The sequence below is a fragment of the Nuphar pumila genome, chromosome 1 (assembly GCF_984573655.1).
Source record: "Nuphar pumila chromosome 1, dmNupPumi1.hap1.1, whole genome shotgun sequence".
Lineage (NCBI taxonomy): Eukaryota > Viridiplantae > Streptophyta > Magnoliopsida > Nymphaeales > Nymphaeaceae > Nuphar > Nuphar pumila.
Window position 1 is genome coordinate 14,603,469 of NC_143249.1, and position 72,089 is coordinate 14,675,557.

At 38.0% G+C, this 72,089-nt stretch overlaps 3 protein-coding genes, 2 long non-coding RNA genes and 1 pseudogene across 6 annotated transcripts; 3 read left to right on the plus strand and 3 right to left on the minus strand.

The window, feature by feature from the left end:
- The first annotated feature begins 644 nt into the window (after nucleotides 1-644).
- Nucleotides 645-13,720, plus strand: LOC149848066 (uncharacterized). 2 transcript variants are annotated; one of them, XR_016434300.1, is made up of 5 exons: nucleotides 645-777; nucleotides 872-978; nucleotides 9,688-9,831; nucleotides 11,961-12,066; nucleotides 13,304-13,720. It is a non-coding gene; the product is annotated as an uncharacterized LOC149848066 (long non-coding RNA). The 2 variants fall into 2 exon arrangements; XR_016434292.1 differs by lacking the exon at nucleotides 9,688-9,831.
- On the minus strand, nucleotides 1,473-2,607 carry LOC149848067 (uncharacterized). Its single transcript, XR_016434321.1, has 2 exons — nucleotides 2,025-2,607; nucleotides 1,473-1,912 (listed from the first exon to the last, which is right to left on the minus strand). It is a non-coding gene; the product is annotated as an uncharacterized LOC149848067 (long non-coding RNA).
- A 6,142-nt stretch (nucleotides 13,721-19,862) lies between the features above and the next one.
- LOC149848068 (uncharacterized) lies at nucleotides 19,863-25,131 on the minus strand. Its single transcript, XM_090010361.1, has 2 exons — nucleotides 24,030-25,131; nucleotides 19,863-22,092 (listed from the first exon to the last, which is right to left on the minus strand). Exons 1-2 carry the CDS (start codon nucleotides 24,724-24,726, stop codon nucleotides 22,082-22,084), a joined length of 708 nt encoding a protein of 235 aa, XP_089866487.1. The 5' UTR covers nucleotides 24,727-25,131; the 3' UTR covers nucleotides 19,863-22,081.
- A 5,194-nt stretch (nucleotides 25,132-30,325) lies between these two features.
- LOC149848069 (uncharacterized) lies at nucleotides 30,326-35,343 on the minus strand. Its single transcript, XM_090017421.1, has 6 exons — nucleotides 35,042-35,343; nucleotides 33,963-33,999; nucleotides 33,231-33,467; nucleotides 33,072-33,119; nucleotides 30,564-31,012; nucleotides 30,326-30,398 (listed from the first exon to the last, which is right to left on the minus strand). The coding sequence occupies exons 1-6, from the start codon at nucleotides 35,341-35,343 to the stop codon at nucleotides 30,326-30,328; spliced, it is 1,146 nt and encodes a 381-aa protein (XP_089873547.1).
- An 8,931-nt stretch (nucleotides 35,344-44,274) lies between these two features.
- LOC149848070 (F-box/kelch-repeat protein At5g15710-like) lies at nucleotides 44,275-45,469 on the plus strand. The gene has a single exon (XM_090010367.1). It carries the CDS (start codon nucleotides 44,420-44,422, stop codon nucleotides 45,467-45,469), a length of 1,050 nt encoding a protein of 349 aa, XP_089866493.1. The 5' UTR covers nucleotides 44,275-44,419.
- A 22,708-nt stretch (nucleotides 45,470-68,177) lies between these two features.
- Nucleotides 68,178-70,196, plus strand: LOC149848071 (L-type lectin-domain containing receptor kinase SIT2 pseudogene; annotated as a pseudogene).
- Nucleotides 70,197-72,089: the final 1,893 nt, after the last annotated feature.

A 72,089-nucleotide genomic window follows, 5' to 3' on the forward strand; every position in this document is an offset into this window, starting at 1 on the left:
GAAACCTTTTTGTGTCAGTTTCATTTTGCTTGTAATTTTTAAACCTGATTAAAAATGGGTTTGACAAAAACCCAAACCATTTATACCTGACCTGATTTATGCCTAAACTTTATAACCTATACGGTCAGAATATACTTTTTTTTTTGAAAGGCAAGCCAGGGTTAGTCTGATACCTACCACATATCTCTTAAGCTCCATGTGACAGGGGGATTCGAACCTGGGACTTGAGCTTGGCACAGGACCCCGCTTACCACATGCGATTACCACCTCGGTGGCACGGTTAGAATATACATATGTTAAGGTGTGTTTTATCGACAGGACACGGCACGGGATGTGGTCATGCTATGATATATGTAACCACTAGTATGTGTTATTTTTTCCTAAATAATATTTTTATTAACAAATTATATTTTTGTCTGTCAAAACATTTAAATTTAGAGCAATCTACAGTGCAAGTGCCAACCCAGTAAGTCCAAATGGCAATAATACATTTTGTACATATATTTATTTATTCCACGTGGAAGGATAACGGGTATCAGCTAGCCCTTTCTGACCACAAACCGGTGCTCAGGCCCGTTGCAATCATACCTCCATCTTAAATCTGAACGGCACTAGTCCCTTTCTGCTTGTTAGCCAATAAAGTCCCTTTCTAGACCTCTCATCATGAAGTGTAAATGAGAAGACTGATTCAGCTTTGCCTGCCCTCCGCAACAAAAGACTCAATTTGCCTAAGTGCAGAGTAAACGAGAACACTGATTCAGATATATATGCACATTGGTGATGAATCGATCTCTCTCTCTCTCTCTCTTTTATATAAGGAGTTTCAGTAGTAACAAGCATAGTTTGGTTCGTTTGTTGTGAATTCTGACAGGATACCTGGAGGAGGCATGATCACCATCTACAGATGAACTTTATATCTAAACAGTTTGCTTTCCAAACTCCACCGTATCTAGGCCAACCATGGACTCACGGCAGCCGGTGAGTTTTAGTTTTCCTCTCTGTTATATAGGATCATCATGTCTTTTCCTATCGTTTCTAAGAATTTTGAATCTCTCTCTCTAAAAAAGGGCTGCATGGGGTCGACGCACTCCTCTTCCCTCAATATTGGAGAATCATATGTTTTCACGTTCGCAATCACATGCGATTATGGTTTCCTGAAAATCGTTCCCTCCTAAGTGGACACAGATCAGATCATTCGTTGAACGACCCCTAAGGTCATTCTGTGTCCTCTAATGCTCGCCATGTGGTGAGCATCTATTAGGGTTAACAGTGTAAATTATGATGTTAACTATATTTGGTGTAATAAAAATGTGATTGCCGATCCCTTCCGGCCATCGGCAATGATCCTTCCGACGTAACTCCTCGCTCCCGCCGCGGCACCTTGCCATGGCCGCCTCGCAATTCCAAACCCTGGAGCTCTTTGAGAGAGAGAGAGAGAGAGAGAGAGAGAGAGAGAGAGAGAGAGAGAGAGAGAGCCGAAAGTAATTCAACATTACCACTCATGAAGATCAACAAACTGTTGAACCCATGAACTGAACAAGAGCAAAAGCTAAAAACAAATAAAGAAAGCACAAGAGAAAAGAACATCAGACAGATAAAACGGGCTCACGCCGAAGCCGCTTGCCCAGATTGCAGCAAAGGAAATGTAGCGTCAGCAGGAGGGAGCGGAAGATCACTAAGATGCAAACTCAAGATCTTATAAACATCTACCAAGATTTTATGCACCAGGTTATGAGTGTTAACTGGAATATGACGAAAATGAGCGTCGTTTCGTGCCATCCAAACAAACCACCAAGAAGTAAGCAACCACGTCCGCCAGATGAGCCTCCACCTCTTGCTGCGCCTAATACAAACTGGCCCCAAGATCAGATCTAGCGCAAAAGACTCCTCCTTAACCAATACTTCGGGATGCCTACAGGGAGGGAGGGAGAGAGAGAGAGAGAGAGAGAGAGAGAGAGAGAGATATGCCTTAAAGATGAAAAACTACATCTAGACAGAAGAAGACCACGTTTCTTTGCTCTTACCTCACAGACACCTTCTTGACCAACGGCATCCAAGAGTGCCCCTGGGGATAACCTGTCAAGGATGCCTCTCACGTTCAGATAAGAGGCAAGATCAGAAGGACGCGACCTAGGCTAGGAGAAAATTTCCCAGGCTCCATTATTTCTATCATCATTACCACGAACAGTATCCATACAGGAGCTATAAGTAAGAAATCAACCAAGACATTGCTTTTCTGTAGGTGAGACTCTCACTGCCCTTTGGGGTAAAAGATTTACTTTCCGAGCTACTTACTTCATGCAGTAAGTTTTAGGTTTTACTTTAAAAACTGATAGTTGTTTTCCTTGATTTTAGACTTCTGTATAAAAAAATTACCATTTTCTCTCTTCCAAATATTGCCGACTCGGGAAATTATTGCAGAGTGGTCACACATTATGTACTTCATTACCGCAGTACTTGTCTGAAAAGAAAAAACTTCCAGCTTCATTTGGTGTAAGTCTACTGGAATGTTCACATATTCACCACAGATTATAGTTCACCAAATGTTGATAAGGACAAATGTCTTGACGTCCTCTTGCTCACTTCCAACCATGGCCAATCAATTATGACATGGGCCCAAATGGGCCGTGGAACGCACATGCATACAGATGAAAATTCTATGATTCCTCATTGAATATGGGCCAAGAATCCAATTTAGCAAGCTATTGTACGAAGTAGTGAGGCCCTTAAGACACTAGTTAATAAAACCATGTGCTGAAGGAACGACCAATAAATTATGCACTAGTGCATATTATTTACTTCCATTACCACCACAGATAAATATAGATTAAACCTTTGGACAATGAATATATGCATTCATGGGTAGTTGCTTTAGGTGTTTTTTCTATTCCTTAAATCATGTTTCACATCTTAGTGTTGATTTTATATTTGTTTATGTATATGTGTGTGATGGGGTTTCTTTTCAAAATGGCAGCATAATTTTGATGTTCTTTTTTTTTCAACATAATGGTCCAAAAATGTGATCATTTTTCCCCATATCACATCAACTGAAGTAAAATAGAAAAAACAAGGAAAAAGGATTAAGCTCAATCTTCCGATTTTTTCCATATGATGGAAAACATTTCTTCCCCTACAATCATTTTCTCTATTTTTTCCCATACGAGGGAAATGAAGTGGCTCACTGATAGAGACACATCTTTGTTTCCAAAAATGCAATCGTTTAGGCTCGATCTTATCTGATAAGAATCAAAGATCTTCTCATTCTTCATCTTCTGAGAAGAAGAAGATGCAATGAGAAGATAAAATAAAAAATTTTTGATGTTGCCAGAAGGGGAAAATCCCTAGGGAGACAGAGCGAAAAACCCACGGTTAAATCAGAGAAAGCCTCTGGTGTCCCATGTCTGGCATTCAACACCTTGCGATCTTGAACAACAAGGGTTGTGGAGGCCTCCAGCATCTTGCATCTGGCAATGGTGAAGAACTCAAAAAAGCAAAAAGGGAGGGAGAAAACAATGGCCCCTCTCATAAAAATATTTCAGCTCATTCATGAATGCAAGAGTCTGGAACATAAAAAAGTAACGATTTTCATTGGCATCTTTTTACTCTGGGCCAGTAAAATCCAACAATCTTTGAAGCATCAATGGTTTGCAATAGTAAATATGAAAAATCCAATGTTGGATCATAGTGTGCCAAGAAATTTGCACTATGTTTGTCATCAAACTGCTAATTCGCCAGTAAAACCTCATTTTCTTATAATGAGACCAATATTTGCATCTCATAAATTTGAGCAAATATAGACTTATCATCAATAATAGAAAAATTAACTTACTGGATCATTTTATTTTTAGTATCTTTTGTGTTGTACTTGATCTCTAGAGCATTCTACAACTCTTTAGTCGACTTCAAAGTTGAGTACATGTCAAAGAGTGAATTGGCTAAGGTGTTTAGGATATGCCATTTCCATCATTAGTTGTCTGTGTGCCACTTTTCTCTCTTTATTTTGCTCTTCTGTCTCGACTTCTTTAGGATACAACTAGGCTTGGACCTCAAGAGTGTCACTGTTTCGCAAGACCAATTGACCGATCTTACATGCAAACTTGAAAGTTAAACGAGAGCAAAATAATCGAAGAGATAAAAGAAGTTTGAGAATTAAAAAATTTGATAATGGCCAAAAGGACCAAAATGAAGGGTTTATATAGATTTAGGAGAGCCAATACATTTTTGGGTGATAAATAGGATTAAATGACTATAACTTCAACATTTAAAAAAATGGGTAAAAATGACAGATCACTATTCTTTGACCAATGGTCAAGGACCTCCAAAACACAAAGTCCCTTAAACATCTTTTAAATGCTTTTAAAAAGCTAGTAAGAACGAAAAGTTAAAGTTGACTCAGTCAAGAGTCTAGGTGAGCTCGGAGCAGTCAAACAGACCTTGGTGCCTTAGGAGTGCCCTACACTGCTATGAACGTGCAAAGTGAAAAGTACGCCATCAAAGTGCACCTTAGGAATCTTTGCGCCCAAATGCTCTTAAGTGTGCACGATCGAAGATGTTTGCAAACCACCCCAAGAGACAAGGATTTCCAAAGTATAAGATAGAGATGAAAGACTCTATTTAAGCCACTAGAATTTTTTTGTCACTTAGATATGAGACTAAACATTTTTCAAGGCATTTTTGGTCGGAAGCAATAAATGCATTAATACTTTATAAAGAAAATATACTTTTTCATCGTGTAAAACACAATATTTTGAAACTTTTTCCAATAAAACTTCCTTCATTGGTGAGCCATCAGTGTTCAAATCAAAGCAATTCCACCGTCGGTTGCTAGCTTGGTGCAGAGTTGAAGGGCCAAGAGGTTGTTACCATGACTGCATAGAGGTGGTTGTTTGTCGCCCCACAAATGTCAAACCCTCCTTGCAGAACCTGTGACCCACTGCTCGAGGAACAAGCACTACAAGAAAAATGCTAATTAGCGACGGAAATTTGCGACGAATTTTTCCGTCGCAAATTTGCGACGGATCAGCGAGTGAAAACTATTTGTCGCTGACATTTGAAATATTTGCAAAATTAGCGAGGAAAATATTTCTGTCGCTAAATCCGTCACTACTTAGCGATAGATTAGCAACAACATTTTTTTGTCGCCAAAACACTACAAAAAAATGCTAATTAGCGACGGAATTAGCGAGGAAATTTTTTTGTCCCTATTCCGTCGCTAATTAGCAACGAAAAAATTCCCTCGCTAATTCCGTCACGAATTTTCGATTTAAACCGTCCCACCTGAGGCGCAAAATTTTCCCTCCCCTCGTTCAAAATTTTTTCTCCTTCTGTTTTTCCCTCCCCCCGTTCGATTTAAACCATCCCCACCTTCCTCTGACGATGCGCAATGACCTCTCGCACCACGGAGGTCGACCTTCTCAGGCACCTCTCGCACCACGCGCAGCTTCTGCAGCCGCTCTGCAACGATCCCTCCATCCCCATCTCGTCGTCCAGCCCGACGGCACCTCCATCCTCCATTCTTAGGCACCTCTCGGTGGAGACTGCTCAGGCACCAATGATACCTCCATCCTCCGCGTCGTCGTCCAGCCCGACGCCTCCTGCAAGTTCTCCCCCGTCAACCCTGGATACGCCGCCTGCCTTGACCGCTCCTCCCGACGGTGCCCCTCGGCAGTCTCCACCGCCCGTCCCGCCTCTCCCTCGCTAGATCTCGTCTCTACTACGACCCATTCTCCTGCCGTGACTGGCTCGCTGCGGAAGAGCATCCCTACGCCAGAACGCGCCGGTTCTGTGCAAAAAAATTGCTCCCTGTCGGAGAACGCGCCGGCAGCGAGCAAAATTTTTTTTTTTTTTTAAAAATTTAACGACGGATATTATCCATCGCTAATTTAAAATAGCGAAGGACTCGCGATGGATCATATTCGTCGCTAATCTGTCGCAAATTAGCGACGGATAAGTTCTGGCATTACTTAGCGTCGAAAAATTTGTGATGAAAGTTATGGACGGGGTGGGGCGAAGGGCACCCCTACGCCGTTTCAAAATCGATCCTACACTCCCTCCCTGCACCGGTTTTGATTTTAACCTCCATCCCTGCCTCCATACTCTTTTTATGTCCATCTCCAGTCCAAACGGGGTGAGGTTGTTTTCCCTCAGGGATCAAGGAAGGGACAGTCCATCACTGTCTCCATTCCGACATGGGTTTTGATTTTAATCTTCATCCCCACGTCCATCCCCGTTTCATGTCCTCCATCCCTGATCCAAACAAGGTGAGACGGGGTGCGACTCCATTTCCCCCGGTCCACTGCCATCCCACTTCCGTCAGTCTTCATCGACTGGACTATTGTTAGCCCTTAACTCTTCTTGGATAAATATTAAAACTGACATGTTTGCACTTTGTCTTTATAGGTGTTATTAAATACCCCATGACTCTTTTGACTGACCTTTCCCCCCTTCTAATAACGTTCATAATCCATGCCCCAATGTGCATCACCAAGTGACGGACATCGGTGCTGTAAAGGTCGGATCCATCAATGGGTTTAAATCGGATCTTACCAACATTACAAGATCCAGATTATATATCTGAATCATGCTGACTTCAGATCAAACGTAGTTACATTTGATGAATCTAAACAGGAACCAGTCAAATAAAAGCTTGCCCCATCCTTTTTTTGTCTTCTTAGCATTTCTAGCAAGAACAGATGATTATGACCGGATTTGGACCTAATAGAATCCTTTCTTACCTAGTTTAAGCTTGATGAGACCTACACCACCCCAGTTTACTTATTTCCATAAAAATCAATATATGTGACTAGTTTTTAGTGGTTTTGGTACCATATCCGCATCATACACTCTACTATGCAATTTGAGTTAGATCTGGCCTAAAAAACGTACCCCATTTTTTAAATGTAACATTCAGCTTAGATCACTTGACACAAATGGGTTCAGCCTCGACCCAATTTAACACAGAGCGACCTGATTTGGTAGCATAACCATTAAGATGGAATCACACAACTTTACACAAAAACAACCAATAGCACAATTGGGTCCAAAATAATAATATGAATTTTGTTAGATGACGTCAAAAGGTCACAAACATCAAAAGCTAACTCAAAATGTACTTGTAAGAGTTTTTAGATCCATGTCATGGTAAATACTAAAAAGACAGAAGACCAATCAAGTACTGAAACAATAAACACCATGATTGTGCATTGGATCAACGACCCTTGGCCCAAAACAACGGCCTCTTGAAAATCACCAAAGAAACAGTCCATCACCAGAGCACTAGATTAATCATTAAGGCACCAATTTTGCTAAGTTTGAGCAAACTCTGGCAATTCTTTTTGGACAGAGAAAGCTGGGGTTAGGCAGACCCTTAATTGTTTATTAATAAAAAATATAAGGACAAAGCCATGAACACAAAAACTACCATACCATACCATAGAAAACAGTTCATCATTCTTTCCAATTTTGAAATAATAGCACTGGGTAAAAGAAAGCAGAAACTTCAAAAAATAGGAATAGAAGCCAACACTGATTTAATGAGCACCAACCTACCCGCCGTGGACAAAACTTTATTTTTCGAGCCTACTACGAAACTTTTTCAATAGAGGTTCACACAGAGCTAGGCTAAGTTGACCTTTGAACAGAGGTAACCCCAAATAATTGATAGGAATACTCGCTTTTTGCCATCCACATAGGGACTCAATGGATACTTGCCGATTATAGGTTATACTGAAAAGAATGTAGACAGATTTCCCTGGGCTAACCGCAAGGCCAGACTTGGCTTCGAACTAACTCATGTATGATGTCCAAAAAATTGCGAATGTAGTTTTTTTTTATCTCTTATAAAAAATAGAGCATCATTGTGCAAAAAAAGAGACCCTTCTGTATACATGGTGATGTGATCGACAAGAATAATTGTAAAAGTGTGAATGACGATATTATGTTTAACAAGTACATTGGTCATAGCTATTGTTAGAAATTGACCATTCAAAATGAAAAAAATACAAGAGGTACATAATGGTATAATGGTAAGGTAAAAAGACAAACTGACTCCTATGAGAAAAGCGGCATTCATAATGCAAAAACTATAAATAAATCATAAATAAACTAAAAATGCAAATGCAAAAACTATAAATAAATCATACAACTCTAAAAATGCAAGAAAATAAATCATAAATAAACTAAAAAACCTTAATCTACAAGAAAAATAAAGTATATAAATAAATATAAAAGTCCTAATTCAATCCCTAATAAAAGAGAATCAAAGAAAAAAACAATAATCTAATACAAGAAAAGTCCTAATCAAATTAATTATAAGGAGCCATCATTAAAGGTTATTTTTTCAATTTCTAATTAAAAAAAATCAAAGAAAAACAATCCTAATCAATTACAAAAAAAAAACCTAATTAAATTAATTATAGGAAGCACTAATTAAGAAATTTGATTCAAAGCCCTAAACAAAGAAAAGCAAAGAAAAACAACCCTAATCAAATACAAGTTAATTAATTCTATTTGATACAAAGCTCTAATCAAATAAAAGAAAAGTCCTATTCGATTCAAAGCCCTAATTAAAGAAAAAAATAATCCTAATGAAAGAAAAAAATGCTAATCAAGTCAACGAAAAACCCTAATCAAACTAAATATAAGACTCTAATTAAAGAAATTTGATTCAAAGCTTTAGTAAAAAAAAATAATTTATGAGCACTCATCAAAACCCTAACAGGAGGAGGAGGAGGAGAAGAAAAAAAAAAGAGAAAGAGGGAGAGAGAACGAACAAAGAAAAGAAAGAAGAAAAGAGAGAGAAAGGAAGAAAAAGAAAAGACAAAAGGGGAGAGAGAGCCCACACCAGTTTTTTTTAGCATTTCTTCTGTCCAATTCTTGGCATAACAGGGTGGCGGAATAGGCGGTGGTCCAAAGTTTGATTACTACATCATCCGGCACGCGCGATCAAACACCCCCTAAAACATTGAAGCCCAGGATGAGCTTATACCATATTCATCATCTATGCTATCATGGACTTCAAGTCAAACCCACCTTAGCACAAATCAACCACTGTCCCATCCTATTTTCATGGAATGAGATTTCTGTGCTCTAAAATCATTCTTATTGTAAGAAAATTGTCTCTTAGTACTGTATAATAATGGTAGATCGGTTTCCATTTTTCACCATTTCATGCAAAAGATTTGCTGTCTATTCTGACCTCCTCATTAAAGTAGATGTATGAATGATAAATAAAAATGAAAATCTGATTACGAGGTCTTATTACTTTGTACTTGATTGTACAGATAGTACTTAGAACTCTTTTTCTTTGTATTTATTGGCAAGGAAAAATCTTGCAATAAATTGATTTTTGTTTTTTGTCCAACATAGAGAGAATCATCACGCATTTACAGTTAAAAGACTATTAGAAAAAATAAACAGTTTCAAATTTGAAAATTTAAAATATAAATAACAAGAAAACATCTCAATACATTGGAAATGTGGGCGTGATATTATAAGGATATTGTCACGGCTTGCGACTCTCGGGATAATATTACTAGATTTTCAAAGCACATATTGAGGATATTTGTAACTATGGTATATATAATTAAGACCAATATCTTATGATTTTGTTGAAGTTTTCCTGGAATTTATGATTGGTTTTGTTGGAGATTTAAATAACTTGATTGCAACAACATTTGCTGGTTACAGATGCAAGATGTTTCGTGATCTTACTTTCTCGAGAGAAAAGACTGTTGAGATCATGATTGCTGGGATACCAGTGGAATATCTCTAGGGATACCAGTGGAAGAGGAGAAAACGGGGGGCCTGCCCCCGTTTGGACTGTGGATGAAGGTTAAACTCTAAACCCATGCCGGGATGAAGATGGAGATGAACTTATGCTTTCTTCCCCCTCGTCCCGATCCCCGCCTCACCCCACCCCCAATCCTTCTAAGGGATGGCAATGGACCAAGGAAAAATGGAGCTCCACACCATCTCACCCCCGTTTGGACCGAAGATGGAGAACATGAAACATGAATGGAGGCGGGGATAGAGGTTAAAATCCAAACCTGTGCGGAGATGGAGGTCCAGATTTTGAGACGGGGAAGGGGTGCCTGGAGACCTTGTCCCCCGCCCCTGTCCATTGCCATCCCTAAACATCTCTCTCTCCCTCTCTTTCAAAACAACATATAAAGAATAACTCTTCTCGGAGCCTTAAACAAAATGATCAACTTCCCAAAAAATTTTAACCTTCTTCGGTTACGCTGTATATGTTCATCACTTATTTCTGCAAACGGGCATAAGAAAACAACTATGAAACGCACCGGAAGTAAAGCTTGTGCAGGGTATTGTTAACGTCCCATCTTATATATATATATATATATATATATATATATATATATATATATATATATATATATATATATATATATATATATATATATATATATGCGAGGAGATGAATTTCTTAGTGCATACAGGTCTCACCTTTGCTATAATATTGGTTGTTCTTGGAGCCTTATCACCTTGGTTCTACTCCGGAAGAGACTAGAATCTTACCCGTGAGGTTGATCCTTCCCATGTTGAGGCTAAAATTGTAATTCTATGAAAAACATATCATAAAAGTTGTATAATTATGTTGCTTATGCTCATGGAAAAACAAACAAGTAATAAGAAAAACTCTAGTCGATACGATTTGGAAAGTTTGTGAATTAAATTCGTTTCATACAGAAATAAACCCAATCCGAACCTACTCTTGTATAAAATGAAACCAATTTATACTCGAACATTTATGGCTCTGATCCATCTCATACCAAATCCTGTAAAGACTGGACCCAGCTCATCTGGAACCAAACTTTTTTTTTATTTTGAAAAAGAACTATATTGAGCAACATATAGAGATTTCAGATACATACAAACTTCAGATAAAATACGTACATAGGAGAGAGGGTTTACGAGATCAATCTCGTAAAAAAGGTCCCAGAAGGTGAGCCCCAATCCACTTTATGTGCTGATTTGACCATGTTGTGATGGGTGAAACAGATCCGAGAGAATGCAAGAAGCCCAAACTTGAAACCTTTTTATATCAGTTTCATTTTGCTTGTAACTTTTAAACTTGATTAAAAAATGGGTTTGATAAAAACCCAAACCATTTATACCTGACCCGATTTATGCCTAAACTTTATAATCCATAGGGTTAGAATATACATTTTTTTTTTTGAAAGGCAAGCTGGGCTTAGTCTGACACCTATCAGATATATCTTAAGCCCCATGTCACCGGGGGATTCGAACTTGGGCCTTGAGCTTGGCACATGAACCCCGCTTACCACATGGGATACCACCTCGGTGGTACGGTTAGAATATACATATGTTAATGTGTCTTTTATCTACAGGACACGGGACGAGATGTGGTCATGCTATGATATATGTTATTTTTTCTTAAATAATATTTTTAATAACAAATTTTATTTTTATATGTTAAAACATTTAAATTAACTAGAACAATCTACAGTGCAAGTGCCAACCCAGTAAGTAAAATGGCAGTTAACTTATTTCGGTGGCCCCACTGACGGCAGGATGCCATCCCACAGTCCCACTAGACCTAATAAAATATTTTTTACATGTATTTATTAATTCCACTAGCGGGCCCTGGGGCTGGGGGTGGTAAGTTAGTCTCTTTATTGAGTTATCGCAAGTGGAAGGTGGTGATCACAACGGGTATCAGCTCGCCCTCTCTGACCACAAATCGATGCTCAGGCCGGTAAGGACATCGGTTTGTTAGCGAATAAAGTCCCTTTCTAGACCTCTCATCGTGAAGTGTAAATGAGAACACTGATTCAGCTTTGCGTAAGTGCAGAGTATGAGTTGGTGATGAATTATTATGCCTTTGGTCTCTCTCTCTCTCTCTCGGCTCTCTCTCTCTCTGATAAGGAGTTTCAGTAGTAACAAGCATAGATTGGTTTGTTTGTTGTGAATTCTGACAGGATAATTGGAGGCGGCAAGACCACCATCTACAGAGGAACTTTATATCTTAACATCTTGCTTTCCAAACTCCACCGGATGTAGACCAACCATGGACAAAGGCAGCCGGTGAGTTTTAGTTTTCCTCTCTGTTATATATGATCATCATGTCTTTTCCTATCGTTTCCAAGAGTTTTGAATCTCTGTCGACGTAGTCTCCTGTTCCCTCAAAATTGGAGAATCATATTTTCACGTTCGCAATCACAAGCGATTTTGGTTTCCTGAAAATCGTTCCATCCAAACGGTATAGACCGTCGATCTGTGTCCTCTAATGATGGTCGATACCGTCGAATGACCTGATCTGTGCTCTTCCTAAGCTGGGGAGTGATTCTCATAGGGGACTATAATTAACCCACCGTGGTCTTCTTTTTCATGGACTTGTTTGCTACTTAATTAACTGTGTCCTAGAACTGGCTAAGTCATGTTCAACATCCTTGCCAAGACATCAAGGACTACAGAATGAAAGTGTTTAATCTACTTATTGAATTCACTGTAAAAAGAACAGATCTTGTAAACGGGCTCTTTGAGAGAGAGAGAGAGAGAGAGAGAGAGAGAGAGAGATGGATGTCTTGAGCCACTAGTTGCCGTTGCCAAGGACCTCAAAGATGAAAAACTCCTCTAGACCTCCGAAGAACACGTTTCTTTGCCATTACCTCAGAGACACCTTCTTGACCAACGGCATCCAAGAGTGCCCCTGGCGATAATCTGTCAAGGATGCCTCTCACGTTCAGATAAGAAACAAGCTCAGAAGGATGCGACCTAGGCTAGGAGAAAACAATATTACCAGGTTCCATTATTTCTATTCATCATCACCACGAACAGTATCCATACAGGAGCCAGAATTAAGAAATCAACAAAGACATTGCTTTTCTGTAGGTGAGACTCTCACTGCCCTTTGGGGTAAAATATTTACTTTCCGAGCTACTTACTTCATGCAGTAAGTTTTAGGTTTTACTTTAAAAATTGATAGTTGTTTTCCTTGATGTAGACTTCTGTATATAAAATTACCATTTGCTCGTTAGCATTCATAAAAATTACCATTTTCTCATCTCCGAATATTGCCGACTCGGGAAATTATCGCAGAGTAGTCAGACAATATGTACTTCATTACCCCACTACTTGTCTGAAAAGTAAAAACTTCCAGCTTCCTTTGGTGTAAGTCTACTGGAATTTTCACATATTCATCACAGATTATAACCAAATGTTGATAAGGACAAATGTCTTGACGTCCTCTTGCTCACTTCCAACGATGGCACAGATTAGAGTTCACCGAAAGATCTAAGATTATTTCTAGCCTTCCATACAGCACACCATGCCCAAGCATCCAATAGTGCATTGGTTGACGTAAAGACGGAGGACCTCGGAGGATATCACGAGCAAAGGATCGGAGGCGAATTATGAGGTTAATTTGGCATGATCTATGACCAGCCAAACATTGTTCAAAAGAATTGGGACTCCCAGAATAGATGGTTTGAGGATTCCACAACTTATCCATCAACAACAACCAACCAAAAACCTTATTCCTCGGTGAGGATAAATTTGAAGCAGGTCACTAAATTCATCTGTGAGCAATCAAGGGAAGTAGATTTGTTACAATCTTCAATGTTAATATCACGGAAGAAGAGGATGGGCAGAGTTTTGTTCTTTTTGTTTTTTTAACAATTGATTGACTGAAAATATGACAAAAGCTTACAATCAAAGTGTAGGAAACGCTATTTCTAAACGTGGCTTAAAGGAAGATTAATTTTATTTGCTTTGACATCGAAAGTTATGACACATCTCAAAAGAGAGAGTCTAAAGACTTGTGAAAAAAATAATTCTTCAATCCCTCGATTTCATAAATATAAAATAATGTGTTGACTGCATAAAGCCTAAGCAGTATAACACGTATAAGAAAGATGTCAAACACTATAATGAAAAGTTGAAAATCGTGCACATGAATATTTGCAGTCTTTTTTCACCGTGTTACACAGGTAAAAAGTATTTTGTCACCTTTATAGATGATTACTCACAGTATATATATATATACTTATTATTTAAAAAATTAAAAGGCTTTTAGGTTTTGAAAGACTTCAAGAAAAAAGTAGAGAAACAAACTGGTGAAGTTATCAAGGTTGTTAGGTCTGATAGAGGTGACGAATATTTTTTTTGCTTAATTGAGATGAGACAAAAAAAATGTCATTAACGTGGTTTTTAAAAAATTAATGCATTGTACCTTAGTATATTATGCCTAATAGTGTTCACCAGAATGATGTAAATGAAAGAAGAAACCGCACGCTTAAACAAATGGTTCGAGTGATGTTGAATCACTCAAACTTTTCCTTGACCATGTGGGGTGAAGCTCTTAGGACAACAATGCATATTTTAAATAAAGTTTTTACAACGACTGTTCAAAAGACTCCTTATGAGTTATGGACAAGTAGAAAATATTCTTTGTCATATATGCATATATGAGGATGTCCAATAGAAGCTAAATTGTATAACCCATATATAAAAGCTTTTGATTCTAGAAGGACTAATAGATTTTTTATTGGTTATCCTGAAAGATCAAAGGGCTTTAGGTTTTATTGTCCATCTCATACACCATAAATAGTGGAAATAAATAAAATGAGATTTCTTAAAAATGGTTCTATTGGGATAGATGCATATCAAAATATTTATTTTAAGAAAATGCAGGATTTAGGTTGCATACCCACGAAGGATAAAGACTTAGTTTTTTCTATCATTATCTCTTTCGATAATGTCAGGGAAAGCCCATTCAATGAACATCAATTCCAAGTAGAGCAAGTTGTTGATGAGAATATACAACAATAGGATATAAAAATTCATTTTGAACCACCCGTAGTAGCATCTATATGGAGGTCTATGAGAACAAAAAATCAGGTATTCATCTAGACTATATAGTGTATTTGCATGAGTCTAATGATTTTATAGAAATTGATGATGATCCCTTTATATTTATAGAAACCATTGAAAGTAAAATATCAACACTTTGGATCAATGTCAAGAAAGCAGAGCTTGACTCTATGGCAACAAACCAAGTGTGAAATCTTATACCTCAACCTGATAGAGTTATATATGTTGGTTGTAAGTGAGTCTATAAAACCAAAACAAACTCTAAAGGTCATATGGAGAGGTAAAAGGTTAGGCTTGTTACAAAAGGTTTTACATAGATAGAGGGTATTGATTATAATGAGACTTTTTTTCTTGTCTTAACTACAAAATCATTGAGGACAATCATGACCTTCATAGCTCATTTTAATTTAGAGCTACATCAGATGAATGTGAAAATTGCTTTCCTGAGTGGAGATCGGGATAAGAAGGTATACATATAACAAGCTTCTGGTTTTAGTATAGATGACTCAAATAATTTAGTTTGCAAATTAAAAAAGTCAATTTATAGACTTAAACAAGCCACCCGCCAATGGTATACAAAGTTCAATCATGTAATTATGAACTTTGGATTCATTGAAAATATTGTTGATCAATGTATTTACATTAAGACTAGTAGGAGTAAGTTCCTAATTTTGGTTTTATATGTTGATGATATTTTTCTTGCAACTAATTATTTGAGTGTACTATATAATAAAAAAAATTATTTCCTCTCATTTAGATATGAAGGACATGGGTGAGGCCACATATGTCCTTGGAATCGAGTTTTGTGGTGATAGAATCAATGGTGTCCTTAACCTCTCTCAAAAATCCTATATCCTTAAGGTTCTTAAGAGATATATGATGGAGAATTGTTCTCCTGGTTCGGCACACATAGTAAAAGGAGATAAATTGAGTTTAAAGGATTGTCCTTAGGATGTTATTGAAAAGGCTCAAATGATAGTTGTCCCATATGCTTCGACGGTGGACTCTAAAGGGATATTTAGGAACCATATAGTATCCCATGCTTTGCAGTTTCTGTTTTCCTATCCATCTTGTCCATCCCGCATGTTTTTTGGTTGAGCGACGCCTCGTTGACTGCCCATCAACTACCCATCAACTTTCTCCCCAACGATAGTCATTTTTTAGAACCCACATGTACCGAACACAATGACAAATATCATGAGATTTATGAAAATCTAGCGATAATATTGTGATAAATTGCCTGAAAGTTTAAAACAAAAATTTCTCACGAGATTTTCAAAATATCATGAGATTTATGAAAAAACATAAATACCATGATTTAAACATAATATTTACGTTTTAAACAACTATTTATCATGATTTGAACATGAAATTAATAAAGTTTATTCATATTTTTTATAAAAAATCATTTTTTATAATTTTTAATTTACTTTTTATTGCCAAGATTTTGCTAAAAAATGCAAGATTTATGGATTTTTTTTCAATTTCTTGTGAGTTTTTAAAAAGTGAGAAATTGTCAATAAAAACATTTGTTACTATGGTCCATTTATGTTTCATTCATTTCTCTATCTTTTTTCTCTCAGATCACCAAGTAATTGCTGGCATTGTCATTTCACGACATTCAACAATTTTTTTGACATGCATGCATGCACATAATGATCATTCTAGTTAAATGATGTTTCAACTAAGAGATACCACCCGAAATTTTTTTTTGACAATAATTGCACTTGTTTTTTAAATCTTTTACTCATTACTTGAGTACCCCATTGTCATGTCGGATCTTCTGATGCCATCTTTCTAAAAAAAAACTCAATAAAAAGCAAAGAATAAAGATTTTTACCTTAACCCACTTTCTTGAGTGAAAAATTAGTGAAAATGCATCACTTTTTCTTGTGGAGATGTACAAGGCTAGGCATGTTGCAAAAAGTTTCACACAAATAGAGAACATTGATTATAATAAGACATTTTCTTATGTCTCAACAAAAGAATCGTTGAGAATAATCATGTCTCTTGTACCTCATTTTGATTTAGAGGTACATCAGATGGATGTAAAAATTGCCTTCCTGAATGAGGATCTGGACAAGGAGGTATGTATGCAACAATCTCTTAGTTTCAATATAGATGACTCAAATAATTTAGTTTGCAAATTGAAGAAGTCAATTTATAAACTTAAATAGGCCTCCCGCCAGTGGTTTAAAAGTTTAATAAGGTAATAATAAACTTTAGATTCACTGAAAACATAGTTGATCAGTATATTTACATAAAGACTAGTGAAAGTAAGTTCATAATTTTAATTTTATATATTGACGATATTCTTCTCGCAACTAATAATTTGAGTCTATTACATGAAACAAAAGATTTTCTTTCCTCTCATTTCAATATGAAGGATATTGGTGATGCCACATATGTCTTTGGAATCGAGATCCGTCATGATAGAACAAAGAGTTCCCTTAGTCTCTCTCAGAAATCCTATACTCTTAAGGTTCTTAAAAGATATGAGATGGAGAATTGTTCTCCTAGTTTGACACCTATAGTGAAAGAGGATAAATTGAGCTTAAAGGTCTGTCCTCAAGATGATATTGTGAAGGCTTAGATGGTAGTTGTCTCATATGCTTCGACAGTTGAGAGTTTACAGTACGTGCAAACATGCACTCGACCTGATATAGTATTTCCTGTGAGAATGGTTGGTAGATATTAGTGAAATCCATGCATTCCGCATTGGAAGGCAATGAAGAAGGTCATGCACTATTTACAAGAAACGAAATATTATATGCTGACCTAGAGGAAAGTTGACTACTTAAAGGTCGTTGGATACTTTGTTGGGACTTAAGAGGGTGTATTGACAGTAGAAAATTCATTACTGGATGCATTTTTCTATTATCGGGTGGTGTTGTCTCATAGAGAAGTGCAAAGCAGTGTACCACTGTTGCTCATACTATGGAACCAAATTTATTACTCTATACGAGACTTTGTCACAGACCATTTAGATAAGAAACTTCATTATGAGTCTTAGTATAGTGGACTCTATTGAGAGACCACTAAAAATCTTTTGTAACAATGAAGTAGTCATGTCTTTTTCAAATAATAGTAAGAGCTCAACCTCGTGTCGACACATGAAATTAAAATAATTTGTTGTTAAAGAAATGACTGAGAATCATTTGGTATGTATTGATATAATTGGAACAAAGAAAAGGACTGCGGATCCCCTTACTAAAAGGTTAACACCGAGATCGTATTCGCAACATGTAAAGGGGATGGGTCTTTTTTTTTTTGCCTAATGTATGATAATATATTATTTGATCACATTTGTGTATATGAATTTGATTCTCTATGACTTTGTGTATTGTTGATTTTGCATACGGGATCTCTCATATGATTAGAGAGAATAACAGAATAATAGTATTAAAAGATCAATAGAATAGGTTAGAGACCAACCTATTCATAAATGTAATTTCAATATGCTAAAATATTAAAGGCGAATTATAGTATTGTACATAAAAATATGACATTTCATAAAAGAGTATTCATCTCTATGACTCATATGATTCATTCTTGTGATAAAGGGTAGCATGTGAAGCCACATAAAAAATTAAATTGAGATAACAATATAAACCTCGATTTAGTATACTTTTGGTGTCAATGGGTCAAGTGGGAGAATGCTGGACATAATGGATCTAGGTCCAACCCATTAGTGAGCCTCTAAGTAGGGCACATAATGGGGGTGTTAGTGGGTGGGAGTTACGTGACTGTGGAGAGACCACATTCACGTAACTACTTCTTCCCCCCACTATATAAGGGACTTCCATGAAGATGATGAGAGATTCATAGTTATTAGCCTACCCAAACTCCACATAAGGTTTACAACCTAAGGCATGGGCTCATCATTAGCGTCGATAGGTTGAGGAGAACGTCGAGTACCTGCACTCGCACACCATGGCATTTTTAGGTATACTTTTTGTGTTTGATTCCGCAAATACACCAACATTTCCTCCAGTCATGATCTAATGAAGCAATGTTTGTCCAACCCCACACATTGATTTCTTCACCAAGATAGATATTCAGAGCTCAAATTCCCCTTCTGCCAGGTTGTCAGTTGTTTGAGATAAAGGTTAACAGAAGTGATAAACGAAAATAAAACTTTGCAAATAGCTTATGGCTGCAGTTACTTCAAGGTGCCCTATTTGGCGAATTCCCATTCCTTAGGGCATGTTTGCATGTGACAGAAAATATGACTTTGCTACGAAAATGGAACAAGGTTGGATCGAGCGATATGTCAAAACACAATTCTAGTGTTTTGAAATCATCGCCATTCATTATTCAGATAGTGCCCCGATGGATGTTATCGATGCAAAAAGAATGAAGCCCCACAGATGGTGATGATTTCAAAACACAAATTTTGCATCACCTGACCTGACCTGATTATGTCTCTTTTTGTTTTATGAAATAATTTTCAAAAATGTTTTAAATGAAAATCTATGAAAGCTAGACACCAAATATAAAATCGGGTCGCACGCGTGGTGGAGACCAGGTCAAACTCAGAGAACGGGTAATACTTTGTATTTGACACTCAACTAACTACGCTTTATTGCCAAAATTGTAAAAATACGAAAAAGAGAAGTACTTATCTATTACATCAAATGTTTACCCTACGCAGAGGGTTTACCCTACGCAGAGGGTTTACCCTACGCAGAGGGTTTAAAATTATTTTATTACAACCCAAAAATTAAATGAAATTCAAACGCCTAATCTAAGAAATATAAAAGCAATCTTCTATGCTCGTGACTCGTGTAGCATGTCGGATGCATGCAACAAAGTATCACTCGCTTGCTCCCGCTCCACACCTTCCTGCACAACACGAACACATGAGAAACATAAGAGAAAAACTAACACTTGTGCAAAAACAACGTAAATGCAGAAATGTAACTAGCACTAACTATAAATGCGAGAATGACATTATAAATTAATAAAAGCAAATGACTACAAGAAAAATGCACAATATAAAAGGAAAAACGAAAACACAACATAAAATGCATACAAAGAGAAGAATCGTACCTAATGCAATGGATGAGATGCCGTAAAACTAGGAATGATATGCTGTGGAAATGAGCTGCCATGAGCTTCGAAACGAAACTTTTAGAATTGAACTGTTAAGCGAGATGAAATGCAGCAGTGATACTCGGTTGTTGTGAATCAAAATACTATGTTGTGCATAATATGTTCAGGCGTGACGATAAAAAACAGTGTGCTGTGAAGAGGTAAGAAGATGCCGGTGAGGAGGTCACTTCAGGCCCGATGGAAGTGCAGTCAAGGACTGTCGGACTGAGGTCTGCCACTCAGACCAGCAAACGCTGGTCTAAGCTACATCAAAGAATTTGTGACACTTTCGGCAGGTTGGAAAATGTTCGGCAATGGCACAAAAGCCCGACTGAACCGATCTACCATGGTGAATCGTAGATTCATGACAGATTTCTCCAAATTTCAATTTAACAAAGGATCTCAGATTGTTGTTCAAATCTCACAAAGGGTTCAAATCAAATTATCTGCCGAATTCACTGTTAATCAGACCGATTCACAATGAATTAGCAGAGGAATGCTCGGAGAGGCTCTTCCGATTATGGTGAATACCACAGCAGATTAAAACTCAAAGAACACAACTCACGACCGATTTCACCATGAATCAGAATCGATTCGCGGTGAAATCGATGCAGCAGAAGATGATATGCTACGATGCTTACCAAAGCAAATGCATATGCTATGCAATGCAAAAACAAGTAAACAGATGACGGATCGATGCTTACCAAATAAATTGTATGGCAATTCTCTAAAATGCTAATTTTGTTCTATAGCCAAAGTCATGAACATAATTTCCCCCAACCACCTTTACCCAAAATTGAGAACACCAATAATCATTTACCAAACTAGCAGTGGCACCTGTGTGGCTATGTCACAGAGATACTCAAATTTACTATCGTGTCGTGCATGCTTATATACGCTTCTCTTAATGGAAAACTACTCAAGAATGGCATGCCTCACCTTCTTTTAGCCGCGTCTTTGTGACCGATGTGTGTGTTTTGAAGGGCGACTTTCAATGTACAATGGTTCCAATCTGAGAATGGTGAATTTTGTATCATCCGTGGTTGACAAAACACTCCACTTTGAGGCTTGGAACAAGTTAGCATAATAAATATCGGTTCATAATTAGGAATGATTGGAATCCATGGAAATACAATAAATCTTAAAACACATTCAGTTCCTATTGATAATTCATGGTGCAGTAAATACATAAGTCAAAATAGCACAAATAATATCCATGCTATTTTTTTTTCTCCCATATATTTGCATCCTTGTCCCCCAAATTAGCAAAAAATGGGAAAGCAGCAAGACATTATTATATTCATGTACCATACAACAAAGGGCACTTGTTTTACAGTGGCCAAACACAAATATGGCAATTCCAAAATCTTTAAATTCCAAAACACCTGTACAGTCTTTTTTTTTATCGGAGGAATAGCAAAAGTTTTATTAGCAGATAAGAAGAATTAAGTACTGGTAAGAATACAGTGATGAGAGATCACCTTGAAAAGGGAGGAGCAGTAGCAGCAAAGCAAAAAGAAAAATGAGTAAATAGTCGTGATCTAATTTCCAATATATGTCACGCACAAAATTTAAACAGACCACGAAAATTTGAAGATGAAACATGATAACTCCGTTGGTATAATTGCACCATCATTGTTTAAGAGGCTCATCATGACAAAAGAAATAATCATTAGATTGAACTAGGGAAAGAACAATAAAAAGCCAAAAAATAGTGGGATACATGTTAACTGCAAATTAAATTAAAGTTGGTGACCTAATGTCCTAAGCTACGGTGATAACAGATAATCATTTCTTGGGTAATTTTCACAAGCTTAGGTTATACCGTCTGAAAATTTTAACCCTAAATTACGAGGATTGCTTTTTTGAAACCTCTTTTTTATTGTAAGAAACAAAAAATACAACGAAAATCCTATTTGGTTAACAATCCTAAGTGGGCTACAGGTACACAACCAAAACCAATCCATAACATGTTTTTATAAAAATCAACATCCACAAGATTATAAATTAGAGTTTATACAATCTGAATAGCCAAATAAAAAAGAAATGTGCAAACGAGTCTAAACAAATCCAGGATCCAAACTGTTGGCCCCATTAGCTCTTTTCGCAGCATCTTGCTATCACTCCAACAAGTTTACTCTTGACCTGCGTAATATTAATATAGGAGTCAAACTCCAACTGAGTATCTAGTAAAATAACACTATCAATGAGTTGCATACATAACTAAGCATACTAGAAACATGCTTTCAAAGCAATAATCAATATTATTAACACATCCATGAATACGACATAAATCTAAAACATATCTATGCTTGACATTCAATTATTCAAGGTATGTTTGAAATCCACATGCATATACGTACAAAATCAAATATACACAAGCAATTGATAAATGCATGAACATTTAATCATTGCATACACCTACCCAATAAACCCAACCACTTCTGTATACACAAGTAGCTTCTTATTCTATTTTATCTTTTCTTATTTAAACGATGAATGCAATGTTTTACGCTACATGTACAATACAATTTTGTTCTTTTTACCATAATTTTTTGGATACTACATAGATAACCATACTCTGTGGCAATTTATGGCTTATAACCTGGCCTTGTTGCACATCATCGGTCGTAAATCAAGGGCGATCTAATGTCGAGAGAGAGAGACTCAAAATTTGCAATCTAATATATCATAATTCATTTAGCTAAGGTACATATATACCACCCCGTGGTTCAGAATTTCAGATTGCAAAAGCAAAAAAAATCAAACTGTAAAATCTATCAAACCTCAAAGACAATGAATTTGACTTTTAAAAAAAATAAGTGTATGCACAGGTGTCTTAGATAAATATAGGCATAAACCTGAATTCAAAATCATTAAAAATACATTTTAAAAAATTTGGATATTAAAATATGTTTTTTCTGTCCAGAATATGCCTGTCCAAATTAGTTTGTCCCTTAGACAATCAATCTGGACATCTTAGACAATGCAATAATTTTAGGCAATTTTTCAAAACATAGATGGATATGTTCACAAATAGTACACCAAAAATTAGAGTCAAATATATTACCAATATTTAATAAAATATTATATAGCACAAGCAATTTTTATCTCTTGATAGAATAAAATTCAAGACAACTGTTTCTAGGCCAACATGCTTGATTTTTAATTTACTAAATACGATGAATTAAAAAAAAATTATTTCAAAATTTTTTTTATGTTAACTCTCATCCATAAAAAAAAAAAGATCTCAACATCACAACATCATGAGGCCATGAATTTTCTAAAATTCGTCTGTCAAAACAGTTTCACTATTCCAAACAGAATTTTTGTTTCACTTTGCAAAAGCCATAACTTTCTCATCCAAAGTTGGATGAATACAAGGTTCGAACCAAAATCTTCATCTACATTAGCAGAAGATTTCTCTAAAATTTTAGTTATTTTCAATAATTGATTTGACGAAATCGAATTTATACCTACAAAATCAGAATAAGATTTGCCATAGAAATGCTATTGAGCCATCAAAATTTCATTTAAACATGACTAAATCCAGGTATTGTAAACATTCCCTCATCTCCACCATCCCGGAGCATCTTAAGTTTCCCGTTTTTCAAAAAAATCCCATTATTGGCTCACTCTTTACCGAACCGTACGAATACATATCGATCTAGCAATGATGGAATATATATTTCGTTTACTGAATCACATGAAATTTCATTTAAACATGCCATACATGTAGGTCGATAAATCTATTCATGCTATCATGTACAAAACACATTAAGAAATCATAAATAACAAAAGTTTTCCAAAATTGATCTTTCAAAAGCCTGTTTTGGATTTTAAAAACACGAAAACATAATCTTATATCCTACTTAGATATCGAGGGAACCCCTTAAAAAAAAAAGCTAATGTTCCATCGAATTATTCTAACTAAAAATTAAATAACCGGATCCGACACAAAAATCGGCTTAGAAAAGTTGGTTTGGATCGTGGTTATAAAGATTAACGTTCCACGACTTATTATCACAAATCTGCTAATATTGATTGCTATGCATGAGATACAAAAGATGCCTCTACTTTACCAGAATGAATTCTTTGCAGTGAGGTTAGGTACCACATCGCCATCACGATCACAAACCCTATTATCAGAACAGAAATGGCAACGAGCAAAAGAGCCTTTCGAACGGGTCTTCGGCACCCGCAGCCGCAGAAGGTGAAAAGGGCGATGAGAGTAGAGGAGATCACCGAAATCATATATAAACTGAACAAGAAGTTGGGTAATGATGCAAACAGAATGGGAATTAATGTTTGAGGGTCGAGGGAGGAACTGAAGAGCGCTAGGCCAGCAGCCAAGCATAATCCGATGATTGCTAGCGCTGGCATGGCGTATCGATCATCCTCATTAGTAACGTGAGCAGTATGCATTGGGAGTTGTCCTGTCGGATCAGATCTCCAGGAGAAGTAAGGTAGCAGGACTTCATAGAAAATCATTATCTTCAACAAACTGCAAGAGACAACAGTGGGCTGCTTGGAGGGGTACTCGGGGTAGTGGGAGAGGAAGGTAAGGCGAGGCAGCTGGCAGAAGCGCGATGGAGGAGCCTCACTACCAAATGAGATCGAGAGGACAATCTTTTGGTCGCTGATCGGAGAATCGAAGCCAGAACAATTCTGATCGTTTTCTCGTGATCTGCCAACTGAGCTCGGCTGGTGGATTTCCGATTCTGAGCTGGAACCCTGGAATCCGCAAGATTCCGGGGAGAAATCTTCCGATTTCTGCATTTTCGCGACTGTAACTTGCGATTCCGAGCACGAGCTCTCGGAACCACAGTATTCTTCCAAAAGATCTTATAGATCAAAGCCAAAATCGTTCGATAAGCCAACTCTCTTCTCACTAACCGTCTCGAATCCCCAGAAACCGCACAGATATCCGACTTCTACGCTCGGATGATGGGGAAAGACTGTGAGCTAAAAGGCAGTCGACGAGAAGGAAACGAAAGGCGAGGAATCACCGAGAAGTTAGCTTATCTTCTCGAGAATGATTCGGTCGGAGTTCAAAGCTTCCCTTGAAGAGAAAAGAAAAAGAGGACAGGTTTTTTCGATTACGAGAATCTGAAAAATAAATAGAAAAAGGAAGACAAGAGGGGCCAGGGAGGGGGCCCGTATAAACACGGGGGAAGGCGAACAGCGGAAGCTTCGTGGCGGAGATTCATAACGACAATATTAATTGGATAAAGAGGAGGTTTGGATGAAGCTTCCTCGACAGGGGAACAAAGACACTTCTGGCGATGACGACGAAAACGGCTCTGAGTCGGCTCTGAGTTTTTCCCTTTCAGCCAAAGGGAGTCATTTCGGACAAAACTTAATCTCTTTTTTTTCAACGTAAGGGACTGCCCCCTTATCAGTCAAACAGCATTTGCTATCATTTGGGAAAAAATAGTAAGAGAAATAAAAAATCGAAGCATTTTTTGCATGTTTGCTCATTCAAAAATAATCATATCATCAGCATAAATAAAAATATAATTCAAAACATCTAAAGGATCTATCAGGCGCTTCTTTACAGCACGTTTGAGCAACACTACGAGATCCTCAACAATGACATTGAACAACAAAAATAAGAAAGACAGTCTTGCCTTAATCCACGTTTCAACTTGATCTAGCCACCTCCAGTACAAGAAAAACCCTGATTAGCGACGAAAATTTATGATGAATTTTTTTTGTCGTACATTTGCGATGAATTAGCGAGTGAAAACTATCCGTCGCTAGCCTTTGAAATATTTGCGAAATTAGCAACGAAAAAAATTTGTCACAAAATTCGACACTAATTAGCGACGAATTGGCGACAAAAAAATCTGTCTCAAGATTCATCACAGCTTAACGATGAATAAGCAGCAGAAATATTTTGTCTTGAATCCGTCGCTAATTAATGACGGATTTTGTGACAGAAAGTTTTCCTCGCTAATTCTATCGCTAATGTTTGATTAAAACTATTAAATTAGGGCACTAAATTCTCTCTCTCTCTTGTTACAGAGTGACTTAGGGCACTTTGCCTCCCTCCTCCCCTAGGTCAACTCCGTCGTCATCTACGGCAATGGAGATGACCCCTCCGCCGACGGCAGCACCAAGTCGGGCGACGTCCTCTCCCACCTCGCCAAGCTGCTCCTCGGCAGCATCCTCGAGTCGGTGGTGAGCTCGAAGAGCGATGAGGAGGATGCTGGCGGCGACATTTCAGGGAGCAGCTTCTACACCGTCGATGATGGTGGGGTTTACGCACTGGGACAGTGTGAGGGCGATCTCTTCGTTGCCGACTGCGCGGCTTGCCTGAAAATCTGGAAGTTACGACCTGTGGCGAGGGCAATTCATGTTGTATGAATAAATATTTTGAGATCAGCATGCATGACCCCTTAAATCCGAAAGTGGCGACCTGTGGCAAGGGCTACTTGGTTCACAGCCAGAATGCAGTCACCACAGAGAGTGGGTCGCTGGTGATTTAACGATGTAAAGACACTACATCATTGCATGCTAAGTGAGAGAGGTGTGAGTCCTAATGTCATCATGAGATTAAGAATGATATTGTTGTAGCCAGTCATGACATCACTCGTGTGAGAATGGGTGAATTATGAGTTTAAGAATGTCGTTCAATGTGTGAACTTAATTATGACTTAATATTTCACTCACACTGGTTTGGGACTCTGAATGACCATGGATGGTTGATAACCATTATAGTTAGGATGTAGCATGAACCATACTGAAATTGAGAGCTTGATCTCTCGGCTAGCTACCGGTGGGATCCGCGTTGTGATTCACTGTAGTGCCTGGTGGTTCGGGAACCACTGAGAGTGTATAGTTTATTGTCTGGCCAACATATAGAATTGGGGTGTTCTATGGGGTTGCTACACCCATAGAGGTCTATTACTGATACAACCAACCTAGTGATAGTTGTGTGAGAGAGTATCTGAGAATGATAATTGGGGTAATTAAAATATACAAACATATGTGGTGTGTCGAGAACTAAACTAAGAGTAGGGGCTTAGAGCCCACTACAGTTGTAAGTTAATTGTTTATTTTATTTATAATTATTTTGTACTATGTTGTAGACTCACCTTCATTTTTGTTTGATTACAACTGTAGGTTTTAAGCATTAGAACAGTCAGTTTGTGAGCAGTTTTTTTCTTCTTCAGTAGAGTATTTGGTATATTTTTACTTTCCTTATCATTGAATAAGATGTAATTGTTTTCTTTTGTTACGAATGATGAACAATTGTATAAAAGTTGATTTATGAGAATAAAAAAAAAAAAATTTGTCATGTTTTCTCTGTGTAAATTTTAAACTTTTTTTCTCTGAGAAGTAATACCAATAGAACTCAGATTCCTGATATCCCAGATCGGGGTGTTACATGTTTCTTTCCCATTTTTTGCTAATTTGGGGGACAAGGATGCAAATATATGGGAGAAAAAAATTAGCATGTAAACTATTTGTGCTATTTTGACTCATGTATTTATTGCACAGGAACTGAATGCGTTTTAAGATTTATTGTATTTCCATGGTTTCCAACCATTAGTAATTATGAACCGATATTGATTATGCTAACATGTTCCAAGCATCAAAGTGGAGTGTTTTGTCAACCACGGATGATACAAAATTCACCATTTTCATATTGGAACCAATGCACGTTGAAAGTAACCCTTCAAAACACACACCTGTCACAAAGACACGGCAAAAAGAAGGTGAGGCATGCCATTCTTGAGTAGTTTTCCATTAAGAGAAGCGTATATAAGCATACACGACACGATAGTAAATTTGAGTATCCACACAGGTGCCACTGCTAGTTTGGTAAATGATTAACGGTGTTCTCAATTTTGGGTAAAGGTGGTTGGGGGAAATGTTTTTGACTTTGGCTATAGAACAAAATTAGCATTTTAGAGAATTGCCATACAATTTATTTGGGCATTTTGTTATAGATGCACTATTCTGGAAATATGTTCATAGTGAACTAATTTTTTATTTTGCTGCTTCATTTCTAGGTCATCACATTTAGGGGAGGTCAGAAAATCAATGAGCAGTGGTTGAGAGTTGCATCGCACAGAAAAAGTTGTGTGTGTGAGGGAAGGATCATCACCTTGTGTATAAATAGTCCGGTTGTTTGTGGACTAAATTTCATTCTGGAAAGCAATCTTTGTACTAATGGAAACGATGTGAAACTGTCCTTTTAATTTAAATCATGAATTTTGTTGTTTTTCATTGTTCAAAAATGAATACAAGCTAGGGTTGGGTACTGGCAGGGCATGGGCTTGCTGCCATTTTCGTCCTCAGCTTGGCCTGGACTAGTTCTAGGCCCAACCCATCAACGGGTCATGTGCTAGTCAACCATACTATGGCCCGTAAATAAGCCAGTCACCGAGTCCAACATTGACCCGGATGAGGGAATCGTTTTTTCTATGAGAGTTATACTTAGCGACTCCTGATAGTACCGTTATTACACCTATAAAAGCTGAGCAGTTCCATATCCAGGGACCGTGTGCCACCAATAGCAAATCCACCTGCGGCCGGATCATGTTCCAATCCCTGCAGTGGACTCAATTGACTGAGTCTAGGCACCATCCTGCATGCCCGCCCAAGAGACTTGTTGTTCCGGGAATTTCGGGGCGGGGGGCTGAGAGAGACCAGAACATTTGGCAAGAGACAGAGGCTTCTAAGGAATTGTATGTCATGCGAGCATGAGGATTAAGACGTCCAATAGGCACAGATAGATGCATATTCTGGATTAGCTTTTAAGATGTTTGGGAACAACACTCACGTGTTTCAAGCTTGTGAGGTGAGTGCTCACTTTCTGATCTATATTCTTTCTTCATCTTTTTAGTAAAAAAAAAATCGTTTTAAAAGAAAAAAAGAAATCTACTTAACCTACTTATAGTCGACCTGATACACCTGAACCCCATAACCCATTGGCTCTAAAGTGGACTATATACCATGAATCGAACCCTGAAAAGATTCAAATTGATGGGTATATATGGTTCTGATTTTCAGGACCGACTCAGAATCGTGTCTGATATCAAATGGATTGGAGTTTTGCACGGTTCTACCCAATCTCAGGAGCCTGAACCCGATGGTAATAGACAACCAGGTGGGAATTGGGTCCTTGCTTCGAAGGTTCCCAATATTGGTTTCTACTTGGATGATGGTTGTGGCAGGGAAGAGATCAACCCATAGGTGTATCTCATCAGCAAAGAAGCGAACAGTTGCAATGACTTTATGAGATATTTTTGCCGCCTCTTAGGGCTGGTAAACGAACCGAGAAGCTCGTGACTCAGCTCTGTTTTGATCATCACGAACTTGTTCATGTTAGGATCGTATAGCTTGCAAGCCATGAGCTTTAAGTGCGCGACATTATCGTTGATTTTGGCATCCGCTTTCCATGAGGAATTCGGATGCATGGGCTGTGTGGGACACAACAGAAACACTCAGTTTTTCATGTGTTTTTTCGTAGAGGTCAGGTCAGGTGATACAAAATTTGTGTTTTGAAATCACCACCATCCGTGGGGCTTCATTCTTTTTGTATCGATAACATCCACTGGGGCACCGTCTGCACAACGAATGGCAATGATTTCAAAACACACACGATTTGTGTTTTGACATATCGCCCGACCCAACCTTGTTCAATTTCCGTAGCAAAGCCACATTTTCTGTGGCATGCAAACATGCCCTAAGGAATGAGAATTCGGAAAATAGGGCACCTTGAAGTAGCTGCAGCCAGCAGCTGTTTTTGTAAAGTTTTATTTCCGTTTATCACTTCTTCTGTTAACCCGTCTTTATCTCAAACAACCGACAGCCAGCAGAACGGGAATTGGAGCCCTGAATATCCGTCTTGGTGAAGAAATCAATGTGTGTGGTTGGACAAACATTGCTTCGTTGGATCATGACTGGAGGAAATTGATGACCATCTTAAGCCAAGTGCAAGCTTCACTGTATTCGCAGAGACCCATGGAGCATTGGTCACTCACTTGGGCACTAATGAAGCGAATCAGTTTCCTGGTAGTAGACTTGAGCACAAGCAACAACTTGCAGCTTCTGCTCAACTCCACTACAACCGCGAGGCACAGAGTCACACTAAATTACCTCCAAACAGATGACAGAAACACCGAGAGTCGGGTCATACGAGTTGAGCCACTCCATGAGGCAGGTTTAGGAGGGAACAAGCAAGAACACAAATTGGTCAAATAGATCCATTATTACTTCTCTAGAAGTACATAAAAAAAGGCTACATTTCCTCCCCATGAAATCGAAACAGCCTCAAAATGATGAACCAATCAAATAATGGTAAAACACCCAAACCAGAAAATACACACCGTAAAAGAAAATACCACTAACCTTCCTTTACCTCCTAGACCCGAGAAGCTGAATGCCCCAAACAGTCAGCGTTGCACAAGCCCACCGACCTCATCATATCTCCGAAGCTGTCATCATTTCATTTTAACAGCCAACAATAACCAGATCTTCCTAATGTGTTATAATTCACAATCCAACAACAACAGCCCTAACAAGGGAAAAATGAAAAAAGAAAAATAGATATTATATAACACCGGAGAAGAGACTCTTAGCATGTCCGAACTCTATCGGACCAATCAATGCTGTTCCTTGCTCTCTCTGGTGGTTGACCCGTGCTCTTCCTCGACTTCTCCACTTGATCAACGCTGCTCCTTGCATTCTCATGTCGCTCGATGCTCCGCCTCAACTTATCCCGGCGATCAGTGCTCATTCTTGACTTTTCTGGGTTGTCTGTGCTGGGCCTGGACTTCTCCCTCCGATCATTGCTTTGCCGTGGAGGCTCCAGAGGGTCGGTACTCTTGCGTGAGGGCTCTGAATTGTCAGTGTTATGCTTTGATCCATTCTTCAGGCCTGGAGATTTTTCAACTGCCGAAATGAATTTCTTTAGATGTCTGATGTACTCAGGGTAGTGTTCCAAGTTGCAGTGGTTCCCTCCCTTAAGCCATAGAGGCTCATATTTCTCCTTGCAGAGTTCCCACAGCTGCTTGCCATGAGAACAATCAACAACTTCATCAGCTGTCCCCTGAAATGCAGAAGAAAGTACAAAACAATCATAAAGTTGTTCACTCCAACCAACATAACAGGAGCTTCCGACCATTCTCTCTGTCGTGCACAAAATACATCACCACCATGCTTTCCAAAACTATAGAAAAGGATAAAAAGAAAGAGAGGCGCGGGTCAAAAAGACTCCTTCAGGTAATGAAATTTTCATGTCCATTCAAAGCAGTTTTTGCTATAACCATTCTGTCGGTATTAGAACCACCACCAGCAATTCTGAATAAATAGAGCTTTCAGTGCTCATATCCGAACAAATAATACAGATAAAAAGGGAAGTTCCTCTAAGAGTATTTGCTTGCCATCAAATAACAATCTACTTTCACACAATCATGAAGACAAGGACTGTAGCTGATATATGAAATCTTAGAGAATGTCGAGATCCCACTTAGGTACCACATAATATCCAAGGAGTAAAACTCGATCCCTTATGCACACAAGGATGCGTGCAACTAAAAGTGAAAATAAAATTTTAAATTTATTATTGAGTTTCTTGATAAATTTGAACCTGAATGTATCATAAGTTTGTCTACAAAGAACATGAATGTGATCAACAGAAATCAAAATCTCACTCGCTGAATGGCTACAAAATGGCAACTTGAAAAATATATTATTGCTTAGTGAAAGCCATCTATTCACATGCAACAAATACTTCATATCAAAATCAAATTACACATTATCACATTTTTTCTTATAAACTCAACTTGATATTTTCATTTAATCCATTACCCCAGGTCCCCAACATACCAGAATATCACCCTACATTCGCAGTGATACCATAGAGAATCTGTCTTGCAAGGGGCAGATGGAAAGAAGATGTGCAAACAAAACTACCCTAAATAAGTCATGAAATCACAACAGAGTACTGCTTGAACTCCTAGATTTCTTCTCCCTTTCTACTATGAAAAATAATCGAATCATAAGCTGCCTGAGCCAGCATGTCTTGGAGCTTTTAGGATTAACTTTATGGACAGACGAGTCAAGGTTCCAATGTGTTGAGTATGCGAAGGATATACAAAAATAGAGTTGGTGATGATACACAAATCAAAAATCTCCAATCTCCTTGACAACTTCGAGCAACTCTTATGTTGAAGGTTGCAGCCACAAGCCAATCACATTTCTCCATTGTAGTAGATTGAGTTAATCCACATGATGGAAAGTACCAGAATCATGCTGACAATCATGGTGTCAAACAAGAGGCCCAATCAAACTAAGTTATCCAAATATACATCTAATTACACAAAAATCTAGACCCTTCATATGGGATTTCGTCTTCACTAACTTACAAACAGTAGAGCTGTTGTTTGACAGTATGTTAAAGTCCTGCTCAATTCATGTTGTTTAGTCACCCTTTACTTTGATTAGTCACCCTTTGCTGAATATGGTGCATTACACGGACAAAACAAAAACTGCCTATTTTTAAGCATTAAAAGGCAATTGTATATGGATGCCTTGTGGTTTGATCCATATGGAACCCCTTAACCTGCATTACACATAGCTTCCTGTTTGTGGTTCTTGTCTGGAAATAGAAACTTTATCTTCTCAGGGTTTTTGTGCATGTCATAACGCTGTGTGCAATTGTTTGTGATTCTAGTACACAAACAAGACCAGCATGAGAGGGTATGAAACATGAACACCACCAGTAACGCATCATGCCTGCACTGACAATTATTAGAAGGTTTCCCAAAAATAACTAAAATATGAGATTGTAAGGCAGAGCCCAAACTAATTGGCAATGATATCCATTTAACAGTTAACAGGATCAGCCACATTACATCTAGAAGAAAAACTAAATAATTACTTGTGTTTGCAAAGAAATAAACAAAACAATAAAAAACATCTGAAACTCCAAACAACATAATGACAGAAGCTAACCAAAAGAAGCACCTAAAAATTGGATGGAAGAAAAAGGAAAACAAAAAGGCAAGCAAATCATAATAGGCTCAACCAACTTAGAGAAGGAAACCTAAGATTACCATCAACATTCACAGAACAAAAACACTAAAAGTGCAGCTGAAAGAGCTTACATGAATGATCAATACAGGGCAATTAACATATGGGACCTTGTCTATGTTCTGCAAAAGAGAAGAAAGAAAAATATGATCATTGTTGTGGCTTAGCTTTAAAATCATGAGCAAGACAGTAAACAAAAATAGTCTTTCAGTAAAGAAATCAGTAATTCAAACCTTGTAAATGTCAAACCAGTATGATCGCTTTACAGGATACATGACTCTTAAGCCAGACATTATCGGGCTGTGCAGCACGACAGCTCTCAAGCGAGGCAAGCGAGTTGCTAAGTCCAAGGTTGGGCCACTCCCCACTGACTGACCATATAAAATAACATCTTCCTCCTTTGATCCATAAGTCTCTTGGAGGCATTTATAAGCTGCCTCAATATCTGCATATGTATTTTGCTCACTTGGCTACCAGAAAAGCCACAAAAGTACAAATTTTTAATCAACTCTCTTTTACAATATATAGTGTTTTTCTATGTATATGCAAGTGTACTAGTGCTTGTTAAAGTGTTTGTCATTCTCATCATCATCATCATCACCATTATTCATTGTCCCATCTGCACGGTGTTATCCATGTTAGTCTGTGTGTCGGTGCATGGAGGTGGGGAAGTGATTTGTTCAGTGGGTATTGGCTTTCTTAATGTCCACAGGCTTTTGCAGACACTAACTTCAGCGTATGTTTTTGGCTGTGACAAATACAAAATATCTTCACAACTTCATAGAGAGAGAAAATTAAAAGGTGTGTTGCATTTAAAAGTACAATTAGTTAAGGTGCGCTTTACTCTTCATCTAATTGCTTAAATACCTTCAGTAGTGGCAAATGATATTATGAACCACAGAATTTTTAAATTTATAGGGGCAAGAAAAATATGTTGAACACATGCAACCATGCAACATGCATACCTTCCCAGATGACTGTCCATAACCAGAATAGTCATACCTGCAACATACAAGGTTTTTATGTTACATAAGCATCTTATTGCACTTATCGAAAAAAAAGAAGCATAGGTATCACAAATTTGAAAAAAGAGAACAGATTTTATTAGACATAAAGAAGATATAAACTAGCTGCAATTTGATGCAACAGAAGTAAAAGCAAAGATCGGTATAAATTAATGTTCTAAATTCTGATACATGACTGCGTGCATTTAATTAATACTAGTACCTCTCTAAGTCAAAAAAATAATGCCAGATTATGCTTTTTCAATGTGTAAAAATGAGATTAAACCGATGCATTTGCTTACTGCAAACTATCCTTGAGATACAAATTGACACTTCAATTTTTAGCAATAAGTACTGTTGAAAAAGTAGGCATTTGACCGCTACAATGTTGTATGTTTTCATTGCCAACCTACTTGTTCGAGAATTTATTTCTTAAATACCGGAACCCACAAATTACTAGTTTACTAGCCACATCCTTAAAGCCTAAACAATCATCTACAAACAAAATAATTTTTTGACAGCATCTATAAACCACCTATTTTATTTACTGATAGTATCCTCGCAAAAGCATACCCGAAAAATTCAAATGTAAAGAGGCAAAACTTTCAGAATATAGAAAAGAAAAAAATATGCAAGGTGATCTGTGATTATTAAAAATATAATAATAATAAATTAATCATTTAAAAAAGAAAAATTCAGATAACATGAAATATGAAGCTAGTATACCGTTGCAATAGTAGCGGCACTAGAAAAGAACATTGCATTCCTCAATTTATGCCCCAAAATCGAATTTTCCAACAAAAAGAAACCTTAACACTCAAGAATCCAACACAAGATGATGATTTCCAGATTCCTCTGTTTTAGAAGAAAAAAATGAAATTTCCAAAGTACAAACAAATCCATTACGCCCAATCACTCGAGCTCCAATGAAAACCAAACATTTCCCAGACTTCGTAAACACTAGAATCACCACGAAAATAACCCCTAGAGACTCCATCTGAAAACGATAACCAAAAGGAGAAGGAAGTGAGGCCACTCACCCCATCAGATTGACGCGGAGGTGGACGCTCAGTTCGGTGAAGAGCTCGTACATCTGCCCCAAATCCGCGGCGTTCCCGTGCGAGTAGAGCACAGTGAGGCTCGCCATGGGGTTCCTCACATACATCGCCACGATCTCGGTTCCGCGCCGGGTGCAGAGCTTCAGGACGTCGACGTTCTCCCTCTGCGGGACGTCCGAGAGGATCAGCCGGCCGGAGACATCGTCATCCAACAGACTGTACGAGGGAGGGTTCGGCGGGAAGAAGGCGAACTTCGCCGCCATCGACGACGTCACCGCGCCCATTCTCTTCTCGCCCGGATGGAGGCAAGAAGGAGGAAAGAACTCCGGATCAGGCACATCCGTAAGATCAAAGCGTCATTGCCACAGAGACGGCGGCCTGAAAACCGGCGAAATGCGATCGATCCGCCGCCGTCGACGTTCGGAATGCGCTTCCCGTGAGATGCAATCGGTGAAGCGGAGGTTTAGGGTTTAGTGCTCCTCTTCCTCTTCTTCTTCCTTCTTCTTCTCTGAGAAAGGAAACGAAAGGAGGAGAGGAGAAAAGAAGGGAAGAAGAAAGGGCTGTGTAGAGTGGAGAGTGTAGAGTGTAGACAGTGGTGGTCAGTGTCACGGTCACTATGTTTATTTCTATTGCCGATACGAATCGGATGTTCCGATTCGGTTGGTGCTGATAAGCATTCGACAGCACTTATTTGTTGTCCCTTGTCTTGATCCTGCTTTTTAAGGCTCCCAGATCTGCGTTTGAGAGCCTTGGATCTCGTATGTAAATTGTAAAGATCTTGAGATTCTCAGGATTTCGAGATTTCGAACCAGAGGTTTTCTCATCACTCCCGTTCATTTGGTAGGTTTTGGGGATCTCAGATCTATATTTTGCACGAAGAGATGATCAAATCGGTTCGAAGACTCATCTCAATCTTCATACCCTTCTTTGAGATTTCATTGGTGGTTTTGATTAAATCAGACAACTCTAAAGATGTGATCTACATCATTTTAAATTGCCGAAATCCAACTTATTGGTAATTAAAAAATTCAACAGGTGACAAAATACAAAAATTTGTGATTTAAAAATCAATTTTTTAATTGAAAAAGTACCATCGAAAGGTTGATTCTTATTGGATGCACTATGCTGTTTTTATTTATAAGGTCAGATTTGATCAAGACAACTTGTTTAGTAAGATTTAGGGGACACGAAGATGAGAGATGTCATTCCATTGGAAGAAGCCTGGCGTGCATGAAAGCTAGAAAGACGTAGGAAAAATGATGTAAAATGAAAAATTAGTATGAATTTTTTGACCCTTCCAAACAAGAGACTTTTTTGCTGAAAGAGTTTTTTCCTAAAAAGTACATTTTTTTGATAAGAAACATTCGTCAACGAAGAGGTGGAGGAATGTTTCCTGTAGAAAATTTATTTTTACACTTCCATCATCCATCTCACCATCACCACCACCCACCAAACTATTTTCTCATTTTTTCACATTTTTCACTGTGATTTTCTCATGCTATACAAACAAGCGGAAAACTTTTTTTGAGAAAACTTCTCATATAAAAAACTCTAATAGGCAAAACTTTAGAGTTTTTCTGGCTTTCAAACCTACCCTTAGTCTCAGGTTAGAAACAAATAGTATCATATGAAACTAAAAAACTGTTGTTTACTGTATTGATGTATATCAGAAAAACAAAAAGCACTCTCTCTCTCTCTTTCTCTCAAAACCTGGTGCATAAAATTTTGGTAGATGTTTATGCGATCATGCCTATGCATCTTAGTGATCTTCCACTCCCTCCTACTGATGCTACCTATCCTTTGTCACAATCTAGGCAAGCGGCTATGGCGTGAGCCCATTTTTATCTGTCTAATGTTCTTTTCTCTTGTGCTTTCTTTATTTGTTTTGGCTTTTGTTCTTGTTCAATTCATGGGTTCAACATTTTGTTGATCTTCATGAGTGGTAATGTTGAATTACTTTCGTCTCTCTCTCTCTCTCTCTCTCAATTAAAAAACTGTTGTTTACTGTATTGATGTATATCAGAACCCAGGCTAATTGGGTGGTAGGCAGAGTTGTAGGCAGAATGTCCTCCCCCAAGCCCCACAAGAGTTTGGCTCAACCCTAACCCCATAACATTTGGGTCCAGTACCCGGCAGGTCGGAGACACGTTCTGGCCCATGGGGCCCTAATGGGCCCCGGGTCAGTCCAGCCTGAGTTTGATCAGTTAAGGGAAAGAATCGGAGAATTGGTTGGTTATTCCTAGTTTGACCTAAAGAATCAGATAGGTGCGAATCCAGGAATGCTGATCCATTTTCGTTAGACTCCAGATTTTGCATGAACTAGCTGGGGGCCTTTGGCTGTTTGGCATCACAAATGTGAATTATCCACCTTGACCAGAACCAACAAGCACCGAGGAGCATAAGTGGAATGGGTGAATATGTAACAAATTGCTCCTATCTCTCGACCTGTTGGGGTCTGCATTTTTTTTTATCTAGAATGGGATCCAGATCCAGTAGAACAAAAGCCAAAAATTTAGGCAATGTCTCCATTGTCAGCATCAACAATCACAATAAATTGAAAAAATTAATTTATGGGAAAATCTCTTGAAAACTCACATCTAGTAAGCATAATTTATATATATATATATAATGATAAAAATAAAAAGGGGGGGGGGGGGGGGGCAGAACTGGGCTGTAGCCCAGTCCTGCCTCCCGGCCCAGTTAAAAAAAATAAAATAAAATAAAATTTAAAAGCCCAGTCCTAGCCCAGCCCTGATTCCATATGAAATAGATTTTTATCCATTTTTGTAGCCCAGCCCAGCCCTGACTGCAGCAAATAGTTTGATTTGTCCATATGAAATAGATTTTTATTAATAATTGTAGCTATTTTTTATTTTATCTTAAAAAAAATTTTTGGGGGCGCTGCCCTCGAACCGACTATCACACCATTTTTTTTTGCTACACCCCTGTTTGCACCCCCCCCCCCCCCCCTCACATGAATCCTAGCTACGCCCCTGCCAGCGGAGGCCTTGGGTCCATAGGGACAAACGTTTCTTTTGGCAAAATCTTGTTTCTCAAAAACTCGTGAAATCTTTTCATAAATCTCACATTTTTTCGGCAAAATCTCGACAACAAAAAATAAATTTAAAAATAAAACTATTTTTTATAAGAAAATATTAATAAAAAATATTTTACAATAAAAATATATAGGTTTTTCATGATAAATAGCCATTTAAAATGTAAATACCACATTTAAATCACGGTATCTATGTTTTTTCATAAATCTCATGATATTTTAAAGTTTTAAACTTTCACGTAATTTTTCATGATATTATCGAGAGATTTTCATAAATCTCACAATATTTGTCACTATGCTTGGGACCAAGGGTTCTAGCCTTGGAGTTTTAAGCCTTTTACATCTTTTGCTGTTTTAAACTTTCAGGCAATTTCTTATGATATTATTGCGAGATTTTCATAAATCTTGCGATATTTGTCACTATGCTCGGGACCAAGGGTTCTAGCCTTGGAGTGTTAAGCCTTTTAGTGGGCAGCTTTTCCACATGACCCATCACTGCCAACTTTAATCTACAAAGCAAGAAAAGGAAGTCCCAATGAAACGCCTACACTTTTTCATAAAATTTGAAAATCTATGCCATTCACTTTTTTTTTTTTTAAACAGCCAATTATTGTTCAGTTTTAGACTTCAAAGGGCATATTTGGGTTGCACTAAGTGTGACCAAGTTCATGAGCTCCAATACTCTTTTTTTTTTTTAAAGGTAAGCTGAGGTTATGCAGACAGTTATTACTGTACCACTGGGTTTTGCACCTGCAATGTCTCACCACAAGGAGACGTGCACTGACAGCTCGTATTCAAGAACTTGGGTCAGGACTGATCTAGAAATTGAAGAACCATTAGACATCGTGAACTTTGTCACGTTTCAAACAAGGTTCAAGCATTGGCTTACCATAAGAAACACGGGGTGTACTAGCTAGTTCTTCCGAAGTTTTCATGAGTAGCATCTAGATGCACCATTTATCGAGAAAAAACGGGATAAGCTAAGCAATTGCAATATGCTTCATAATAGATTATCTCATCTTATGCCCATTTGTCATAACCCCCAGGATCTCATTGTTGCGAGCATTTTTTATCAAATCAGACACAGCAGATGTGATCTACACGGTCTGTTTAGTGAGGTCGGAATCCGACGCGTTTGCGGGGTTTTCTGGAAATTCAAAAAATCAATAGCTGCAAAAACATTAAATTCTTAGGATTTAAAAAAACCTTATTTTTTCTTCCAAAAAAGCATAATATAAAGGTTTATTTCTATAAATTGACCATGCTGAATCCATCTATGGGATCATATTTGACAATCATCAATGCAACAATGAGATCTCAGAGCAGATATAATTAAAGAGAAGGCAACACATTAGGGGTGACTAGATCCCGTTCCTCACAAATGGCTGGTAAAATTCCCATTGTCTTCTACTGTGAAACCTTCATATTCCACCAAAGATTATTTTTAGAGAAGAAAATAAATGATCAGATATTCTTGATTACTAAGCTTGGATCAAGCAAGTTTTTTGAGTTATACAAAATAAGCATGAGTCTAGTCGTAAGATTAATTGAATATTGCCTCGGACCTGAGATTGGAGGATCTAGATGTGTGATTGTAGGTAAGTCTGGCAAACAAGCCAAATGAACTAAACAGGGGATGTTCAGGCTTGGTTCATTTACCAGTGGACCTAGCATACGACTCAGCTCATGGTCATATTTAGAGGAGGCTAGCTCAAACTCGGCTCATGCCTGAACTAGATGAGCCAAGCACAAACTTGTGTAAAATGTTGCATGCTATTTACTTGTGTGTTTCTGTATTTATACTCTCTCTCTCTCTCTCTCTCTCTCTCTCTCTCATATATATATATATATATATATATATATATATATATATATATATATATATATTACACTTAAAGAACACCTATTTCCACATATTAGAAATCATAGCTGTAGGTTGTATCTTCTCAACCAGACCTTATGGATGTACTCAGACATAGTTTATTTGCTAGGGATCATTTTTTGGATCATGTTTTTTGGATATAAAAAATAGGATTTTTTTTAAGTCATTAAATTTTGATACATTGAGGACCGTTGGTTTTTAAAGTTCTTAAAAAACCTACATGTATGTTATAATCACATGACCCAAAACTTGTTTTCTACTAAATAATACTTATAGATCATATCTATAAGGTCTGTTCAATAAAAAAAAATCAAGAAATTTGAAAATCTAATGCTTCTGTTAGGTGGGAGTAGGTGCTACGGGAGCACCCTATCATTACTATTTATATATTACACTTAATTGTGCATATTATATATGTATATTCTATGCATCTTTCTCTCTCTCTCTCTTTATATATATATATATATATTCTTTGCATTCTTCTATTTATATATTACACTAATTAAAAATATATATCACACAAAATATATACATATTTTATCTATATGAACTCACTCAAGCCAAGCTGAGCCGAACACCTTGTTGTGGAAGCGGATCAGGTCATGCTGAACATGAGCGTTTTTTCTCATGCTGACATCATAGCCGTCCGATTTGCATTTTAAAAAGCTCAAAAGTCAACAAAACCATGTGGCATTCATCCAAAATGCAAACAGACGGCCACGATGTCAGCATGCCCTGATCTGCGCCCCCCTTGTTGTCGGGTTTGACTCAATTAGGACAAACAAACAGATCATGGCTCATTTCATCAGTTATACCAACAGATCATGAATGAGCTCATGATTAGCCAAACCGAGCCGAGCTGCTCAGTTCGTTCACCAGCCCTAATTGTAGGAACCTAGGTCCTTGGTTTTCTAGTCTCTCCCCCTCCATCAGACCCAAAAACCATGAATTCACGTTGCTTTAAAGGATCTGAGAAACTCTTGATGTGAAGACTAGAGGGGGCATGACACCATGGCAGATCCAACCTTGAGTGGAGTTTTCGTGGATCTCTGAGGGCATTCAACTCTATCTGTTAAACGAGATTAGTTCGATCCTTGAGTTTGAGGTCATTAAAGCTTGTTTAAGCTCATTAATTTAAATATTTTTTGTAAATGTTATCATGCTCTTATACTTAAAATTCTAGGTTGATCTGTGTAAAACTCTCTGGGGACACCTTTTTGTTTTTTAAATGATGAATGAAAACCCTCAACAGAACCGAGTCACTTAATGGGCTCACCTCCCTGCAAGGTAAAACTCCAGATTGAGGACACGACCACCCGGCCTTACTTACTCCAGCCCTGATAAAGCAATGACAACCCCCATGGGCCAGTGGGATTCGATCCTAGGCCTTCAGCTTGATGCAGTGACCACATGGGTAACCACCACGGTGGTCATTGGGGCACCCGGCCTCTTCTTGTCCAACACAGGAAAGTTTTTCCATTACTTTTGGCCTTATAGCAAGGGACTCCGAAACTAGGTATTAAACTCATGATGTCCTTCAACTTGAACACCTCATAGGGAACAATGTGTCGGTTAATAAATATAAAAATAATTAAAATTATTTTTAAAATTATTTTAATAGCTTTTACACGTGTCACTTTTTCATTGCTCCAGAATATTTTTTAATTATTTTTTCGGCCGATCACTTTGAGTGTTGGTATCGGCCAAACGGTTGGTTTAGGGCATTTATCATTGGAATGTTGAGGTTATGTTTTTTTTTAATCAACTTTAAATAGGCAATGCCAAGGGACCTTAGAAAGCGCTGGGAAATAAGCCAAGCCACTTGCATCTCGGTTCATAAGGAACTAGTTCAAACTCATAAAATTGGTTCGACAAACTGAATACGAACAAGATGTTGGACTTGGCTTGGCTCTAGTAAGCTCGTTAAGTGCTGATAAATATATTTTGAATATATCCAACTTCATATAAATCAAATGATTGATGTGTTTATTTTGGATAGGCCAAATTGTTTGGTTTGAAGCAATATATTTATAGATAAAATCTTATAGATTTCAGGTCTGAAATATTATTGTAACTTTTTATAATTGTGTTATTTTCAAATCTAACTAATGTATTTTTTCTATAAACATGCTAGCTCGAGCTCGACTTACCACAAGAATAAGCCAAACTTGAACACTTCAAGCTTGTTCGTGATTTTACAACCAAAACAAATTTTTTTTACGAGATTTTATGAAAAAAAAACAAATATTTTTTAAAAATGACACGAGATTTTATCTTGCTATGGTTTCTTCCGGAACAAGATTTATGAATATGCCTAACACTATAATAGGGATGGCAGTGGACCGGGGCGAGAGCGCGGGACAAGGTTTCCCACCTCCGCCCCCATCTCAAAATTTTGCCCTCCATCTCCCCCCCCCTCATCTCATCATGGGTTTTGATTTTAACATTCATCCCTGTTTCATGTCCTTCATCCCCGGTCCAAACTGAGCAAAGTAGGACGGGGCTTCATTTTTATTGGGTCCCAAGGGCGTAGCTAAGGGGGGGTAGGACTGCCCAGTCCTGCCTCCCGAAACAGTTAATTTTTTTGTTTGTTTTTTTTAAAAGCCAAGTCCTAGCCCAGCCCTGATTCCATATGAAATAGATTTTTATCTATTTTTGTAGTCCAGTCCTAGCCCAGCCCTGACTGCAGCAAATAGTTTGATTTGTTCATATAAAATAGATTTTTATTAATAATTGTAGCCATTTTTTATTTTATCTCAATTTTTTTTTCAGGGCCTCTGCCCCCGAACCCCCGACTATCGCACAAATAAATTTTTTTTTTGCTACACTCCTGTTTGCCCCACCTCACATGAATCCTAGCTAAGCCCCTGCTGGGTCCATTGCCATCCCTATAGAAGGAATGGGGACGAGACGGGATGGGACAAGGCAGGGGAAAGCGTAAGTCCATCCCAGCACAGGTTTTGATTTTAACCTCCATCCCCATTTCATGTCCTCCATCCCCAGTCCAAACGGGGCAAGGCCGGGCAGATCCCATTTTCCCTCGGTCCACTGCCATCCCTTCACCAGATCCAGCCCTACCCAATTCCGGTTAAGATGGATCAAGGCGCGGCAAAATTGACCCGATCCAAATATTAACTCTTCATAAGCGACAGTCAATCCCGATTCCTGATCCGAACCGGAATTTTCGTTTCTAAATTCCGAGTTAATGTCAGAGATCGAGATAGAAACGCAAACGATAAGAAGGTTTTAAAACAGAAAGACTAGTACGAATTCTTTTCTTAGAAATTGACCATTTTATCCTCACAAAGTTTCTCAATTCTCATTATAGAAGTCATATGGATTTGGAATTTTCTATGTAATTTACTTTCACTCTCTACCCTTTTTAGAAAAGAAAATATAGAAAAAAGGAAACTCGATCGTTTTCTTCGTTTGAACACAAAACTCTCTCTCTCTCTCTCTCCGTCAGAATCGGAAATTCAAACCCTAGAAGAGCGAAAGGTACTTTTCGAATTCCCACGGAAAATCGATTTCGTGGTTTTCGTCCAATTTTCCTTTTCGAAATCACGAAATTGACCGCAGTCCTTGAACCAAAGTTAGGGTTTTGAACCAACGTCATTTTCCTCCCGTGGTTTGTGTCACCGACTCACCGCAAAATCAGGAATTTAATTCTTTTTATTTTATTTTATTTTTCCTTTGGATGTTCGTTACGGTCTTCGGAAATTAAAGGGTTTTGAAACGGTGGGATAACTCCTGTTAAGGGTTTTGTTTGAGAGTATCATTTTTCCTCTTGAAGGGGCGCGCTTTTTCTCTCATTTCGTGTTTTTTTGTGGGATTTTCTCGATTACCATTTTAGCCATTTCCCCAATTCCGCTATTCCGCAGGTGTTTTTTCAAGAATTTTTTCTATGGTAAGATCGATCTCGTTAGGGTTTTCTTTGTCGCCCTGATTTGGGCATTTCCTGGTTTTTGATTTTTTTTTTTTATATCCCGGAAGTGAAAATTTGACTCCCGATTTTCATATTCTTGGGGTGCTTGTGCTTTAGGGTTTTGGGCTGTAAACCATTTATCTTCCTTCCCTCCGTGTTACCCCAAAAGCGGTTCTTTCTTTCGTCCTTTGGATTTCATATCCAGGATATTGCAAAGTGTATTTTTTATTCTTCTTTATTAGGAAAAGAGAAATCATGGATGGCAATTTGGTCCCTGAAGCTCGGGAAGATGAAGAATCTAGGTGCCAAGTAGGTTGCATTGGGCAGGTTTCACCGAGAAATGAATTAGCTTTAGATGAAGACCGCCCGAAACGAACAGCTTCCGGGCGAAGCGGGAGCCGGAGTCCCTCTCGGCAGAAGGTGTTTAAGTCGAAACCTCGGGGATTTGATGAAGAGGTGGCGTCTTCATTCAGTAGGGTTGTGCACCTTGACATCCAAATGGAGGATAGCATTTGGGCTTTCCTGCCTGAGGATCTTTTGAATGAAGTTTTGGCCAGGGTTCCTCCCTTCGTGCTTTTTAAGCTTCGGTCGGTGTGTAAACGGTGGAATTCGATAATATCAGATGCGGGCTTCATCAAGTTTCATGCGCAGATTCCTTCGCATGGCCCTTGCCTTCTCACCTTTTGGAAAAATCTGCAGACTCCTCAGTGCTCGGTGTTCAGTTTGCCGCTCAACACTTGGTACAAGCTCCCGTTTTCGTTCTTGCCTGAATGGACGTTTTTGTTGGTTGGTTCTTCGGGAGGCTTGGTTTGTTTTTCGGGGTTAGATGGGTTGTGTTTCAAAGCCATAGTTTGTAATCCTCTGACTCAAACTTGGCGGACGTTGCCCGCTATGCATTATAATCAGCAGCGCCAGATGATATTGGTTGTTGATAGACGAGATAGATCATTTAAAGTGATTGCCACCAGTGACATTTATGGAGAGAGAACATTACCTACTGAAGTATACGATTCCAGGTCGAATAGTTGGTCTTTGCATCAGGTAATGCCTGCAGTAAATATCTGTTCTTCAAAAGTAGCATTCTGTGATTCTAGAATCTACCTTGAGACCCTTTCACCACCAGGATTGATGATGTATAGATTAGATACAGGCTACTGGGAACATATCCCAGCCAAATTTCCTAGATCTCTATTAGATGTTTACCTTGTTGCAGGTACCTGCAAACGCTTGTTTTTGGTTGGAAGGATAGGTATGTATAGTTCCCACCAGAGTATGAGGATTTGGGAATTGGATCATGTGAATACTATGTGGGTTGAGATAGGTAGAATGCCCCAGAGGATGTTTAAATCTTTGTTGAGAGTATCAGCTGAACGGTTTGAGTGCTTTGGACAAGATAACTTGATCTGCTTTACATCTTGGAACCAGGGTAAAGGTCTCCTTTATGACATTGACAGGAAAACGTGGTCGTGGATTGCTGGTTGTGTGCTTCAGTCATGGAACAGTCAAGTTACCTTCTATGAACCAAGATTTGATGCATCGATCTACTAAGAAATTTTACTTCAATTTATGTATAGAATGCACGCTGGGAAGGATTTCTCGTTATTGTGGCATTGAGGTTTCTCCAACGAAGAGAAGATGGCTCACCTTCTTTGGTGCTTGAAGAGTGGGGTTTTAATACATTAGACATTTTTACTATGCTAATGGACAAAAAGTTGGTACTGAAGAGAGCCAAATTCTGATGCTTTGTCTGTTAAGAAACTTGACTATCAACGATCCAGTCGACCATTATTGGTGTTCTTTCAACACAGCAAGCATGTCTCCTTGGAGTTGGTGCTTGACGATGGGGGTTATAGTTCTTGAACGACTGATGGATTTGAAAGTTGGTGCTGAAGAAAACCACATCTGATGCATTGATCTGATAAGAAACTTCTTCTCTGATGATTTATATGCAATGATTATCGGGGAGTATTTCAATATCATTTGTGTTTGGTTTTACTTCAAAAGAGAAGATTGCACCTAAATGTTGTGCTTGGAAGATGGATATCCTAATTGTCGAGCATTTTGCTAAAAGGACATGAAAGTTTGTATTCGGGGTAAGGGAAAGGTGAAGTTACTGCTAGAAGATATTTGCTGTACAACGCTAGTGTTCTAAGATCTGGCCATGAACTGTTAACTCCTCGTGATCCTGACACCCTGAAGCTTGAGATGTTCTCTGAACATGTAAAAGTTGGTTGTTCAATTTGTGCTCTTTATTTCTTTTGTGCAAGGATTTGTTGCAAATATTAGGATTTAGAAAATTTTCATCCATTCTATGTACTCTGTGATTTTAGTAAATGACTTGCAAGTGCACTGAGATTGATAACAATGGTTAGTCACTTGTCTCTTGGCCTCTGCGAAAACATGTTCAGTTATGTTTGTTGTGATCATCCATACCATAAGCTGAATTAGCATTTTCTTTTGAAACTTTTACTTCCCTGATAGTTGTGTTACTTTGTACCAAGTCTTTATCTGAGTTTCACATTCATCTATCATCATCTTGAGTGGCAATGACTTAGACAATGATCAATAAAGGATTTTGCCCCTTGGTTTGTGATTTTGGTGTTGCCTGTCTGTAACTTGGTCTCTGTATTTAGCACCATTTCTTATATTTGCTTGGTTCATATGCAGTTATGCCTGTGTGGAACAAACTGCACATTTTTAAGCTAGTCCTTGATCAGTATGATGGTTTGTTTGTTCAACTTCAGTTGATTTGCTTCTTGCTGGTTGACTTAGAGTTTTTCTACTTTAATAGCTTGGCCGTTATCATTTTGGTATTTTGCCTTGCACACCAATATGGGATGTTTTCTAGTATATTTTGTGATAGAAGAGTATAATAGAGAGCATGGATAACAGGGGTACACCAGCATTTTCTGGTTCCTTTCCTTCTAGGCTGTAATAGGATCTTGAATTGCTACCAGGTTCCTTTAATGATACCTAGCATGGAAGGACTTATTTTTGTGTTTGTTTTGAGAGCAACCAGCTGGGAGAAGTAAATTAAATTATTTGTGTAATAGGAAAATTTTATTCAAAATACTTTTTAGAAATTGGCGTTGCACAAACTCATGCCAATCCCATGAAACCCAAGGAACTGACCCAGAACTGCTGCTTCCTGAGTGTGTGTTTGAGATAGTCATCAACTACTTGAATTTCTGCACTTTAGTACTTCCTTTCTTGTTCCATATGTTTATGTGACTGTAGCTGGTAAGGTGCTTATTGCACTTATACATAAAGAAGAGATCAGATGGTAAGTGTTCCTTATCGTTCATTTTGTATTTCTGTCATGACGGCTAATGCATGTAAAGAACACACTTTAGTGTACAACAACAAACAACAACAACTACGCTTTCATCCCAAAACAATTGGGGTCGGCGATATGAACCAACAAAGAAAATCATTCTGGGTCTTCCACATGAATCCTTCTCCTCCATTCATTTCTATCCAATGCCATGTCCTCGGTGAGGTTCAAAGCATTCATATCCTTTCCTATCACCTCCATCCATGTCTTCCTAGGCCTACCCCGACCTCTTTTAACTAATATATTTTCCCATTTCTCCATCCTTCTAACTGGAGCATCATTAGGCCTTCGTCGAATATGTCCAAACCACCGTAAACGATTCTCTCTCATCTTATTTTCAATGGGTGCAACGCCTACCTTCTTACGTATCTCCTCGTTCTGAATCTTATCTTTTATTGTATTTTCACACATCCATCTCAGCATACGCATCTCAGCTACACTCATTTTTTGAATATGATGTCTCTTAGCAACCCAACATTCCGTACCATATAGTAAAGCGGGCCTAATAGTCGTCCTATAAAACTTTCCCTTCAACCGCAATGGCATTCTACGATCGCACAACACTCCAGTTGCACTCTTCCATTTCATCCACCCAACCTTTATCCTATGATTTACATCTCCATCAATTTCTCCATACTTTTGAATGATAGATCCCAAATATTTGAAAGAATCATCCACCGGTATTTCTTGCTCACCAAGCTTCATTACACTCCCATCTCTATTTCGTTGCTTACTAAATCGACATTTCATGTATTCTGTCTTACTCTTACTCAACTTAAAACCTCTTGCTTCCAATGTTTGTCTCCATAATTCTAACTTAGCATTAACCCCAGCTCTAGACTCATCAATCAAAACAATATCATCAGCAAACAACATACACCACGACACATTTTCTTGAATTGATCTTGTAAGCTCATCCATCACTATAACAAATAGGAAAGGGCTTAAAGCAGATCCTTGATGTAACCCAACCGTTATAGGAAAATTGGTTGTCACCCCTCCACAAGTACGGACATTGGTTACTACTCCTTCATACATATATTTAATTTTACTAATGTACTTGAGAGAAACACCTTTCTTCGTCATTGTCCACCAGAGAACGTCCCTAGGTACTCTATCGTAAGCCTTCTCCAAATCAATAAAAACCATATGCAAATCTTTGTTCCTCTCTCTATTTCTCTCAATAAGTTGTCTAAGAAGATGTATAGCTTCCATAGTAGATCTTTCAGGCATAAAACCAAATTGATTCTCTGATATCATGACAACCTTCCTCAACCTAGACTCAATCACCCTCTCCCAAAGTTTCATAGTATGACTCATGAGTTTTATACCACGATAGTTTGTGCAATCTTGTATATCACCCTTATTCTTATATAGAGGCACCAAAGTACTCTTCCTCCACTCATTAGGCATCTTATTTGTCTGCCAAATCTTGCTAAAAAGATTTGTCAACCATTCTAAACCTTTCTTTCCCAAGCATTTCCAAGCCTCGATAGGTATACCATCTGGGTCAACTGCCCTTCTTGATTTCATTTTCTTCAAAGCCTCTGCAATTTCTTTCTTTTGAATCTTGCGCATGAAGTCACGATTCATCTTATGAAAAGGAATGGAAAAGTCTCCAAGATCTTGAGCATGACTTTCATTAAATAGCTTATCAAAATAATCTTTCCATCTCTCCTTAATCTCCTCATCTTTGACTAAAACCCTTTGCGTTTCATCTTTGATACATCTAACCATACCCTGATCCCTCGATTTCCTATCTCTCATTTTTGCAATCCTATAAATATCCTTCTCACCCTCTTTGGTATCCAACTTGTCATAAACCTCCTTATATACCTTATCCCTCGCGTTCCGAACTACTTTTTTAGCTTCTTTCTTTGCTATCATATACTTCTCCAAATTCTCATTATCACGACTTTTACTTAGATTTCTATAACACTCTCTTTTAACCTTAATAGCTAATTTGACATCCTTGTTCCACCACGATGTATCCTTACCTAGCGGTGCACCGCCTTTAGACTCACCCAATAACTCCTTAGCCACCTTTCTCATGCCACCCGCTATCTTATTCCACATAGATTCTGAATCCTCCTCGAGACACCAATCAACTTCTCTAACTACCCGCTCTACAAACATTCCTTGTTTAGCTCCTTTCAGTGCCCACCACTTAATTCTAGGATCTATCCTATGTCTATCCCTTTTGCGGCATTGTCTAATTCTAAGATCTAAAATTAAGACTCTATGTTGTGTAGCTACACTTTCTCCCGGTATAACCTTACAATCGATGCAACAACCCCTATCTCTCTTTCTAAGTAGGAAAAAATCTATCTGACTCGTATTAGCCCCACTTTTAAATGTTACTAGGTGAGACTCCCTCTTCCTAAACCAAGTGTTTGCTAAGATCATATCATAGGACAAACCAAAATCTAAAATCCTTTCTCCACTATCGTTTCTTTCTCCTATACCATAGCCTCCATGGATACTCTCAAATCCATCTCTACTAATGCCTACATGCCCATTAAGGTCACCGCCGATGAAAAGCCTTTCTCCATAAGATATCCCTTGTACTACTCCATCTAAATCTTTCCAAAATTGACACTTAGTGGAATCATCTAAACTTACTTGAGGTGCATAAACACTAATAATATTAATAATATCCGTACCTAATACTAATTTAATAAGTAAAATCCTATCACCCTTCCTACGGACCTCAACTACATTATCTATAAACTCACGACTCATAACAATCCCTACTTCATTCCTATTCCTATTTATTCCTGTATACCAAATCTTATATCCCCAAGGTTCTATCACTTTTGCTTTCTCACCTACCCATTTGGTCTCTTGTAGACATAAAATATCAATCTTTCTCCTACACATAACATCTACTAACTCTACCAACTTACCAGTTAAAGACCCTATGTTCCAAGTGGCTAACCATAATTTTATGGTCTTGGACTAACTTCTTTACCCCCACCCGTCCAACAAAGTGACGGAACCCTTGCTTATTTGACACCACACCCGGGCGCCGGTGTGACGCGTCGCTTCCGGGCGATGACCTAGCAACCCTTGCCCATTTATCACTGCCTCCGGGCCTATAGAGTACATTGCGTCGCTCAGTAGGGAACGCTCCAACGAAATTCTCATATTGGTTCATATTCATAGGGTATCACTAAGTTTTTATGTTGGTTGTCACATGCCTACCGCAACCCTCCTCCTTTATCCGGGCTTGGGACCGGCAGTGTATAACTAAACAGTTATACACAGGCGGAGTTTTAAAAATTGTACCTTGAGTATTTTTTAAAATTTGCACATGTAAGCATTTTAATTGCTCGGATCTCAAACCCCCCTCTTCCACTTCCCTGATTTTTGTTTTCTTTTTAAAGGATCTCAAACCCCCACATCCTTCAATTGAACAGCTGGGATTTCCGCATCCTTGGATGTTAGTAAGATCCAAGTCATTCTAATGCTAAGTTAAGGAGCTCTTTAATGCCTTTTTTTTGGGGGGTAGAATGAGATAGCTGGATGGTTTGGTCGTACTATCAATTATCACAACTGAGGGTTCTCAGTTTCGAATCCCACAAGTGTTATCCCTTTGCTTGCCTATAGAAGAAAAAGTGGTAGGTGCTTGGACATTAGGTACTTGACACACACGTGCACATGCTGGCCATCACATAAAAAAATTAATGTCAAAAAATGAGTTTTTCTGCCCAACAAGCAATAGCGGCGACAAAAATGGCTGCTATTGACTTTCAGTGGTGGTTTTTATCGCTGTTATTGACCTTTAGGGGCAACTTTTGTTACCACTGTTGCTCCTCTTTTTTTATGCCAGCATGTTCAAGTGCTTATCAAGTACCTAATGTTCAAGAACCTATGCCCTACTCGCCTATTGAAAAGAAAAGAAAATTGCCTCATTCTTAAAACCTTATATGAGATTTTGAAATCCTCAGATATATTGGCCTCATCTGCCGCTGTTCACCCAAGGATCTTTGGGTTTCCTTTGAAAACGGATCTCAAATCCTAGAAATAGTGGGGGTTTTACATCCCCCCACGTGTCCCCTCTCTGATTGAGCACAAAAGTGCTCCCTAAAGCATGTTTGTGTTTACAATTTTTTTTCTACAAGCAGAATCACTCGGAGGAGGATCCATATTTTTACACGGACCTGCTTGAGAGAGAGAGACTCTTTCTCGTTATATAATCTCTTTAAGTTTATGTAATAACATTTAAATATTGCAATGTTAATTTAGAAATATCAATGACTATAAAATCACGTCGAACAGGGCATGTTTGCTTGCTTTGGTCACAGGTGGGGTGAGCAACGGGACTGAGAATCCAAATGCTACGATTGTTGGTCATGATGTTGGTCTCGTGACCAACTTTAGCAGGATTAAGGAAGAACCATTTTCATGCGAGATTTAGAATTGCAACTTTCATTTTCTCATGTTTCGCTAAACTTGTGAAAGTGCTGTGGTTGTGATTTGCTAACACAGGAAGGTGAGAAAAGCCAAGATTAACAGGACACTGCAAACATTACATCAAATGTGATTCATTCTCTCACATCTTGTGAGAATGGAGTCATGGGGTGGAGCCCGTGACTCCAATTTTCATGAAAATTCATGATTCTTATGATGGTCATGCAAAGAGAAGCAAATGCACCCTTGACTATACTTTTGGCACCATTACCTCCATCAGAATTCCGAACAATATATAGCAGGTGGTAAGCAATTGTGCAAATTCTCCATAAACATGCATAAATGATTGAAGATGGCTGCTTCTATTTATGAACATCGACCATTGAATTCTAGGCCCTTCAAGTTTGAAACAATGATGAGCAACATCCACCAATAGATCTCTCTTTCTTTCTCTGTGCTCTCTATCGCCAGATCTTCAGCGCTTTCTATCGCCCTGGACCCCTCGAACCAGGCTGATCTCGTCTGGTTTTTTTTTTGTTCTTAGTTTTGTTTCTGTGCTCTCGGCCTGTCTGGGGCCCGTTTTGTGTTGCCGCCAGGTTCAATGTTTGTTGACCCTTTTCGTAATGTTGATGTTTATAGTTCGTCTCTCTCTCTCTCTCTCTCTCTCTCTCTCTCTCTCTCTCTCTCTCTCTCTCTCTCTCTCTCTCTGGGGCCAGAGTCCTTTTACCAAATGGCCATCAATATATAGTCGTCTCACTGTAACAGCTCTCAAATGTGATCTTATTTGCAGCTTGGGTAAGGTGGAAGGTATCCCAGAACACATACTGATTCCTGTCTTGACATGGCTTCTCTAATGGAGGGCAGGTCACTGTCCCACCGTACCTGCCAACTCCACAGCATGCTCTGTTTGCCACTGTGAACCCAGAAGCAACGAGCATCATATAAGTTTTCAAGCTACAAGAAGCACACTGCCTATGCAAAACCTTGAAGGCATTGTATATGAGATAACAGTTTTTCAACATTAGAGAGTTATGGACTGGAGTTCACCATCTAACCTTACCTGTGGTTGAATATAAATGAACAAGCTCGTTTGTGCAATCCAGACCTAACGCTAATTATTATGATCTTCCAATGAGGTAGGCTTGTACTTTTTTTCGCTGCCTCCATGCCTAAGCTGGAGGCAATGCAGTTTCACAAAACATTCTTGGTGGAAAACATTGAGTTAAAGAACCAGTGGAACAAACATGGTCCTATTGAGTTGCACAAAATATTCTTGGTTAAAAAAATGAGGCGTAGTGGGAGGAGGCCTTGGCTGCTAGGCGGGTGGTCAGGGTTCCATTACCATGAACATCAGCTCCTTTCATTAAAAAGTGCAAGGGTATGATGCTCTTGCTCATGCTGAAGCACAGCAAAGGGTGTGCCACAGGTTTACACCGTCAGGACAGCGGCTGCAAGTACAGCAGGTATACCCACCACAACTAGGTCTCTGAAACCGGGGGGGTCACTGTTCCTCATGAAAAAAAATCCCACCAACACGACATGCTCCATGGACTTAAGAAATAGGAAGAATTCTTGATTACGATGAAAACAACTAATGCTTGACATTGTGCGCATGGCCATGTTTTGCAAACTTCTTTTTATTCCTACTTGTGTAGTTTTCAAGTTCATGTTCTCAGTGCAATGGTTCTACAGTCTAAGAGTAAGAATTAGATAGACATTGAAGCTTATGAGATTAGTCCTATCTTCAGCTAATGCAAATTGAAATTTCAGAATGCTATAGAAATGTTGGAGATCATGAACTTGGTCGTAGTTGCTTATGGGGCCAAAGTATGATCGACTCCTTTGAGCTGAATGGAACTGAGTGGCCGCTTGAACAACCTTGACAGAAATGTGTCGTCCGAATTAGATCCAAAAAGTTAGGTTTTTTGTATCAGTGGTGTATGAAAGGAAAGTCATCTGATGCTGAAGGTAGATAATGATAAGAGACTCCAAACGATCACTTGCCAAAGATTAGCTAAGATCATGATAGAAAGGAAAGATCATCAGCTAGCCAAGATTTGTATTCTTAATTCTAAGGCTATTCCAGATTTTTTTGACTCATTATAATTTATATAAAGATAAGAAGAGAAGAGTCTCTATTCAAGTTTGAATAGAGAGACTATAGTAAACATAGATGTTTATCTAACCACATTATATCGGTCCTGTGTGTGTAAGTGTATTCGGTGTATTGACTATCGTGTACTATAAACTGAACTCTCATTGTAATCTATATAAAAATAAAAAGATAAGAGTCCCTGTTCAAGTTTGAATAGAGAGACTATCGTGAATATAGGTGCCAAACCACATTATATCGGTCTTGTTTGTGTGAGTGTATTCAGTGTGCATCCTCTATTAGGTTTTCACCACGATCGAGGGTGCACCCGCCAAGGTCAATGTTGTTTGCCTAGACTTTAGGCATGGCCAGCATTAACACTCAAGATCGTATGCAAAAGCTTGTTCACCAACTTGCAAACACTGCCCACTATGCGTGCCATTCATTCATTTTGGAAGTACGGGTTCTTCCAAACATTACTCGCGAAACCTAGCCAATTAATCAGGTGAAAACAGATGCGGTAATAAACTTCTGAGTGCTTATTCTGGGACCCTTAACTGTAGAACAATCCAAGAAATGGCTCCTGATCTAAAAATGTTTGATTTGCGCAACATGGTGGCTAATATGAGAAGAAAGGATCGGGAAACTTTTCAGAGGACGGTCCAACCATCTCAGTGTTGCTGCTCATCAGATCAGATGGGACGTTGTATCTACGATGCAGGTAGTGTGGCCGAATAAGGGACTGACTTGGATCCGAATGCATCCTGACCACCCTCTATTTGATGTATCTGAGTGTTTTGTGAGATATGTTATCATTTTCTGAACACCACCCAATATTTTCTGAATGGCGCTGAGGATATCTCATCCTCAGCCTTTGTAATCTGTAGTTTTTTTATAATAAATTCTTTTATATTCGAGAGAATCGTTTACGGTGGTTTGGACATATTCGGCGAAGGCCTAATGATGCTCCAGTTAGAAGGTTGGAGAAATGGGAAAATATATTAGTTAAAAGAGGTCGGGGTAGGACTAGGAAGACTTGGATGGAGATGATAGGAAAGGATATGAATGCTTTGAACCTCACCGAGGACATGGCGTTGGATAGAAATGATTGGAGGAAAAGGATTCATGTGGAAGACCCAAAATGAATTTCTTTTTTGGTTCATATCGCTGACCCCAATTGTTTTGGGATGAAGGCGTAGTTGTTGTTGTTGTTGTTGATATTCTCTTAAAAAAAAAGAGACGTTTTAGAAGGGAGGAGGGGGGAGAGGCGTTAAAAATGAGAACTAATTAATTTTGAAAAAAATTACAATATGCCACATAAGTAACACACTTTTTTCTTTTTGAAAGACTATAGAAATGCCCTTACAAATTTTTAATTACATTGGGCAAGCATGTCAATTAAAAAAAATGTTACTATGCATCTAATTTTTGACACATGTTACCCTTTTGTTTTTATAACATTAGGAAACTGAGCATATAAGATACGGTTTACTTTATTAAAATAAAAACTGATCATATGAGTTAATATGTTGGCCTATCATCCCACCTCACCTCTTCAAAGTAAATGATATTTTTTTTTTAAAACACTGGTCAAGCTTGGCTCGGCTCGAGCTTGGAACCGAGCCGAGTCTGGAAAAGGTTGTTCCCAGCTCAGATTGAATTCGGAGATGAGTTTGAGCGGAGCTTGAACATGTGTGTTTCTGAACGAGTAAATTAAGTTCGAACAGCCTAGGCTCGACTCATGTGCACTCCTAGATGAAAGGTTTATTGGAGTTTCATCAGAACTGAAATCAGAAATAAGAATGCATACTGGTAGACGTCATGGATGTGATTTGCATGCATGGGCCGGTGATCGGGATTCTCCTCAGCCTATCGACGCCCACAATGAGCCCATGCCTTAAGTCGATGGTCAGCAAAACCTTAAACCTTATACGTGAAAGAATATTATACACATTGGTTGTTTTCATCATGCAACCAGGGCCTTTCTTATAGGCTTCTGAAGAAACCTTCAGTGGGAGGTTGTAATGGGTAGTTACCACTATCATTAGTTGCCATGCATGGGCAATTGCTACAACTGCTCTATAACTCCCACTCCACCCCATGATGATGTACTCATGTCAAACCAGTTCATATCAAGTTGGATCTGATACATATTTCAACATTCTCTCACTTGACCCATTGATATGAAAAAACACTATATTAAGGTTTTATTGTTATCTTGATTTAATTTTCATGAGGGTTCACATGCTATCCTTTATCACAAGAATGAATCATACAAATCATGGAGAAAAACACTTCTTTATGAAATGTCATATTTTCACAAACTACAATATAATTCATCTTCAATGTTTTAACATGTTAAAATTACTTTTATAAATGGGTTGGACTCTAACCCATTTTATTGGTCCTTTAACATTGTTATTCTACTATTTTCACTACCCAAATGAGAGATCCTTTATGTAGAATCAACAATATACAAATCCATAAAGAATCAATTTAGTTTCACAAATGTGATCACATATAACCATAATGTATTGGTATACATTAGAAAGAATAAAAAAGACCCATCCCTTTTACATGTTGAAAATATAATTCTGGCACTAACCCTTTAGTAAAGGGATCCACAGTCATTTCTTTCATACCGATTGTATCAATGCATGCTAAATGATTCTTAATCATTTCTTTAACGATAAAGTACTTTAACTCTATGTGTCGATACGAGGTTGAGCTTTTGTTGTTATTTGAGAAGGATGCAACATCTTCATTATCACAAAAGTTCTTTAGTGGTCTCTTAATAGAGTCTACAATACAAAGACCCATAATGAAGTTTCTTTTCCAAATGGCCTGAGATGAAGTCTCGTATAGAGTAATGAATTATGTCTCTATAGTATGAGTTGCAGTTGTAGACTGCTTTTCGCTTCTCCATGAGATGGTACTACCTGTTAATAGCAAAATGTATCCAGTAGTGAACTTTCTATTATCGATACATTCTTTCAAGTCCACATTAGAGTATCCAATGACCTCTAGGTGGTCAACTTTTCTGTAGGTCAACATATAGTCCTTCGCTCTTTGTAAATAGCGCATAACCTTCTTCGTTGCCTTTCAGTGTGTAATGCCTGAATTAGACTGATATCTACCAAACATTCTCACAACAAATACCATATTTGATCGGGTGCAGGTCTGCGCATGCTGTAAACTCTCAACCACCGAAGCATATGGGACCGATGTTATCTGAGTCTTTTCATTATCATCTCAAGGACAGTCCTTTAAACTCAATTTATCCCCTTTCACTATGGGTGCTGAACTAGGAGAACAATTCTCCATCCCATATCTTTTAAGAACCTTAAGAATATAGGATTTTTGAGAGAGGCCAAGGACACCCTTAGTTCTATCATGACAGATCTCGATTCCAAGGACATGAGGCCTCACCCATGTCCTTCATGTCAAAATAAAAGAAAAGAAAATCTTTTGTCCAATGTAGTATGCTTAAGTCATTGGTTGCGAGAATAATATCATCAATATATAAAAACAGAATTATGAACTTACTCCCACTAGCCTCAAGATATATGCATTAATCAACAATATTTTCAGTGAATCTAAAGTTCATAATTACCTAATTGAACTTTTTATACCACTAGCGAGAGACTTGTTTAAGTTCATAGATTGACTTCTTTAATTTGCAAACTAAACGATTCGAGTCATCTACACTAAAACCAAGAGATTGTTGCATATATACCTCATCTTCCAAACAGTTTTCACATCTATTTAATGTAGCTCTAAATCAAAATGAGCTACGAGGGCTATGATTATTCTCAACGATTCCTTAGTTGAGTCAGGAAAAAAAGTTTTATTATAATCAATGCCCTCAATTTGTGTGAAATCTTTGCAACGAGTTTAGCCTTATACCTCTTTACTTGCCCTTTGAAGTCTGTATTGGTACTTACAACCGACAGGTCTTACTCCATCAAGTTGAGGTACAAGATCTCATACTTAGTTCTTTGCCATAGAGTCAAGCTCTTCTTTCATGAGATTGATCCAATGTGTCGATCTATCACTTTCAATGGATTCTGTAAAGGTGAAGGAATCATCATATGTCTTTGAAATTATTGGGCTTTTGTAAATACACCACATAGTCTGAATGAATAGTAAATTTTTTGGTTCTTGTAGACCTCCATACTGGTGTTACAGGTGGTTCAAAATGAACCTTTATATCTTGTTGTTATTGTATATTCTCATCAACAACTTATTTTATTTGAGATTGATGTTCAATAACCAATTTTTTCTTAGCATTATCCAAAGGAACAATGATAGGAAAAACTGAGCCCTTATCCTTCGTAGGTATGAAACTTGAATATTGTATTTTCTCAAATTCATAACTTTGAGATGCATCTATCATAATAGAACTATTTTCAAGAAATCTTGCTTTATCTTTGTCCACTATCTATGGTGTATGAGATGGACAATAAAACACAAAGTCCTTTGATTTTTCTAGATAACCAATGAAAAATCCATTAATCATCCTAGGATCAAAGGCTTTTATATGTGGGTTATACAATTTAGATTTAGTTGGATATCCCTATATGCGCATATATATTAAAGAAGGTTTTTTACCAATCCATAACTCGTAAGTAGTCTTTTGGACAACCTTCATAGGAACCTTCTTCAAAATATGCACTACTATTCTAAGAGCTTCACCCCACAAGGTCAAGGAAAGGTTTGAGTGATTTAACATCGCTTGAACCATTTTCTTAAGCTTATGGTTTCTTCGTTTAGCTACACCATTCTGGTAAGTACTACCAGATATAGAATATTGAGGTATAATATTTTTTTCTTTTAGAAACCACGTTAATGACCCTTTTTTTTATCCCATCTCAGTGAAATGTCCATAATATTCACCATCTCTATCAGGCTTAACCACTTTAATAACTTTACAAATTTGTTTCTCTACTTCTTTTTTGAAGTCCTTAAAGACCTAAAAGACTTCTGATTTTTCAAATAATAAGTAGAGATACATATACCATGAGTAATCGTCTATAAAAGTGACAAAATATTTTTTACCAATATAATATGATGAAAAAGGCCCACAAGCATTCGTATGCACGATTTTCAATTGTTTATTGCTACTTTTGGCATCTTACTTATATGTATTGGACTGCTTAGCTTTTATGCAGGCAACACATAGTTCTGGATCTGTGAAATTAAGTGATCCAAGAATTTTTTTTTCACAAGTCTTTGGACTCTCTATTTCGAGATATGTCTTAACCTTTGATACCAAAGCAAATATGATTGATCATCCTTTAGGCCACATTTATTGCCAATTATTGTGTTCTCAATGGAGTGAGATTCTCGAATTTAGAATTTGGTTTTTAAACGATATAAACCAGCATACACATATGCAGAACTTACAATAATAGAATTTTTGACAATAATAATCTTAGAATTTTTAAATTTAAAGACAAAACCAAACTTAGCAAGTTTTAAAATTGAAATAAGGTTCCGACTGTAGGATGAAACATAGAATATATAAACTAAATACAAAATAAATCCTGACTCCAATACAACTTTGTAGGTCCCAATGTTCGTGACATGCGAACACATCTTATTTCCTTAGAAGATGCTTCTTTCATACTCTGGTGGTTCCCTTTTGTTAAAAAATACCTGCAAAGAGTTTGCAATGTGCACCATGACAATAGAATCAATTCACTAACATCTGCTTCCCAATGCCCTATAAAATAAGCATCCACATGAAAGTCAAAATCTCTAAACCCACACTATCAACTGACGTACAACTTTGGTACATCCAACTAGAGGACCAAGACCAAACTCAATGTAGCAGCACAAAATAATACATTGTGCAACCTACCTTTCTTGTTTTCATTCATTCATTTTTTTTCTTTAACAGGAAAACATATTGGTGAATTAACTAGGCATGTCATTCGGGTTTGGGTGGGATATCCAACTTAAAATAGGAATCTGCTTAGTCAGATTCAGTAGAATAAGGGTCTGATTAACAATTATATATACAACAACAACTATGCCTTCATCCCAAAATAACAATTATATGTATTCAGATTAATTTCATTTTTAGTATTTCATTGGAATCCTAATTTAAGTATTAAATATATGAATTGGGCATATATCAAAATCATATCACGTGTAAAAGTATACCCTATTAGCTATTTCATGCTAGTAAGATATGGATTTGGTACTGTCTTTTTCAACCAAATATGAAATCGAACGATTATCCAGTGGCCAATTAGGCAGATTCATTAAAGCCTGCATCCAGACCGAATCTGACCACTTACATCCCTAGAGCACATTTGCAAGCACCTTCAAGCTGAGAGAATCATTCACCTTACGAAAGGGGAGTCATAAAGTCAGTTTGTTTTATTATGGGCTTTTTTTTTTTCAGGAAGGGTCACAATCAGGATAACAACTCCTAGTCTCACCTAGTCTGAAGCAAATAGATAACTACTTTATCAAATAAGAGAACTTTTTCAAGGTAAAAATTCTTCATGTTTGTAATGCTGTGAGAAATATGCCCCCTCCTGAAAATCAGAGCACATTTGCTTGGCTCCTCTTTGCATTGAATGAGATTTCTGCAACACATTGTGAACATGTGAAAAAAAACAGACAGATCGGGACTTCCCCACAAGTGTGAATTGATGAAAACAAAACAACAATGACAGTGGAAGAAAAATAAACCAACAGTATAAACAAAACAACACACAACGATTTGTTAAAATGTATCTCCTAAAGTCATTATTGTAAATATAAATATATATATTTATATACATAGAGATACATTTACATATATCTCTATATATATAAATATATATATTTATATACCTTTTTTTATTTTCTTACCCGAAAAGGGTATTCTTGTAATTTCCTATCTTGCACATATTCCATTTAGAATATGTTGTAATTTTCTTATTTATTTTTTGTAATTCTTTTTTTACTTTTTTCTTTTTATTTTTTATTTTATTTAAAGTGCATTGAGGGTCCCCCAATAGAGTCGTTGGGGGCCCCCAACGGTCACAAATGTGTCCGTTGGGGGCTCCCCAACGACTCCTTTGGGAGCCCCCCCTTTTGCACCTTTTGGCACTTGTATAAATAGGGGTGTTCCCCTTTGTAATGTTCAAGCTTGAGAGTCTCAAGCATTTGTTCTTTTTATCAAATACATGCATTATTGCATGTTTGCCACTTTTAAGCTTTTTGCGTATTTTGTTCAAGTGTTGTGAGAGTGTTTTCATACACTTCTTTTATAAAGTATTTATGCTTGTATGCGTATTGTCTCTTCATAGACAATTTCACATGGTATCAGAGCTTGGTTGGTGATAGAGGATTGTGGGATTCTCTTCTTTTCAAGTGCCTCGAAAAGCGTTCCTTCGGATCTTTGGAGGTTGAAGTGGTGGATCTTGCTTCTCAAATATTTTAGAAGAATCTTGCGCAAGCTAGAATTTGGAATATTGTGTTGGTACGCCATTTCTCCCTTTCTCTCTACTTCATAATGGGCGAAAAAAAGTCTCATTTTACTCTTGACTTCAAATTGAATGGGTCCAATTATCATATTTGGGCCGAAAACATGGAGGCTCACATAAAAGGGAAGGGGCTATGGGGTTATGTGCAAGGCACAATTCTGGAACCGGAACCCAAAATTACTATAGTAAACGGAAGTGAAATCAAGATTCTTGAAGGAGAAGAAAAAGTTAGAGCTCTCGAAGAGTACTTTAAGAAGCACGATGAGTGAGAAATGAAGAATTTCAATATTCTTTCTTGGTTCTTTTCATCCGTTGAAACTAAGATTAATGCCAACATTATTAAGTTCAAAAAGGCATCGGAAGCTTGGCATTATCTTGAGAAAATGTATACATCAAGGGACCTATCTCATAAGTATTATCTTCAAAAGAAGGCTCTCTCTCTTACTCAAGGTGAAATGACTATTAGAGAATATTTTGCCGACCTTTCCTCCATTTGGGATGAGCTTGCCATGCTTGAACCAAAATGGAGTGGAGAAACAATTGAACTCCGTCACAAGCAACTTGAAGAAGATCAGTTCTTCAATTTTTTGAATGGGCTAAGGCCCGAATTTGAGCAAATAAGGTCTTCTCTTCTATCCTCTTTTACTCCTCCTTCTCTTGAAGATGTACTCACCAAATTAAGTGGTGAGGAGACTCGTATGAGTTTTTGTAAACAAGGATCAAGTGTTCTTGTGGTTCCTTGTAATCATGAAGAAAGTAATGAGGTCAATGCCGTATGAAGACCCGGGAACAATGTAAAAACCTATCGTCCCCCTCATTTTAAACCACAAAATCAAGGTGAAAATGGTGGGCCAAGAGGGAAAAGGGACTATAGCAAAATTATTTGTCATTTTTGTTAAGAACCCGGACATATCAAACCCATATGTCCTAAATGGAAAAAGCTTCTCGCAATGGCTACCACCGGTGTACCACAAAAGGAGGAGGTATCATCAAGTGGGTCACTCTCTTTAAATCAAATAGTGGAAGCCCTTCAACCTCTACTCAAGGGAGCTACCTTCGGTGCCGCCGTGTCTACTTCATCTCTTCCAGGTAAAGTCTCTTGGCTTTTGGACTCCGGTGCATCTTTTCATATGTCTCCAAACATGTTTTCACTTTCCGATTTCTCAAAAAATGTTTCTCCCTCTTTTGTTTCCACTGCGGATGGAACCTCTCTTGAAATTAAAGGTATAAGTAATTTTGAAACTCAAGATTTTTTTATTCTAAAAATTAGATTTATACCTAAACTAAACTTAAATCTTCTCTCGGTTTCTCAACTCTCGGACCATGGTTGCGATATTAAGTTCTCTTGTGATAAATGTTTAATACAGGATCGCCGGTCCGGGAAATTGATTGAGGAAGACTTTAGAAAAGGAGACTTATACTATATGGAATCTCTTCAAGTTCCAAAATCTTTTTGTAATGTAGCCGAAAACAAAGATATAAATGTATGGCACAAAAGACTTGGTCATCCTAATATCACAAAGTTGTCTTATTTACATTTTGCAAAAGCGCTATGTAAAAGTTCATTTTCTTGTAATGATTGTATTCTCGAAAAAATGCAAAGTTTACCTTTTGAGCAAAGAACTATGTTCTCTTCTAAAACTTTCGATATTGTTCATTCGGATGTTTGGGGACCCGCACCTGTTTCTTCAAAATGAGGCTTTTCTTATTATGTCATTTTTGTGGATGATTTTTCTAGATATTCGTGGATCTATTTTCTTAAGTTCAAACATGAAGTTTTTTCGTGTTTTAAAACCTTCCATTCAATGATCAAGAATCAATTCAACAGTAATATAAAGATATTTAGAAGTGATTCTGGAGGAGAATATCTCTCCAATCAATTTAAAGTATATCTTGAGGATCATGGAATTGTCCATCAAAGGTATTGTCCTAAAACTCCTCAACAGAATGAGTTGGCCGAAAGAAAACATAGGCACATCATTGAGACTACTAGGACCATTCTTATTTCCCAAAACATTCCTAAATTTTTTTGGGCAGAAGCAGCTTTTGCTTCTGTTTATCTGATAAATCGCTTGCTATCTAGGATATTAGGAAAATTATCCCCTTTTGAGATTTTATATGAGCTTGAACCTGATTATAATATGTTACAAGTTTTTGGGTGTAAGTGTTTTATACTTACGAATAAGAATGACAAACTATCTCCCAAGGCTATCCCTTGCGCCTTTCTTGGATATTCCGAAACTCAAAAAGGGTTTCGTTGTTATGATCTTCGAGATGATAAGTTATATGTCTCTAAAAATGTAATTTTTTTGGAAAATAAAAGTGGTTTTGAAAAAAATGTTTCTCAACAAGAAAATTTTGATTATTCCTTCCTATTTGATCTATTGTCTAGTCATGATGATATATCTAGTGATGATGATGTATCATCAAATCATGATGAGGAAAATGATGGTGACATTGGTGAACATAACTCACTCAATGAACAAGAAAGTAGATTTTCAAGTGATCCAATAACCTACTCTCGTAGAAACCAAGACACATTTAGAAGTGCTATTGACCAATATAATGAGCTTGTTCCTACTATTGATCACCAAAGATCTGAAAGGAATAGAAGACCTCCAACTCGTTTTGTTTCTTTTGATTCTTTCTCACCCCGATATAGGGCTTGTCTTAGCGCCATTCACTCTTAATTTGAACCAAGAAATTTTGAAGAAGCTAAAAAATGTATAGAATGGCAAGAAGCTATGCAAAATGAACTTAATGCCCTTAAAAAGGCTGAAACTTGGGATTTCCAAACTCTACCAATAGGAAAGAAAACTATAGGTTGTCGATGGGTTTTTAAGGTTAAAACTAAGAGCGATGGATCTTTGGAAAGGTATAAGGTTCGTTTAGTTGCAAAAGGGTATGAGCAAGAGTATGTAATTTATTATGAGGAAACTTTTGCCCCTGTAGCCCGAATGGTTATAGTTAGATGTCTTATTACTATTGCATCTATTAAAAATTGGAATATTTTTCAAATGGATGTGAAAAATGTTTTTTTAAATGGTGATTTTATTGAAAAAGTGTATATGGATGCTCAACCAGGCATGAAGATTCCTAAAGATAAAGTTCTTCGTCTTCGTAAGGCCTTCTATGGTTTGAAACAGGCCCCCAAAGCCTGGTATGACAGGTTTACCAGTGTAATGCTGGAAAATGGCTTTTCCTCATGTTATATTGACACTGCTTTATTTACTAGAAGATCTAATGTAGGAATTGTGATTCTACTACTCTATGTTAATGACATTTAATTACAGGTGATGATGTTTAAGGAGTCAAAGGTATTAAGTCCGTCTTGACTTCAAAATTTGAGATGTCAGACTTGGGTTTTCTGACATATTTTCTTGAAATTGAGGTTGCCTATTCGCAACGTGGTTATTTTTTATCTCAGCCTAAACTTGCTTGTGAGATTATTGACAGATCAGAAATTTCTGATGACAAAGTATGCGAAACTCTTGAAGTCGTGGGATAAAAAATGAAGATTGAAGACGGTGTTCCCCTAACCGATCCTACTTTTTACAGGCAGTTGGTAGGCTCTTTAATGTACCTTAGCATTACTCGACCCGACTTGTCACATGCTATTCACATCGCCAGTCAGTTCCAGCACGCTTCTACAACCGTTCATATGAGTGTTGTCCTTCGCATCATCAGATATTTGAAGGGAACAATAAATAAGGGAGTATTTCTATTTTCTGAATTAAAATTACTTGCTTATACTGACTCAGATTGGGGAGGTGACCCTAGTAACCGTCACTCCACCACAGGTTTTTGTGTTTTCTTAGGTGAATCTTTAATCTCATGGCGATGTAAAAAGCAACAGAAGGTCTCTTTGTCATCCACTGAAGCCGAATATAGAGCCATGGCATCTACCACAATGAAAATTGTATGGATTCGACGCCTTTTGGAAGATATGGGAGTGGTTGTCGAAGAACCAACAAAGCTATGTTGTGACAATAAAAGTGCAATCTATATTGCCAAGAACCACACCTTTCACGAGCGAACAAAGCATATAGAGATGGACTGTCATTATGTCAGAGAAGAATACTTGAAGAAGGTCATTGATCTACCATACGTGACGTCTGAGTATCAACTTCCCGACTTCTTCACAAAAGCTCTATGTTCGCCCAGATTTCATTTCCTTCTTGACAAACTTGCGGTTATCACACCGTAAGTTTGAGGGGGGGTGTTAAAATGTATCTCCTTAAGTCATTATTGTAAATATAAATATATATATTTATATACATAGAGATACATTTACATATAATATATTATATGTACATATATCTCTCTATATATAAATATATATATTTATATACCTTTTTTTATTTTCTTACCCGAAAAGGGTATTCTTGTAATTTCCTATCTTGCGCATATTCCATTTGGAATATGTTGTAATTTTCTTATTTATTTTTTGTAATTCTTTTTTTACTTTTTTCTTTTTTATTTTATTTAAAGTGCATTGAGGGTCCCCCAATAGAGTCGTTGGGGCCCCCAACGGTCACAAATGTGACCGTTGGGGGCTCCCCAACGACTCCTTTGGGAGCCCCTCCTTTTGCACCGTTTGGCACTTGTATAAATAGGGGTGTTCCCCCTTAGTAATGCTCAAGATTGAGAGTCTCAAGCATTTGTTCTTTTTATCAAATACACGCATTATTGCATGTTTGCTACTTTTACGCTTTTTGCGTATTTTGTTCAAGTGTTGTGAGAGTGTTTTCGTACACTTCTTTTATAAAGTATTTATGCTTGTATGTGTATTGTCTCTTCATAGACAATTTCACACGATTTACGTGGTTCCCTCTCAATATGAGGTACATCTACAAAAACCAATAGGTCAACAACTTTCACTATCTTCAAACAAAGTTTATAAAGTGATCAAAAGGCATAAGCCTTACAAACACACAAAGGTATAACAAAATAAACAATAGGATATACCTCATTGAAGAACAAAGAACGAATGTTCTCAAAAACCAGCCTTTACAAAGCTATTCTAAAAGAAGTATGATAGCACTTATTGCTTTGTTCTCAACACACCCTTTTGGTGCCCTAAAAGAGTTTCTCACACTCTTTTGCTTTTTCGCTCACATGTATTGCCTCTGCCTCTCTCTCTCATTCATCCTTTAAATAAAGAATGAGATCCGCATTTAATGTGGAAGACTAAATGTCTTTCATAAGTTACAATGCGCCTGGATCGCCTTACCATAAATCGCTATCCAATTAAAGCACAAAGCGCTATTCAGCTGAAGCACAAATCGCTATCCAGCGAATGCTAAAACAAATCGCTATCCAGCGAAGCGCCAACTATAAATCACTATGAAGCTTAAAGCACTAACCATAAATCGTCATTGACAAATCGTTGATCCTCAAAACTCAAAATAACTGAGTCATCATTCAGCTAAGAGGACTTCTACAAATCGCTATCCAGCGAATACTCCAAATCGCTATCCAGTGAATACGAAAATCATCCTTGAGAAGATCAAGTGCCGTGCTTGGAAATTCTGCAGCGATACTGAATGTGCATCAAACTACTCATGATGCCATAAATGGTCCGTTATCATACGATCCATTTCCAAGATAGATGGGTCCCATAGGAGGGAAACCCAACAGGTTTGCCATTGAGGTGCTCATTAACTGTATTGGTTATCTGCAAGGGAAAATAAAAACTGATTGCATGCTTAAGAGATTGTGATTCATGCTTTGCAATAGATGCTTCTTATGTCTCCATCATGAGGAATCGAGCCAGCACTTGTTTTGGGAGTGTGAGTACACTAGATATTTGCTGCTATAAGCTTGGGACGACTTTGGATTCAAATGCGATAGCATCGCCTTCCCTAGACAAATCCTCATAGCTAGCCACCTCCATGCCAAAGGAACAAAATGGTTTTTCTTGTGGCGTGTATGGGTTTTGACAGCATGGACAATGGTATGACGGGAGCGCAACAACCGAATCTTCTGGGATAAGTTCAGGGGACTGGATCATCTGCTTTATCTATTGCGTTGGGTGCTTACTTATAGAGCTAGCAGAAAATGGCCAGATAATTCTATTTCCTGGGTTGGCCACAATCGGATTTGTTATTAAGTTTTTGGTAATAGGTGAAATCTTGTATAATTCTGTTTTTTCATGGTATTAACAACAGCTTGTTACGACTCCATTGATTGAATATATTTATTTTCTTTAAAAAAAGATAGTGGGTCTGAACTTTGAATCTTGTTTTTTCTATAAAAAAATGATTTTATGACCTGGGAAAGTATCAATATTGTACGCCATTGAATCGTTTAAGAACCTATTTCCACTAAAAAAATGTGTAAATTATATTTGTAAGACTGGCGACTAAACTACTGCCACAGATATGGACTCAATATCTGCATGATTCTGATCAGCCAAGGGATGTTATAGATATTGTAAACCTCAACGAAGAACGCGAAAAATGACTATGGAGCAGTGATCCGATGATGCGAACACAAAAGTCAAACTCTATCATTTCATATTGCTATTAGCTATATAAAATTATAAGGATTTACATGATTAATAAAATGGAACATATTTTTCAGTGAGAACTGCCAAAAGATTACAGGTGGCAAGTTGTATGTCAGGACTGATTTTAGAGTTCACATTGGGTAGATAATTAAATGATCAATTGCTTTCTTTCACCATTAGATCTTTCTCTTTCATGGTTCCCACCAACAAAATGTACAGGCAAACCAATTCCAACCAAGAACCAACGAAGGGGCTCAGTTTCATTTTAGTCAAGTCTTGTGAGAAACTGATAATAAATGTAATTTTTACGCCAAACATTTTCCTCATCTATTACTACATGCCTCCTCCGACGCCTAACCTTAGAGAGCTACCATTGAAGCAATCCAAACAGACACTGGTGTAAACTTCAGCTCCATTCTACAATGGCCTGCTCAAGTCTGACTCTTGGACTAGCAGAGTTCTTTGTGCTCCTCCTCCTCCTTGCTCATAACTGCAAACCTGCAATTTCAATCAACAGCAGCTTCGTTTTCAATGGTTTTCATGGATCCAACTTGACCTTATACGACTCTTCACTGATCACCTCAAAAGGTGCTCTGCGTCTAACTAACAGCTCCCAAAGCTTAATTCAGGGCTACAAGGGCCATGCATTCTACCCCTCTGCTCTGCAATTCAAGAATCCTTCTGCTGATAACACAACTCAATCTTTCAGTACTCGTTTCGTGTTTGCGATCGTTTCCGAAAGCAAGCAATCAGGTGGTCATGGCATCGCCTTCGTAGTTGCTCCCTCCACCCATCTCTCCAACACAATTGGAGGCCACTATCTCGGCCTCTTCGATGGCTCAAACGATGGAAATTCATCCAACCATATATTTGCAGTCAAATTCGACACAGTTCAATCCCCACCTTTGCACGACAGAGATGGAAACCATGTTGGTGTTGACATCAACAGTGTGATCTCCAATACCTCAGAAACTGCTGCTTATTACACAGACGATGGCAGGAAAGAAACAGTTGTGTTGGACAGCAGGACACTGATCCAGGCATGGATAGACTATGACGGGCATAAGAAGCTGCTCAATGTGACAATAGCTCCATCGACACATCCACTCAAGCCCAACCGCTCACTGATATCATATAGCGTGGATCTATCCCCTGTTCTGAATTAATACATGTATGTTGGATTCTCCTCTAGTACACTAAAGCTTGTAAGTGAGCACTACATCTTGGCGTGGAGCTTCGTTATCAATGGAGAGCCTCCAGCACTGGACCTCTCACACCTTCCTTCTATTCCTAAGTGGAAGTCTACATCTATATGGAAGTCTTCTAGGCTGTTCAGATATATTTCTATAGTATCAGTACCACTCTTACTCGTTATGGTCATAGTTAGCATTTCTTATGTGGTGTATAGGAGGTGGAAGCTGACATCTGAAACTGTAGAAGAATGGGAGCTGGACTACCCGCACCGATTGACATATAAGGAACTCTATAGAGCAACCAAAGGTTTCAAGGAGAAGGAGCTACTGGGTAGAGGAGGTTTTGGTAGAGTTTACAAAGGTGCGTTGCTGAGAAATGGTATGCAGGTTGCAGTCAAGAGAGTGTCACATGGTGGAAAACAGGGGATGAGGGAGTTTGTAGCAGAGGTATCAAGCTTGGGGAGGTTGAGGCATAGGAACCTGGTTCAATTGCAAGGGTGGTGTAGGCGCGGGGAAGATCTTCTTCTGGTCTATGATTTCATGCCAAACGGGAGCCTAGATAATTTTCTTTTCGAAGAGCAAAAGAGAAGCCTCAGCTGGGAAGAAAGGTTCAAGATTCTCAAGGGAATTGCCTGTGGCCTACTCTATCTGCATGAAGAATGGGAGCAGGTGGTTGTACACAGAGATGTCAAAGCAAGCAATGTTTTGTTGGATGCAGATATGAATGGGAGGCTGGCTGATTTTGGGCTTGCAAGACTCTATGAGCATGGCACCAATCCTAAGACAACCCACATTGTTGGCACTTTGGGATACATGGCACCTGAGCTTTCACGGACCTGCAAGGCTACAACGAGCTCCGATGTGTACTCATATGGTGCATTGCTCCTTGAGGTGGCCTGTGGGAGGAGACCCATTGAACCTGATAAGGCCAGTGAAGAGGTTTTTCTGGTGGAATTTGTGCATTCATTATGGATGGATGGAAAAATATTGAATGCTATGGACAAGAGGCTTGGGACGAACTATGTGGAGGAAGTAGAGCTAGTGCTGAGGCTTGGTGTGCTCTGCTCGCAGGCTGCACCTGAAGCTAGGCCGAGTATGAGGCAAGTAATTCAGTTTCTTGAAGGAGATGCATCAGTACATGATTTGGAACTCCAGAATTTGGTTATCGAGGTTGATCCAGGCAGCTTCAACCAACTAGTTCTGCAGTATCCTTCCTCTGACAAGATATCATCAATCTCAAGTTCATAATTTGAGGACCATTGCATACTTTCAAAAGCATCAAAGTAGATCATCTTATCTATCATTCTTGTGAATGAAATCATCAAACTAGCATAATGGCATTTCCTTCTGAGGTTCCACATGGTTGGAACAGTGCAGTTCTAGAATCCTGCTTGTTTAGTTGACCAGAGTTTGATAGCAGACTTGTTATTTGATGTGGGTCCAAGACATGTTGAGCTGATCCTTTTGTGAATTTATTGAGCATATTCTTGATGGACCTAAAAGTGTGTATGAGCTATGGAGCATAGATTAGATATGAATTATCTACTGCACCTTGGTGAATACTTGGACCAGAACCTTGAAAAAGATCATACATATTGTAACACCCCGATCTGGGACCTCAGGGGTCCGAGTTCGGTTGGTATTACTTCCCAGAGGGAAAAGTGCAAAGCTTACACAGAGAAAACGTGGCTAAAAAAAAACTTTTTATTTTATTTCATAATAAAACTTTTTCTTACATTGATCATCATTCATAACATAGAAAAGCAATTACAATTTATTCTCAATGACAAGGAAAGTAAAAGTATACCACTGCTCTGCTGAAGACTGAAAAGAGAACTGCTCACAAGCGACTGATTTAATACTTGGCACCTACAGTTGTAATTAAACACAAATGGGGGTGAGTCTACAACCCAGTAAGAGATAATCATAAGTAAATAAACAATAATTTACAACTGTAGTGGGCTCTAAGCCCCTAGTCTTATTTTAATTCTCGACACACCACACATGTTTGTATATTTTAATTTCCCCCATTATCATTCTCAAAAACTCTTTCTCTCTCTACTATCACTAGGCTGGCTATACCGGTAATAGCCATCTATGGGCGTAGCAACCCTGTAGAACACCCCAATTCTACGTGTTGGCCAGACTATGAACCATACACTCCCAGTGGTCCCCAGACCACCAGGCAATGCAGTGAACCACCACGGGGACCCCACCGGTAGCTAGCCGGGAGGTCAAGCTCTCAATCTCGGCATGGTTCATGCTACATCCTAACCATGATGATTATTAACCATCCATGGTCCTCTAGAGTCGCAACCCAGTGTGAGTGAAATCCTAAGTCATAACTAAGTTCACACATTGAACAATATTCTCAAATTCAAAATTCACTCGTTCCCTCACGAGTGGTGTCATGACTAATCACAACAATCTCATTCTCAATCCCATGATGACGTTAGGACTCACACCGCTCTCACTTAGCACGCAATGATGTAGTGTCTCTACATCATTAAATCACCGGCGGCCCACTCTCCATGGTGGCTGCACTCTGGCCGCGAACCAGGTAGCCCTTGCCACAGGTCGCCACTTTCGGGATTTAAGGGGTACTGCATGCTGAACTCTAAATATCCATTCACACCACATGAATGAATTAAATGAGACTCTAATCTAACTCAATCTCATCACAATGCATGATATAAATGCTCAATTAACATGCAATCATAAACACAATCTCTTTCTATCATGCATGACATATTAACCCTAACATGCATCTCAGAATAAACATGTATTTAAAGTAACTCACAATTGTCAAACATGAATTTTATGCATGTCATGGTCTAACTCAAAGCTATCATGCTAATCAAATAACCTCTATAGCACTACGATAACAAGCAACGTGTAAAGGGTTTATTCACATCTAAAATTACTTATAACATCCCTTACCTCAAGTGCGAATCTGTACTTTCACCAAGAGTGAGTCTCAAGATGCTCTAACAGTAGGATCTGATAATTAAAGCAATATATTTGAATTAATCACAAAACCTCTTACTAAAATTACCAAAATACCCTTCCCGAATCTTATTAAAGAAACCACGGTTTCTGTATTACTATTTTGACTGAAGTTCATAGACCAATGGATTCCTT

Bases quoted from the DNA above. Each gene is read 5' to 3' on its own strand.
- LOC149848070 (XM_090010367.1), top strand. From the start codon at position 44,420: ATGGAGGATAGCATTTGGGCTTTCCTGCCTGAGGATCTTTTGAATGAA.
- LOC149848068 (XM_090010361.1), bottom strand. From the start codon at position 24,726: ATGCAGAAATCGGAAGATTTCTCCCCGGAATCTTGCGGATTCCAGGGT.
- LOC149848069 (XM_090017421.1), bottom strand. From the start codon at position 35,343: ATGGGCGCGGTGACGTCGTCGATGGCGGCGAAGTTCGCCTTCTTCCCG. The intron at 33,468-33,962 runs GTATGCATGTTG...CTTTTCTGGTAG, and splicing joins ATGGACAGTCATCTGGGAAG to CCAAGTGAGCAAAATACATA. The intron at 31,013-33,071 runs GTAAGCTCTTTC...TCTGCATTTCAG, and splicing joins GCCCTGTATTGATCATTCAT to GGGACAGCTGATGAAGTTGT.